The sequence below is a fragment of the Aquarana catesbeiana genome, linkage group LG13 (genome assembly GCF_042186555.1).
Source record: "Aquarana catesbeiana isolate 2022-GZ linkage group LG13, ASM4218655v1, whole genome shotgun sequence".
In the NCBI taxonomy this organism is placed as follows: Eukaryota; Metazoa; Chordata; class Amphibia; order Anura; family Ranidae; genus Aquarana; species Aquarana catesbeiana.
Window position 1 is genome coordinate 195,737,553 of NC_133336.1, and position 72,089 is coordinate 195,809,641.

The 72,089-nt window shown below is 43.8% G+C and overlaps 1 protein-coding gene across 1 annotated transcript; it reads left to right on the top strand.

Moving 5' to 3' along the window:
- The first annotated feature begins 6,110 nt into the window (after nt 1-6,110).
- On the top strand, nt 6,111-52,188 carry CRABP2 (cellular retinoic acid binding protein 2). Its single transcript, XM_073610099.1, has 4 exons — nt 6,111-6,446; nt 34,892-35,070; nt 44,159-44,275; nt 49,541-52,188. Exons 1-4 carry the CDS (start codon nt 6,377-6,379, stop codon nt 49,589-49,591), a joined length of 417 nt encoding a protein of 138 aa, XP_073466200.1. The 5' UTR covers nt 6,111-6,376; the 3' UTR covers nt 49,592-52,188.
- Nucleotides 52,189-72,089: the final 19,901 nt, after the last annotated feature.

Consider the following 72,089-nt stretch of genomic DNA (forward strand, 5'->3'; position numbering starts at 1 on the left):
CTGGGTTATGTCACCTTCCGGCTTCCTGTTTCTACTGGGGCTCCAAGAGTGAGAGACCTTCACTGGAGTTCTCTGCTTTACTGTCTTGCCCCTGTCATTGGTCAAGTCAGAGAAGTCTAGGTTTTCTTCTCCAATGTAAATTGAAGAGAATTCCATGATAAAGGGTGATTCCCTATGACAGGGCCCTATCTTAGCAACCCCTCTATTTAACCCTAGTACTAACCTCCTCATAAGCCTCATACTAACCCTCCCTGCAATCCTAAATCTAACCATTCCTACAACCGCAGCACTAACCCACCCTGTAACCCTAATGCCCCGTACACACGATCTGACTTTCCGACAACAAAACCGTGGAATTTTGTTCGAAGGTTGTTGGCTCCAACTTTTCTTGCATACACACGGTCACACAAATGTTGGCCAACAATTAAGACGTACAGCGAGCCGATAAAAAGGAAGTTCTATAGTCATGTGATATCTCCATTACGAACGCAAGTTTTAGAAGACCGAGCGCTTCTGGCTTGTACTTGATTCCAAGCATGCATGGATTTTTGTGTGACAGACTTGTGTATACACGATCGGAAAGTCCGACAACAAAGTTTTGTTGGCGGAAAATTTGAGAACCTGCTAGCCAACATTTGTTGGCGGAAAGTTCAACAACAAGTGTTCGATGGAGCATACACACGGTCGGACTTTCAGCCAACAAGCTCACATCCAACATTTCCCGTTGAAAAGTCTGATAGTGTGTATGCGGCATAACACTATTCCTTCCTGTGTACTCAAAACTAACCTTCCATGTAACCTCAGTATGAACCCTCCCTGTAACCCTAACACTAAACGTAAATGTAATCCTCACACTAACACTCAGTCATGTAACACTAGCCCTCTCTGTAACATTAACCCTCCCTGTAACCCCAACACTAACCCTCTCTGTAACCCTAATACTAACCCTTACTATAACCCTCCCACTAACCTTTCCTGTACTGGTCACACTAACCCTTTCTGTAACCCTAACACTGATCCTTCCTGTGACCCTAACACTAACCCTCCATATAACCCTAACACTAACCCTGCCTGTGACCCTAACACTAATTCTTCCTGTAACCCTAACACTAATTCTTCCTGTAACCCTAACACTAATCCTTCCTGTGACCCTAACACTAACTCTCCATATAACCCCAACACTAACCCTGCCTGTAACCCTAACACTAACCCTCGCTGTAACGCTAACACCATCTCTCCCTCTAACCCCAACACTAACCCTTCCTGTAGCACAATTACTAACCCTCCTTGTATCCCTCACACTAACCTTCCCTGTAAACCTAACACTAACCCTCCCTGTAACACTAACCCTCCCTGTAATCCCCAACACTAACCCTCCCTGTAACACTAACACTAACCCTCTGGGTAACCCTCACACTAACTCTAAATGTAACCTTCAAAGTAACTCTCCCTGTGAACCCAAAACCCTCCCTGTAACCTCAACATGAACCCCCCCCCCGTAGCCCTAACACTAATCGTAAATGTAACACTCACACTAACCCTCCATACAGGCCCGGACTGGGCAGCCCAATCCCTGGGGGGAGTAGCAGAGAGACATCCCCAGACCAGCAAAGAGACATTCCCAGACCAGCAAAGAGACATTCCCAGACCAGCAAAGAGACATCCCCAGTTCAGCAAACAGACGACCTCAGACCAGTAAATAGACAGCCCCAATCCAGCCCTTTTCCCCTCCACTACAAAGCGGGACTTTGGATGTAACTGGAACATTTTAGTTTTTTTGTCACTGTGCTCACCTTCCTCCCTGTGCAGCCATCACAGTGTCCCGGCCGGTATTAGGAGAAAGGCCGCCACCGTCTCCTTGAGTGAAGCTATACCTCGGCCTGCGAGGTGTCTGTCCCCTGCAGGCGCTTCCTGCATGTCACAGGAGCCTTCTCTCCTGCCTCCTTCTGCCCCTCGTAAGTGTGCTGCGCCGGCCCTGCTTTAGGAATACCCGTATAGTGGGAGGTGAGCGACGGCCGCAGTCTGTGTTAGTCCTGCCTGGACCGCAGTCGCCTCTCACCGCCTGCTGTGCGGCCCAGTCAACAAGATGCCGCTCTTCCCAAAACATGCAGCCCAGGGACAGCGGCCCACCGGACAAACGCCCGGTGTGCCCTATGGCCAGTCCGGGCCTGCCTCTATATAACCTCATAAGTATCCTCTCTTGTAACCCCAATACTAACCCTCCCAGTAACCCTAACACTAACCCTCCCTGTAACCCCAACACCAATCCTTCCTGTAAAAGGTAAAAAAAATCTTGTCCAATCACTTTTATTTCCCTTCTTGTAGTGGCTCTGGAGATGTCTGTAATGTGTTAATTTAATTGAAGATCTATCAATCCAAAAGCCAATCTGACCACAGTGCATGAACATCGATAAAACTGCACATCCAGTCTTCAGCGAGCCAAGCAGATGAAAATGTCTGCCATATACTAGCTTATTAGGCACGGCAGATTAAAGGAGATTCCTTGTTCGAGATCTGACAGCCTGGGGGTGTGTGCACAGTTCAGGGATGTCTGACTGATGTATTAAGAATCCCTGGTCTGGACAAAAATGGTTGCTCTGGATGACTATCATTGTACATCTCTAGGCACATGGGACATGAGATGTCAGATGGAAGGTTCAATTTTTTTTTTTTAGAGCCTGCGCAAAAAAACAAATTACCAAAAGTGAACCAAAAAAAGTGTATGTGAACAATAAAAATTCACTTAGGGTTTGTCATATGGTCCCTGACCCTTCATGGTGCAAGACTCCCAACAGGGGCAAGACTCAAGACGGGGCAAGGCATACTTGGGTCCACCTAGCCACTCCTCATGATTAGCTGAAGCCAACCAATGAGTACTAGGTGAGGGGCACTCCCTGAAGACAGACTCCCCCCATGGCAGTAGACAAAGGAACCCAAGGGCCACACATCCTCCCCCTAGACTTGCCTGTTTGTCATAACTACAAATGCTCAGCTCTACCAAATTTTTACAAAACTTATCAAGCAATGGCCCATTAAAGCCATTCCTTAAGAATGATCGGAAGACCGCTGCCACCTGCCTGTTCACCTTACTTTTCTTTTCCTTCTTGCGCAAAAAAAACAAAACACTAAAAGTGAACCAAAAAGTGTATGTGAACATACACAAAAAAGTGCACTTAGGGTGTGTCACATGGTCCCCTCTCAAAGAGGAAAGTCTCTTCCCTGACCCCCTGGGATGCAAGACTTCCAACAGGGGCAAGGCCACACGTAGGTCCACCTAGCCAAAATGTCTGCCAGACCCCACTCCTCATAATCAGCCAAGGCCAACCAATGAGTACTGGGTGAGGGCCTCCCCAAGGCAGAGGATGAAGGAACCTAAGGGCTACACATCCTCCCCCTAGACCTGCTTGTTTGTCGTAACTACAAATGCTCAGCTCTACCAAATTTTTACAAAAATTATCAAGCAATGGCCCATTAAAGACATTCCTTAAGAATGATTGGAAGACCGCTGCCACCTGCCTGTTCACCTTATTTTTATTTTTTTTCCTTCTTGCGCAAAAAAAAAAAAAACACTAAAAGTGAACCAAAAAGTGTATGTGAACATACACAAAAAAGTACACTTAGGGTGTGTCACATGGTCCCCTCTCGAAGAGGAAAGACTCTTCCCTGACCCCCTGGGATGCAAGACTTCCAACAGGGGCAAGGCCACACTTAGGTCCACCTAGCCAAAATGTCTGCTAGACCCCACTCCTCATAATCAGCCAAGGCCAACCAATGAGTACTGGGTGAGGGCCTCCCCAAGGTAGAGGATGAAGGAACCTAAGGGCCACACATCCTCCTAGACCTGCCTGTTCACTGTCTATGCAAATGCTCAGTTCTACCAAATTTTTCCAAAATTTAAATGGCCACTGAGAGCTATTCCTTAAGAAAGATCAGAAGACCACCGCCAGCTTCCTGTTTATCGTTTTGTTTTTCTTTTAGAGCCCCCCGGTGAACACACACATAAGTGGACATAGGGAGTGCCATATGGTCTCCTCCTCCCGAGGAGGAAGGACCGTTTTCTGACCCCCCGGGGTGCAAGACCCACGACAGGGGCAAGGTCACACTTAGGTCCACCTAGCCAAAATACCTGGCTTCATGATCAGCCAAGGCCAACCAACGAGTACTAGGTGAGGTTGCTAGAACTCTAGTATGCATCGGGAGCTTTCCAGTACCCACCGGCTACTGTGCTGGGAGCACACAGGGAGCGCACTCTCAGCATGGTAAGCTGTTTTAACAGGGCCGCATATATGCGGCCGCTCAGAAGACCACTGCTACCTGCCTGTTTACCGTATTTTTTTTTCCTCTTTTAGAGCCCAACACACAAAAAAGTGGACTTAGGGTGTGTCATATGGTCTCCTCTGGAAAATGAAGGACCCTTCCCTGACCCCCAGGGGTGCAAGACTCCCGATAAGGGCAAGGCCACACTTAGGTCCACCTAACCAAAAGGCCAAAACCAACCAATGAGTACTAGGTGAAGGTCTCTCCCTAAGATAGACCCTCCAAGGCAGGGGAGGAAGGAATCTAAGGGCCACACATCCTCCCCCTAGACTTGCCTGTTCGCTGTCTCTGCAACATTTTCCAAAATTTATCAAGCAACGTTCTGCTGAAAGTCATTCCTTAACCCCTTGGCGCTGACTTCTTTCCAGCCCTTTAAGGGTTCTAAAAGCCGGGAAGCAGAGGCAGGCATTCAGGTCATGTGACTGCTGTGATTGGCTGTCACAGCAGTCACATGATCAGAAACCTCCGATCGCAAGTATGCCCCACCGGCTACCATGCTGGGAGCATGCAGGGAGTGTGCGCTCAGCACGGTAAGTAGTTTACACAGGGCCACGTATATGTGGCCACTTGGCGTTAAGGCCCACCCACTGAGAGACTGCATATATGCGTACTGTTGGCGCCAAGGAGTTAAGAATGATCGGAACACCGCCGCCATGTGCCTGTTTACCATATTTGTTTTTTCTTTTAGAGCCCAAAAACCAAAAGTGAAACAAAAAAGTGTATGTGGACAAACACATAAAAAGTGGATTTAGGCTGGCCATACATGGAGCAAATTTTTTTCCTGCAACCACAAGTTGCAAGAAAGAAATTTGCTTGATTCCCCCATCAACACAGCCAGTGTTGATGCCGGAATCCCTCCTGCCGGGCCATTGTTTTCTCCCAGTGTGGGGGGAGGGGGGTTGCGGGGGAAGCCATCCCCGCTGGGAGAAGACAGTGATTATCACAAACGGCTATAGGAGCAGCTAGCGATAATCGCAAGAGAATCTGGAAGCCTGGTGGTACCCAAGTTGATTGATCGATCAACTTGGTACATTCAGCCTGCCCATTAACGGTTAGAATCTTGGAAGGTTCCTGCTGAACCGGCTGAGATTCAAACTGTGAATGGCCAGCCTTAGGGTGTGTCATATGGTCTGCTCCTGAAGAGAAAGTACCCTTCCCTGACCCCCCGGGGTGCAAGACTCCAGACAGGAGTAAAGCCACACTTAGGTCCACCTAGCCAAAATGGCCAGTGGACCCTGCTCCTCATGGTCAAGGGACGCAAACTAATGAGTACTAGGTGAAGGTCTCTCCTGAAAATAGACCCTCCAAGGCAGGGGATGAAGGAACCTAAGGGCCACACATCCTCCCCCTAGATCTGCCTGTTCGCTGTAACTGCAAATGCTCAGCTCTGCCAACTTTTTCCCTATGCCAGGCGAAGAAGGGAAGGATTAAGACGCAGCTTTTTTTTAAGGGGGCAAAACCCCATAGACGCTTGTCCACCCTGTCCATTTAGTCACTTGGTCCTTTCGTTGGCCACCATCAGCTTCATTCATGGATGTAAAAATTGGGCAGCTGTCAGCTCGGCTTAATCTTTTACAGTGAGTTAATTTTCAGCTTAAGTTAAACAGTTTTTCTTTTTGACTTTTGTTTTACTTTTTAAGTAGGTGGTATGTAAGATAAAGCCACCAGGTGGGACTGGTGAAGGTTTTGTTGTGTTGCTCCTCCCAGGGGAAGCACAGAAGACCGGTGGGGAGGGGGGTGTGTGAATGGCAGAGGGAAGTTTGAGATCTAGGAGGAGGAGGGGGGGTGAGTATATATAGACAGCAGCATGCTGTGGATCGCATTTGTTGAACCTGCAGAGATTGGGCAGGCAGGCTGACTCAGGGAGCCACCACTGTACAAAGAGGATATCCCAGACTGACACATCCAGACTCCTGCTGATCTCATCAACCTTTTTTTTTTTCCATCTGAAAATTGCAGAAAGGTGACTGAGCCCCAGGCGTGCTCTCTCGTTTTTGCGTGCAGAATACCTCCGTCTTCTTTTCCTCCTTGTCATCTGGTCCTCCGACTTAACCCAAAGATGCCCAACTTCTCTGGGAACTGGAAGATGAAATATTCTGAAAATTTTGAGGAGCTCCTGAAGGCGTTGGGTGAGTGAGCGCCCAGAACAGCGATACGTCTTCCACGCTGCTTATTGTGTGCCGAGTTAGCTTAGGGCAGCTTTAGGTTTTCGGGTCGGGCGTGATGATCCATAATCCAAGTCTGTAATTTATTAAATTTACCTCCTAGTCCTAATATAGACCTGGAGGATGATAGGCAGATATCATTTTTTTTATTTATTTCTAATAGATATCAAGGGAGACATGATATACAAAGGAGACATGATCTACTACACAAATATCTTGTTCTAAAACAAGAATATCAATAGATTTCTACATATCACCTAATTTGTATTTGTCCTAATACAGATACCAAGACTGGTCTTAATACAGATACCGAGACCGGTTCTAATTCAAATACCAAGACCGTTCCTAATATGGATACCAAGACCGGTCCTAATACAAAAACCAAGACCAGCCCTAGTACAGATACCAAGACCGATCCTAGTACAGATACCAAGACCGGTCCTAGTACAGATACCAAGACTGGTACTTATATGGATACCAAGACACATCCTAGTACAGATACCAAGACTGGTTCTAATACAGATACCAAGACTGATCCTAATACAGATACCAGGGCCAGTCCTAGTACAAATACTTGGACTTGTCCTGATACAGATACCAAGACCGTTCCTAATATGGATACCAAGACCGATCCTAGTACAGAAACCAAGACCAGTCCTAGTACAGATACCAAGACTGGTGCTTATATGGATACCAGGACTCGTCCTAGTACACATACCAAGACTGGTTCTAATATAGATACCAAGACTGGTTCTAATACAGATACCAAGACTGATCCTAATACAGATACCAGGACCAGTCCTAGTACAAATACCTGGACCCGTCCTGATACAGATACCAAAACTGGTCCTAGTACAGATACCAAGACCGGTTCTAATACAGATACAAAGATTGGTCCTAATATCTATATTAGGACGGGTCTTCATATTAATATCAGTACTGGTCCTAGTACAGTTATCCAGACCAGTCTTAATACAGATACCAAGACCGGTCTTAATAAGGATTCCAAGACCAGTCCTAGTAAAGATATTTAAACCGTTCCTAATACAGATATACTGGTCCTGGTATGGATACCAAGATTGGCCCTAGCACAGATATCAAGACCGGTCCTAATACAGGTACAAAGATTGGTCCTCATACTAATATGAAGACCTGTACTAATATAGATATCAGTACTGGTCCTGATACAGATACCAAGACCCATCCTAGTACAGATAGCAAGACTGGTCCTGGTATGAATACCATGACTGGTCCTAGTACTGATTTCAAGTCCAGTTCTAATGCAGATACCAAGACCAGACCTAGTACAGACACCAAGACTCATCCTAATACAGATTCCAAGACCCATCCTAATACAGATACCAAGACTGGACCTAGTACAGATATGAAGACCAGTTTAGTACTGATTCCAAAACCGGTCCTAATACAAATACCGAGACTGGTCCTGGTATGGATACCAAGACTGGTCCTAATACAGATACAAAGACCAGTCCTAGTACAGATACTTAGACTAATCCTAATACAGATTCCAATACTCTTCCTAATACCAAGGTATCTTGTCATAATACGACTCATCGTAATATAGAAGGATTTACATCAAAAACTTAAATTCGGCACAGATCAAAAAAATTTTCTCCTTACATGTTCTGATACATAGATTTTTTTTCATCTCCATATGGTAGTACAAAGACATTAGACATCTCTATTGTACACAAATACACAGAATTCATATCTGACATCTTGTCCTAAAGGTGCCTTTAAATCTATACATTTACCGCAGCGGCGCACAGTAACACGCGGTCATTTGTGATGCGGTACCATTTATTTAGAACTGCAGCAGGTCCAGGTTTCTTTACACTGCCATGCGCTAGCTGCCAACACAGTGTGAATCGGCTGCCATGACGCAATGCGTGATAGCGCGTGAAATACGGTAGGTAATGCACCGCGGTAGACCACAAAGGTCTGAAGTGGCTCCTTTGCACAAAGGATTCGATCAATATCCCGCTCTTCATAATAACATCAGATTGATCATTCATGTATTGTGCCCTAATATACAGGTTATAGATTCATATATGCTTATACCTTCCCCCAATTTACAGATAATCAGATCAATATCCAATGACACATCCTATGGTATCAAATTGATATTTCATGTCTTGTAATATTCATTGGATTATGATATGTCCTACCCCCTCCTAATATACAGATATGGAGAAATCCATGTCTGATACATTGTCCTAATACACAGATAATCAGATCAATATCCCATGCACAGATATTAGATTTATATTTCATATCTTGTAATATTCATTGGACTATGATATGTCTTACCCCCCTTCCTAATACACAGTCTAGGAGATCCATGTCCATCACATTATCCTAATACACAGATAATGAGAACATTGAATCTTACATCTCTTCCTAATACGCAGATAATCCGATCAATATGCCATGCATTGATATCAGATTGATGTTTGGTATCTTGTAATATTAATTGGATTATATGTCCTATCCTCTCCTAATTTACAGATAGGAAGAGATCCATATCTGATATATTATCCTAATACACAGATAATGAGAACATTACACCTCTTCCTAATACACAGATGATCAGATCAATATCCCACACCACATCCTATTATATTAGATTACTAATTTTACCTTATATAAATGCAATAAATATTATAAGTCCTACCCTCTCCTAATACCCAGAGATGAAGAGATCCATGTCTGATCCTTATTCTTTTACACAGGTACATCCTAACATCAGATTGATCGTTCATATAGTGTGAGCTAATACACAGATAATCAGATCAATATCCAATGCCTAGATATGAGATTGACATTTAATGTCTTATAATAATTATTGGATTATGCTATGTCCTACCCTTTCCTAATACACAGACATGAAGAGATCCTTCCCTGATCTATTATCCTAATACGCAGAAAATGAGAACATTGAATCTTACACCTCTTTCTAATACACAGATAATCAGATCAATACCCCATGCCTCTTCCTAGGATATCAGATTGATACTTTCTACTTTGTAATATTCATTAGATTAATATAGATCCTACCCTCTCCTAATACACAGAGATGAGGAGATCCATGTCTGATGCATTATCCTAATAAGCAGATAATAAGAAAATTACCCCATGTCTCATCCTAGCATATCAGATTGATACTTTTTACCTTGTAATATTCCTTGGCTTAATATGCATCCTACCCTCTCCTAATACACAGAGATGAAGAGATATATGTCTGATACATTATTCTAATACACAGATACATCCTAACATCAGATTGATCATTCATATATTAGGACCTAATGCACAGATGATTAGATCAATATCCCATCCTAAGATATCAGATTGATACTTCATACCCTGTAATGTTCATTGGATAAATATATGTCCTACCCTCTCCTAATACACAGAGATGAAGAGATCCGTGTCTGATGCATTATTCTAATACATAGATACATCCTAACATCTGATGGATCATTCACATATTGAGACCTAATATGCAGGTTTTAGATTCATGTATGATTATACCTTGCCCTAATACACAGATGATTAGATCAATATTCCATTCTAAGATATCAGAATGATACTTCTTACCTTGCCATATATATATATATGGTTTAATATATGTCCTACCCTCTCCTTATACACAGAGATGAAGAGATCCATGTCTGATTCATTATTCTAATACACACAATGAGAACTTTGAATCTTATACTTCTTTCTAATATACAGATGATGCCTCATCCTATGATATCAAATGGATACTTTTTTCCTTGTAATATTCATTGGATTATGATATGTCCTAACCTCTCTTAGTACCCTGAGATGAAGAGATCAATGTCTGATGCATTATTCTAATACACAGACAATGAGAACTTTGAATCATATACTTCTTTCTAATATACAGATGATGCCTCATCCTATGATATCAGATGGATACTTTTTTCCTTGTAATGTTCATTGGATTATGATATGTCCTAACCTCTCCTAATACACTGAGATGAAGAGATCAATGTCTGATGCATTATTCTAATACACAGATAATGAGAACTTTGAATATTATACCTCTTCATAATACACAGATAATCAGATCAATATGCCACACCACATCCTAAGATACCAAATTGATACATTATCAATAATGAGAGCTTTGTATCTATCATCACCTTCTATTACACAGATATCAGGATTTTCATTGTTCAATTGTTTTTTGTTTCCTCACTCTAATACAGAGAATTATTGTGTAATATGTAGAGTTGAAATATATATATATATTATGTTTTGATTTTTTTAATATAAAACCTAATACTGGGGTCCTGGGTTCAGTTACCACCTAGGAGCTCCTTTAATTTGTGAGGGTTTCCTCCTGCCAGCAGATAAAAGGCTTGGACTGGCTCTTATGTCTGCGTTACTGAGAGAAGAAATTATATTGTAAGCTCCCTTAGCAACAAAGGTTGATGTACACTATAAGGTGAAATGTATGTGGACCCCCTCCAAATGATTGAGTTTGGGTGTTTCCAGTGACGGGAAATAATAACACTACAACATACAAAGACGTTGTAGACAATTCGGCTCTTCCAACCTTGTGGTAACAGTTTGATGAAGGTCCTTTTTTTGTTAGACCACAACGATGCCCCTGTGGATAAAGCCAGCTCCATGAAGATGTGGTTTGATGAGTTTAGAGTAGAGGAACTTGAGTGTCCTGCACTGATCCATGACCTCAAACCTACGGAACACCTTAGGATGAATTGGAACACCAATTGTGAGCCAGGTCTTCTCATTCAACATCAGTACCTGACCTCACAAATGGTGGCCAGCTTCGTAAAGATATGGTTTAACCAGTTTGGGGTTGAGGAACTTGAGAGTCCAGCAGAAAGTCCTCACCTAAACCCTATCGTTCTCCTTTGGGATGAATTGCAACACCAATTGTGAGTCAGGTCTTCTCATCCAACATCGGTTCCTGACTTCACAAATGGTGGCCAGCTCCATAAAGACATGGTTTGGCCAGTTTGGTGTTGAGGAACTTGAGTGTCCTGCACAGAGCCCTGACCTCAACTCTACTGAACACCTTTGGGATTAATTGGAACACCAATTGTGAGCCAGTCTTCTCATCCAACATTGGTACATGACCTCATAAATGTTTTTTTTTTGTCTGAATGGACACAAATTCCCCCAGACACCCTCCAAAATCTTAAGGAAAGCCTTCCCAGAAGGGTGGAGGCTGCTATAGCAAAAAGTGGTGGCCAACTCCATATTAAAGGCAGTGGTTTTGGAGTAATATATCCAACAAGTCCAAAAAGGTGTGATGGCCGGGTATCCACAAGTGTTTAACCATATAGTGTAAGTGATCTGTGTGGTCTGTAGGGTGCTATGGTATTTTTTGGTGCTATATAAAGAAATATAATGAGAACTGTTACATCTATGGGTGGCATTAGTATATAGTTCATCATTGTCCAGGCAAGCAGATATTGGCGGAATTGGGGGCCATCAAATATTTCTGGTAAGGAAGGATGTAGATGTTGATGGATGATGTTAAAACTTGATCCAACCAACTTTCCCGGCCAGCGCCTAATGACGGTTGGTCAAAGTGGGTGACCATCCATGTTATGGCTTACGGAGTACATCTATCCAATCATACTGAAGGCACTTCTTATTAGGGGGATAAGGATAGCAGTTTGGTAAGAGGCCCTTAGCCAGCAATGTTTACAACTACCCTTTGAGGTAGCCACACAAGCCTTATAGTTGGTAACATTTTATAGTATATATACAAGCAACATAAACCTTAAAGTGTCAACCCCAGTTTTCGATAGATGCAGGAGGGTTATACCATCTGGCAATTTTAGTCTCTCATGGACTTTATGCTTTATTAATGTTAAATTTCCATCTGCTGTGCCCATTATGAGTGGTTCCCGCCATCCCTGTGCTGAGTTCTTTCGTCTGCACACCTGCTGTACCCATTATGAGGGGTTCCCACCATCTCTGTGCTGCGTTCCCAGGTCTCCACTCCTGTTGTGTCCCACCATCCCTACACTGAGATCCCAGGTCTGTACACCTGCTGTGCCCGTTATGAGGGGTTCCCACCATCCCTGTGCTGAGTTCCTAGATCTCTACACCTGCTGTGACCATTATGAGGGGTTCCCACCATCCCTGTGCTGAGTTACCAGGTCTGTACACCTGCTGTGCCCGTTATGAGGGGTTCCCACCATCCCTGTGCTGAGTTCCTGGGTCTCTACACCTGCTGTGACCATTATGAGGGGTTCCCACCATCCCTGTGCTGAGTTACCAGGTCTGTACACCTGCTGCACCCATTATGAGGGGTTTCCACCATCCCTAAGCTGACCTCCTGGGTCTGCAAACCTACTTTGCCCAGTATGAGGAGAGATTTAGTTGGGAACATCCAAAACCCCCAGGTGGACGGGAACAAAGTTGGGAGTTAAAGCATAGAGATCTTACTTTTGGAATATCCAAGACCTATAGGAAGTCAAGAGATGGCTCACCAAGCCGACCAAGCGCCACCTATACCTAAAATATCACTTTCGGGTGGGCTTATCCTTTAATATTTTCCTGAAGATTGTTTCCTAGTGGTATCCTCAGCCCATCAGCTTGCAAGTACCTGTAAACACATGCTCTTGAAATATACAGTATATTGTATATTTTGTACCCAGCTTTTAAACTTGTTGCCTATATTCAAGATAAGATTTCCCCCTTTCCAAACCCACAGAGCTCACACTTCCTCCCGCATTGTGATGCTAACAGCCCGACTTGGTCTGGAGAAGAGGTCTCTCTTAAATTGCTAATGAATTACATTGTAACGGATTCCTTCCAAATAACAAGCCTGCCCTTCCCACTGTCAGGGCCATTTGGATTTGAACGGGGGATGTACAACTGAGCAGGCAATGGCAAAAAATAATTAACTCCCAAAGAGTTTGGCAGCTGCAGATGATCGACTTGTAGAATAGTTTGTGCATAAAGTGTTGGCCTGCAACGCAAAATTCCATATAGATAAATAGAACATTTTCCACTCTCTATTACTGTATCGATAGCAGAGATCAGTCTTTGTCAAATTTTACCCAAGAGGAATCTCTTCCAAGATTAGTCCATTGGGGGTAATTAGAAAAATGTTCCTTACATTGGTGGTCAGTGAGAAGAATGCCCCTTACATTGGTGATCAGTGAGAAGAATGCCCCTTACATTGGTGGTCAATGGGAAGAATGCTCTTTACATTGGTGGTCAGTGAGAAGAATGTTTCTTACATTGGTGATTAGTGAGAAGAATGTCCCTTACATTGGTGGTCAGTGAGAAGAATGTTCCTTACATTGGTGATCAGTGAGAAGAATGCTCCTTACATTGGTGATCAGTGAGAAGAATGCTCCTTACATTGGTGATCAGTGAGAAGAATGTTCCTTACATTGGTGATCAGTGAGAAGAATGTTCCTTACATTGGTGGTCAGTGGGAAGAATGTTCCTTACATTGGTGGTCAGTGGGAAAAATGCTGTAAAACGATTCTGACTTGAGTGATCTCAGCCAGTCTACGAGGTTCATGAAAAATTCAGAAGCTTTAACATTCCCCGTAAACTCCTCCAGATATCAAAGCCGAGGGAAGGTTTCGTTTTAATAGGATTGTTAGAGTTGGCGAAGTCGGGTAAAGCATCTGGAGATCCGGGGAAATTTGTGATCTCACTTTATGGCTCGTCTGTTCTGCACATTGCCAACCCCCCCCACCACCCCTCAGGGCAAGTCACTTCTTGAAACAGAACATGAAGATCTGCAAAGAGTCAGCTCAGAGATGTGAGATCCTTTAATATATAGGGAACGCAATCCCGTGCTTTTGATTGGCTGTCTTGGGACACCATAGCTCCTTAACACTTTCCTTCACCCTTAAAGGGTCACTCCACCCTGAAATGATCTTTCAGCGTTTGGTGGTTGCTGGAGAGTTACACCAATTCCCGGGTTTGCATGCTTAAAGTGCGTGTTATAAGGGTCTCCTACCATTCCTACTGGATTTATTATTTTTTATTTTTTTAATTATGGATAATGTAAGGGGGAGGAGCTGGGACACACAGTGGTGGGCGGGGACACCTGAAAACTCCATAGTGGACAGGAATTATGGCAAGGAGCTTCTCGCTATGGGAGTATCCAACTATAGAAGCTTGGGACTGACTCCGCCCACCGGCTCCGCCCATAACAAGATCCTTTTTTATGAGTGCAGTAGTCCTGCAAAACCTATATCTAGGCAGGGGCGGGGCCTTTTCCTATGCAAATACCGACTTTCACAAAGTCATACTTGCAAAGGCTTTTTTGTGGGCAGAGGGAGCTCCAGCAGTATTCTGTGCGATGCAGATGAAAGCAGCTTCTCACAGTGTGCATCTCATTTCCTAGCTGGAGGGATGCCCAGCGTCATCTAGGCCTTTCCTCCCCAGCCTGAATGTCCCTTTCCTTCATTAGATTTCAGTTCTTTTAATCATAGAGGCTCAGCATCACATGGGGGGGCATTACCCAGGGCGGTCTGTATGCAAATGGCGCATGACTAAGAGCGCCCTCTACTGCCATCATGGTATTCTGCTCTTTTGCACAACTCCTCCCACTTCTTGCATCATCTATCCCTTTTCCTGCCCAGCCTGATTGTCCCTGGCTCCGCCCCTTTCCTTCACTAGGTTTCAGTTCTTCCAATCATACAGGATCAGCATCACATGTGGGCGTTACCCAGGGGGGTCCATACGCAAATACAGCCTGCTTAAGAGGGCCCTCTACTGCCATCATGGTATTCTGCTCTTTTGCATAACTCCTCCCACTGCTTGAATCATCTATCCCTTTTCCTGCCCTACCTGAGTGTCCCTGGCTCCGCCCCTTTTCCCTCACTAGATTTCAGTTCTTCCAATCATACAGGATCAGCATCACATGTGGGCGTTACCCAGGGCGGTCCGTATGCAAATACAGCCTGCCTAAGAGCGCCCTCTACTGTCATCAAGGCTTTCTGCTTTTCAAATAACTCCTCCCACTGCCTTGCATCAGGGCTCCTCTTGGGAGGGTGCTGTGTTAGTTTCAGGAAGCTATGTTCCGCCCCCCCCTGCTGGCCCCTCCCACCTGTCATGATCTGCTTTTATTGCATAGAGAGGCGCAGAGGCCCAGATGTAAAATAAGGCATTAGATAAAAATAGAAAAATTTCAAAAAATTAATGTGCATGTTGATGGGGACAGGAAGAAGAAACCAGGGAAGGCAAAATATAAGCAGACTAAGCTTCAGCATTAAGGCATGCTAAAATGACACACCGAGAGGCCGTTGTAGCATTCCTTAAGCACACTAAATGAACTAAATTTTAAAAAAATTGTCTGCAGTCAGGCTCTAATGTCTGACACGTCTCTTCACGCCCCGTTTACGCCGATCCGGGTCAGCCGGGTCCGTTTTCCTCGCCGCCCTAAGCGCTGCCAGTGCGCCTGGGTGAACGCCATGAATAAAATATCAGCCGAGGCATTTAATATGGAAATGTACACTTCCTTCCCACAGGTCCTTCGGAGAATATTTCTGTCGTTAACCCCCCCGAGGAGGTCTCCCCCGCGTCCATCACGTTACGGATATCTCTGTATTGTAGCCTCGCACCTTCCCCGCAGGAGGGGGGGGGGGAGGGTGCGGCGGCGGCCATGTTTTATTGCTCCGGTCACCGAGCAGTATCCCTTTCCATCAGCGCTCCCCTTTCCCTGGAGGAAGCCGGAGCCGGTTTTCTGCCAGCAATCATTCTGGAAAAGCCACCATCTCCTGATTTATGGCTGCACAAAGTCATGTAACCCGAACTGTATGGATTTATTACCGCGGTGTGCGCTTCCCACCAACCCCCCCCCCCCCCGAGTCCAGCTGTCATTTTTTTATATCTGGAATTCCCTGAATCCTATAGAATACATGTTATAAGACATTCAGCTTTTCTGGCTTACTGAAATGCATGCTAAGTAATGCCTGCATTCATTTGCTCTGCTTTCCAGAAGAACGGCACCATCTTTGCTCAGGCATCATCCGGGGTCATCATCTACTTTCTGGGCCTCAGAGGTCATGTAAATCCGGTGCCAGCGCAGTTCTTGGCTGTGTTCACAAATGCCTGACGCAGATCAGCCCCCTAACTGCAGCCTCTCAGCTTGTGACTTGCTACAAGGTAGTAGTCTGAGTGATCCCTGGGGGGAGGGGAGACTAAGGAAATGCTTCCTCTTGCCTGCAGCAGACTGGTGGCATCATCTCAGCCTAGGCAAAGTCACTTGATTGTGCTCAAGGATGGCTTTTTAGTGATAAGCTTTACAGGGGAATGATGGTGTTGCTGAATCTTGTGACATGTCAGGAATGTGTTCATACAGACTTGTAAAGTTTCTGACAGGTCCACTCTGATTGGTGGGACTGGGAGGCTATGATGGGATTTCTCTTCTGCTGGGCTATAAGCAATGACTGAATATATTCTACCTGCTCAATTATTGTATGTATGTCTGAGGAGCTCCCACACTCCCCACTGGATTTTTATTATAATAAATTATAATAATAGTAGAACATAATATAATATAGTATATTGTAACATAATATAATGTACATTTAAAATATATTATAATATAATAATAATAATAAACTTTATTTTATATAGCGCCTTTAAAGGTGGATTCTCAAAGCGCTTTGCAATATAACATAACATTCTGTAGTATCGTATAATATAATAGTATAATCTAATGTATTATCATATAATAACATCTAGTATAGTATAACACAACACAATATTATGTTAACATAAGTTAATATAATATAACATAATATAGTATATTATAACATAATATAATATTAATTAAAAAAATATTATAATATAACATTCTGTAGTATAATAGTGTAATGTAATATATCATAATAGAATACAATCTAGCATAGTATGATGCGACACAATATTATATAAATTATATAAAATAATATATTATAGCATCATATAATATAAAATAATATAATATATTATAATATAACATAATTTAAACTCATATATTACAACATAATATAATAATAATAATAGTATACCAGAATTTAACAGATTATAATATATAATATTATATAATGCTATAAATGTTATATTATAACAGAACATAACATAATACAACATAATATAGTCAAGTATAGTATAACTTAATATACCATAAAATAAAACAATATAATAATATATAAAATAGTCTAGTATAGTATAATATAATATAATAAAATATAATAATAATAGTATACCAGAATTTAACAGATTATAATATATAATATAACATTTGAAAGCATTATATAATATTATATAACGAAACGTAACATCATATAATATAATACAATATAATATAATGTAGTCAAGTATAGTATAACCTAATATAACATAAAATAAAATAACATAATATAATATAATATAAAATAGTCTAGTGTAGTATAACATAATATAATATATTATAATATAACATAACATGTAGTATAATAACATATAATATAGTATAGTATAATATAATGCAATGCAATATTATATAAAATATTATATTATAACATCATATAATATAAAATAATTAAATATATTATAATAGAACATAATATCATTTAAATTAATATATTACAACATAATATAATATAATAATAATAGTATACCAGAATTTAACAGATTATAATATACTATAACATTTTATAGCATTATATAATATTATATAACGGAACATAACATGATATAATACAATATAATATAATGTAGTCAAGTATAGTATAACTTAATATAACATAAAATAAAATAACATAATATAATATAAAATAAAATAGTCTAGTATAGTATAACATAATATAATATAAAATAATATATTATAATATAACATAACATGTAGTATAATAACATATAATATAGTTTAGTATAGTATAATATAATGCAACACAATATTATATAAAATAATATATTATAACATCATACAATATAATATAACATAACATAGTATAATATAAGATAATATAATTTAATATAATATTACCCAATATAATAAAAAATATAAAAAAAAAATAATAATAATATAAGCTAGTATAATATAGTATATTATTTTATATGATGTTTTAACATAACATAATATAATCTAGTATAGCATAATATAGTGTTGTATATAACCTGGTATGAGCCTCGTGCAGTACCTGTATAGCAGAGCTTAGACTAGGAGAAGAAGAATCAGCACAAGGAGCATGCTGATAGGAGAGTATAGCAGAGTGAAAGAGCGATGAGCTTCTCCTTTCATTGTCCAGTCACAAGTTGGGGGGAAGGGAGAAGACCTGTAAGTGTCTCTTAATTGCAGCAGAGACAAATCAGGTCTCCTCCCCTGACAGGCAGGGCTGTGCTGTGTGGCAGAGCTGTGTAAATCTCAGGACTGGATGGACAGAAATACAAATCCTTTGTATGTATTTGCCCGGAGCTCAGCTCCTGTGCGGTCCGTAGTATAGGACGCCCCCACTGATGGGGTTAAAGTAAGATCCCCCCTGCGGCGCGTCGCGGAGGCAGCCACGGAACAGGTGCAAAGCGCGGGTCGCCCCCTTTTCTCCATGGACAGCGGGCGGCGGGGAGCGATTGGCAGAACGTTGGCCCCGGGCCCAGGGCAGAGGGCTGCCAGCTGGAGACACGCAGGCTGTTTTGAGTTACGGCTTTGACACGCATTCCCTGCTGAGAGGGAAAATAGAGATTTTTCACCGCCGGGCCCCTCCAGCCGCCCCGAAATTAATGGGATTTAATTGTTCCGCACAAGACGCAGCGTGAGGAGTGAGACGGCCGGGGTCGGGGTGTCGCATCCCCAGCTGTAAGAAATAACAGCTCGTTTATCAGAGGGGAACACCCTTCTATTTTAATTAAGTTCTCTGTCTGTTCACTCCGGGGGGGGGGTTCTCCTGATGAAGCTGCTGCCACAGGAGGGGGGGATGGATTTTATGAGCTCGTCCAGAAGTTTTATAATGAACTTAAATCACCGCTTGTCTCATGAGGCTGCTGTGAGCTGCACTGTGCATGGCGGGAATGGGTTTTAATGAGCAGCCAGTGCGCTGTCAGTCTGATTTGAAATTTCACCTAGTGTGCAAAGGATTATGGGAATTGAGTGGAAGAACATCAAACCGCAGGATGCAACCTAAAAAAAATCCCCGTAACAGCTTTAGATATATCAACTTTACAACTGAGAGCAATTAGTACCCCAACTGACACATCACAGGTCTCATTTTAATCAATAAATGGGCGATTGTTTAAATTGTAATTACACTTAAGGCATGCTAAAATGACACACCATAGTATAAAGTCACTTTAGCATGCCTTAAGCTCACTTTAAGTTGCCTTTATGGTGTTCTCATTCCTCTGATTCACTAGGCCGTAATGGCTTTTACGGCATGCTTAAGTGACACACAATAATATGCGCTGAGAGGCCACTTTAGCGTGCCTTAGACTCACTTTAAGGCACCTTAAACTAAACCAGGGTGAGACCTTTATGGTGTCCCTGTGCCTCTGGTTTATCAAGCTGTAGTTGCTCTTAATACCCCCATACACAGCATTAGATTTTCTGCAGATTTTTGTCTTCAGATTTACCAAAACCATGTAGTGCGAGGGCCGGCCTGATTGCATACAAATTGAAACTCTTAAGGTTTGACCTCATATTATATGGTTTTGGTAAATCTGAAGATAAAAATCTGCAGAAAATCTAATAGTGTGTATGGGGCTTAAGGCATGCTAAAATTACACTCCATAATACAGACTGAGAGACCACTTCAGCATGCCTTAAATAAAACCTTTATAATGCCCCCCGTGCCTCTGATCCTTCAAGCTGTATTTTCACTCACCCTAGGTTCACACTGATGCGTTTTTTAGTGCAGTTTGCAGAAACGCACTACAGTCCATTTAACATGGTTTCCTAAGGTACAAGTTCACATCTATGCATTTTGCGGCCGGTGCGTTTTTGGAAAGGGTTCGGGGACTTTTTTCCACGCGATTTGCGGGTACTAGACTTCAATGGAATCGCACCAGAAACGTAAGTGTTGTGTTTGTGATGCGATTTTTGTCGTGTTTTGCGGTTTTTATTTTAACACTGTATATAGGTGGTTGCTAAGTAGGGGGCCGGGAAGCCAACCACCGCGTCCTTAAAGCGGAGTTCCGGCCAAATTTTTTTTTTTCATTGACCCGAGCATTATTAATTATTAAATAAAAAAACAAGTATACAAGGTTAATTGTGGATGTTTCTAAAATATAAATTTAATACTTACAAGTTTCTCCCTCCTGTTTTGGCCGTTGCCTTCATGATTGTGGGCATGTGAAGCCCAATCGATATCTCTTCCTGGATAAGCGTTGGAGAGGTGCATGCTGGGTAACCAGCATGCACCTCTTGATTTCCCATCCATACCAGACCTTTATCCGAGCATACAGCCCGGCAGGTGAGGAAAGGGACGGGACAAGCGAGCGCTCCTGAACTATACCAGGGCACATGCCCTCAACATACACGAGGGGATGGGTGCTTTGGGGCAGGGGGGCTCTGCCCCCCCCCCAAAGCACCTTGCCCCCATGTTGATGGGGACAAGGGCCTCTTCCCGACAACCCTGGTGGTTGTGGGGGTCTGCAGGCGGGGGAGCTTATCAGAAACTGGAAGCCCCCTTTAAGTCTCTCCCGCCACCGTCCTCTCCCACCACTGTCTCTCCCGCCGCCGTCCTCTCCCACCGCTGTCTCCCCCGCTGCCGTCCTCTCCCACCGCTGTCTCCCCCGCCGCTGTCCTCTCCCACCACTGTCTCTTCCGCCGCCGTCCTCTCCCACTGCTGTCTCTCCAGCCGCCGTACTCTCCCACAGCTGTCTCCCCCGCTGCCGTCCTCTCCCACCGTTGTCTCTCCCGCCGCTGTCCTCTCCCAGCACTGTCTCTTCCGCCGCCGTCCTCTCCCACCGCTGTCTCTCCCGCCGCCTTCCTCTCCCACTGCTGTCTCTCACGCCGCCGTCCTCTCGCTCCGCTGTGTCTCCCATCGCCGTCCTCTCCTACTGCTGTCTCTCCCGTCGCCGTCCTCTCCTGCCACTGTCTCTCCCGCCGCTGTCCTCTCCCTCCGCTGTCTCTCCCACCGCTGTCTCTCCCACCGCCGTCCTCTCCCACAGCTGTCTCTCCCGCCGCCGTCCTCTCCCGCCGCCGTCCTCTCCTACCGCTGTCTCTCCCGCCGCCGTCCTCTCCTGCCACTGTCTCTCCCGCCACTGTCCTCTCCCGCCGCTGTCCTCTCCCACCGCTGTCTCTCCCGCCGCCGTCTTCTCCCAGCGCTGTCTCTCCTGGTGCTGTCTTCTTCCTTGCCGCCGGTTACCCGCAAAAAAAAGCCACTCTTCTTCTGTGGCTGTCTTCCTCCATTGTGTTGTCGTCCGCTGTCTGGCATCTCTTATATATGTGACACCACAAGGGGCAGGCTCTCTGGTCGATGTCATCAGATGGCCACGCCCCATGGCTATATAAGAGATGCCAGACAGCGGACGACAACACAATGGAGGAAGACACAGAAGAAGAGCAGCTTTTTTTTTTGCAGGAGAGGAAGAAGACAGAAGCGGAAGAAGACAGCTCAGAGCTATTTTATTAATAAAGGACTTTTGGAGGTGAATGGGTAGGGGCATAATGTACCCAATACCTATTTACATGAGGAGGGGGCGGGATCTGGGGGCCTCCTTCTTAAAGGGGTGCTTCCAGATTCCGATAAGCCCTCCCGCTCGCAGACCCCGACAACCACCAGCCAGGGTTGTTGGGACGAGGCCCTTGTCCCCAGGGGTGCTTCCAGATTCCGATAAGCCCCCCACCCGCAGACCACGACAAAAATCGGCCAGGGTTGTTGGGAAGAGGCCCTTGTCCTCATCAACATGGGGGCAAGGTGCTTTGGGGGGAGGGGGTCGAGCCCCCTCCCCTCCCAAAACACCCATCCGCACCATGTTAAAGGCATGCGGCCTGGTATGGTTCAGGAGGGGGGGGCGCTCGCTCGTCCCCTCCCTTTCCTGACCTGCCGGGCGGCATGCTCTGATAAGGGTCTGGTATGGATTTTTGGGGGGACCCTACGCCATTTTACAAAAAAAAATTTGCAAGGGGGGGGTCCTCTCCGGATCCATACTAGACCCGAAAAGGCCTGGTATGGACTTCAGGGGGGGGACTCCAAGCCGTTTTTTTTGCCGATTTTTTTCTACAGGCAATTTATACTATATACTATACTATACCAATTTTTTTTTTTTTGCCAGCTATAGTTTTTTTTTTTCCATTCAACTGTCAGCGGAGAACCCTGCTGACAGCTGATGACTCATCGGTTGTTAAGGACGCGACGGTCAGCTTCCCGGCCCCCTCCTTAGCAACCAGCTATATGCAGTGTGTTTAAAGAGAAAAAAAAAAGGTAAATCACAAAATGCATGAAAACTGCATGCAAAAACACATAAAAAAAAAAAAAAACGAGGGTTTAAAAACGCAAAATGCACTGCAATACATGCCTGAAAAACGCATCAAGCGCAGCCCCATAGATGTGAACCTAGACTTAGGGTATGCTAAAGTAACACATGATACTATGGAGTGAGGGCTCACTTTAGCATGCCTTAAGTACATTTTAAGGTGCCCTATATAATACTGGGGTGAAGCCTTTATAGTGTTCTCATGCCTCTGATTCCTCAAACTTTAACTGCGCTTAAGGCATGCCAAAGTGACACACAATAGTATGCAATGAGAGGCCACTTTAGCGTGCCGTGGGCTCTTGTGAAGCTTACAGAACTCAGGGAAGAGCGATGATGTTCTCCTACCGCGGAGGATTTTTCCTCTCTGAATGGCGGTAATTTTAGCTCGCCGTTTATTAGCCAAGTTTTTAGAGGTTTTTTTTAATATGTAGAAGATTATTGCGGAAAATTCTTTGATCCGTCTGGCAGCGGCAGCGCTGTCTCTGGTTTCTGTCTCCGTCTAGCTCACCTTCCCTGGCAGCCGTCCATTCCCTCCCCCCCATCCCCCAACACTCGCTGTGTTGTCATTGGCTCTCCCAGTTTCCTTCGCCTTATCACAACGCAATCCTAAAAAAGTCCGGATCCAAGAGATGGAAATATAAACTGCACCTGCAGGTGACACCGGCTTCGTGTTTCAATGTTAACCTTCAAGATCGACGCTTTCCAGGAAACATTTAGAAACGCTCACTTCTTCGTTACTTTAGATTGTGGCAAATTCAGCAGGATTTTCACAGTGCCTCTAAAGTCAGACTTGGCGCACTGCAGCGTCGCTCCTGAAAAAGGGGGGAGGAGCTGGCAGCGGGAAACACCTAGCCTGCGTTTCCCATTGGTTCAGAGAAGAACGGAAGCCGTATGTATCCTCTCTGAACTCAACTGCCTAAACTCAGTCTCCTTCCTGAGTACCTGAAACATGAAACTATCAGAGCTGGAAAAAAAAAAAAAAAAGCGCAGGATGGAATCTGTCCATCGTTATCCCTGTCTGTCCGTTATCTCCGTGTTATCACCCCGATGTCCTCTGATCTCAGATCTCAGCCCTTGTGTGTGGGGGTTGTGGAACATTGTGAAACGTGATACTGTCAGAGCTACACATAGAAAACAGAGCACAGGCTCCGGGTGTGTCACCGCTATTGTTCTATGTGAGTCTATCTATCTATCTATCTATCTATCTATCTATCTATCTATCTATCTATCTATCTATCTATCACTCTATCTAATTGGAGCTCCTTCCTCTATCGGTTGACTTGTATGATTGATAATCAAGTTACATGATATTCCCGTACTGGACGCTCTCATATCACATTATCATCTCCCCAGTGGATGGGAATATATTAATAGTGCCGTGTGACCACAAGTTTACATGGTGGATATATCTGGAGCCATTACTAATTTCATCAGAGGAATGTATTCTACGTATTAATACGCTATGCATATAGCTAACCATTGTGAGATAGATAGATAGATAGATAGATAGATAGATAGATAGATAGATAGATAGATAGATAGATAGATAGATAGATAGATAGATAGATAGATAGATAGATTTTTATCTTGTAACTTTTTTTTAAGACCAATCCTAAGCGCTACCCCATTGACGTCAGGCCTTGCTCTGCAGTAAGTGGCCAGGGCAGTTGACTGCTGCACCCTGGACAACATCGCTGCAAAACCGCTGGAGTCCTGCCTACATGGCCTTCGTTCTGCCCGTTTGGCCATAATGTTCAGATTCCTTCAGTTACGATAGTGAGGAGTGGAGAAATTCACCCTTCCCACTGACAGATATGCCATCTATGGGCATCCTGAAGACAGAAGACAGGTCCTCTTTAACATTATTCTACCACATAAAAGCCCCGGTTTATGGTGTCCACTCCATTAAATGTCTGTTTGCCTGACCTCTCCTGAATCCTCCCAGGTCATTACAATCTCCCTCATCACCCTCCGTTTAACCTCTGTACACATGATTGTGTCATCCTACATCAAACAATATGGAGGACCACCCCCCATTTTTTTTCCTACCACAATCCCAAGCCTGGGCTCCAATTGACAAGGCAGAAAACAGCCCTTGAAGTTTTACTGCTTCCTCCATTGTCACAGAGGCCTGCTTAAATATCTGAGAGCTTTTTATTGCTTTATGGCTTATCACCTCAGTGTTAAACCTCTTCTGGAAAGATCAAAGCCAACTGGGATGCAAAAAAAAGAGAAAGTCTTGATAGCCTTCTGATTTCTTCCACACTTTCAGGCATTTACAGGGTCAAGATGATAGCTTCCTTTGAAGTGCTCATGTTTGGGCTGGATTAAACAGAGCTTTGAAAAATTTAGGGTGCCTACGGCCATTGAGGAATGTTCTTATGTTTGAGGGCCACTCCGTGACCTTGGCTGATAATTCCTGGCCAAGCCTGCTTGAGAAGGGTGGGGGGAGTCAATTAGCCACATAGGGATTTCAAACAATAGCTATTGTATCTTCAGATTGCTCCCCGTTATTAAATGCCATTTGTTTCACTATAAATGGTGAAAACAATACTTAACTCTCCCAGTGCCCGTGCCCATTTGTAGGCTGATTGCCTACCAAATTGCACACGCCCTTTAGAAGACAGATGAAGAAGATTTTTTATTGTTGGTGAGGCATCTTCATATTGTTATTTTATTATTATTATACAGGATTTATAAAGCACCATCAGTTTACGCAGCGCTTTACAATATAAGGCCATAAACTGATTTGATGGTCAAATGGCCATAAACGTGGCAATTTTGGAGCTAAGCTTTTAATTGCAACAATTGCCTCCCTATGATTTCATGATATCCGAGCCGTCTTTAATATTCCAGGGAGTACTTACCCCTGGCCAAGCCTAGCTGGGGGTAAAGATGATCTATCAGAATGGATATTCCTAGCTATTTGCAACTGTATCTTTGGAATGTTCTATGTTACTAATTGCCAGGTGTTCCAATTTCTGTGGAGAAAACGAAACTAAGCTCTAATAGTGCCCGTGCCCATTTATAGGCTGAGATAAGGAAATGATTCCTCAAGTTCCTCCAAAAGAACATAGTCAAACTTTGAAGTAGCAGATTTGCCACGGCCTTTCCTCAGAGAGGCACCTACCTAGAGATTTGTCACTGCCTGTCCTCAGAGAGGCACCTATCTAGGCCACCTTATGGATGGCTGTACACTCCAATTTTAAAGCTTAGCTTTAAATCACCAACCGACATCCCATTATTTCAATTGTTTCCCTGCTACAGTCCGAAATACTAAAGCAATCCTTACTGGAACATCCTATGGAAGGGATGGGATCAACTGTTGATATCCATCCTCGTATAGAATTCTCCATTGCTACCTCAGATAGATACCCTTAAGCCCCTGCATTGGCCCGCTGGGTCTACTTTTTTGGAAGGCCTCAGGCAAAATCCTATTTTAAAAAGCTCCCTTCTGGAACAACTTATAGAGTGACAGATATGGAATGGGATTGAATGCTGATGGCCATCTTCAGCTAGAAGGTGCCATCACTACATTGCCTGGTAATGGATAGCCCTTGAGTTAGCCCACTGGGTCTGCTTTTCAGGAAGGCTTTGGGCAAAAACCTCTTTGAAGGGGCCCCATCAGGAGCATCATATGAAGCAAAAGATTAGGGATGGGATTGATTGTTAAAGGCCAACCTTAGCTAGAAGGCTCCATCACTACTTTGCCTGGTAATGTATAGCCCTTGAGCTGGGGCCCACTGTGTCTACTTTTCTGAAAGGCCTGGTTCCCCACCCTTTTTTGAGCGAGCCATGTCTAGATTGTCTTATGGAGCAGCACATCAGAGATGGGATTCATTTTTGATGGGAATTCTTAGCTAGAAGGCACCATCACTACATTGCTCGCTACTGGGTGGCCCTTGTGTTGACCCACTGGGTCTACTTTTCAAGAAGGCCTTGGGCAAAAACCTCTTTGAAGGAGCCCTGTCTGGAGCATCTTATGAAGCAACCAGGGATCAGGGATGGGATTGATTGTTGAAGGCCAACCTTGGCAAGAAGGCTCCATCAAAATGATGTAAAGTTATGCACTTGGGGGCTAAGAATATGCATGCATCATACATGCTAGGGGGAGTACAACTGGGGGAGCCCATAGTGGAGAAGGATCTGGGGGTTTTGGTAGATCATAAGCTCAATAATAGCATGCAATTCCAATCTGCGGTTTCCAAAGCGAGCAAAGTCCTTTCTTGTATTAATAGAGGTATGGACTCCAGAGAGAGAGATATCATTTTGCCCCTGTACAAATCATTAGTAAGACCTCATCTGGAATATGCAGTTCAGTTTTGGGCACCAGTTCTCAAAAAGGATATCAGGGAACTGGAGAAAGTGCTGAGAAGGGCAACCAAACTGATAAGAGGCATGGAGGAGCTCAGCTATGAGGAAAGATTAGAGGAACTGAATTTATTCTCTCTTGAGAAGAGGAGAATAAGGGGGATATGATCACCATGTATACATACATACAATAAGTGGTCCATATAGTGAACTTGATGTTGAGTTATTCACTTTAAGGTCATCACATAGGACAAGGGGGCACTCTTTACGTCTAGAGGAAAAAAGATTTCATCTCCAAATATGGAAAGGTTTCTTCACAGTAAGAGCTGTGAAAATGTAGAATAGACTCCCTCCAGGGGTAGTTCTGGCAAGCTCAGTAGATTGCTTTAAAAAAAAGTCTTGATTATTTCCTAAACGTACAGTACATAATATAACTGGGTACTAACATTTATAGGTAAAGTTGATCCAGGGAAAATCCGAAAATGCCTCTCGGGGGATCAGGAAAGAATTTTTTCCCCTGCTGTAGCAAATTGGATCATGCTTTGCTGGGGTTTTTCACCTTCCTCTGGATCAACTGTGGGTGAAGAATTGTGTATATGGGATTGTATGATTTTTTTTTTTTTTAATTAGATGGACTTGTGTCTTTTTTCAACTTGACTAGCCATGTAATACCTTGCCTGGTAATGGATAGCCCTTGAGTTGGCCCACTAGGTCTACTTTTCTGGAAGGCCTAATTCCCTACCCTTTTTCAAAGGAGCCCGTCTAGAATGTCTTATGGAGCAACAAGTCAGAGATGGGATTCATTTTTTATGGGCATCCTCAGCTAAAAGATTCCACCACTACCTGGCCTGCTAGTTGGTGGTCCTTGAGTTGGCCCACTAGGTCTAATTTTTTGGATGACCAGGGGCAAAAACGTACTTAAAGGTGCCCCTTTTAAGCGACGGGGACTTCTTGAAAACTTCCTCCCTGTTTTCAAGTTATCATATGCCTGTAGGCCTCAGAACGAGAAGGACAAGGGTTACAGCAGGCCACAGGTGACAGGATCGGTTTTTGATTTGATGATATGATGCTGTATAAATGCAGGGAGGAACATGAATGGAATGTTTGCCAGCGTTGCTTCGTTTGCCAGCTAAACCCCGGAGCAAACAAGGGCTCTCATTCTCTATTCATTCATCACAAACAAGATAGGTTTTATGGGAGAAAATGACAGCTCTCTCTCCTTTTTTTTTTTTTATTATGGATCATGCTCGTCTCTCTTACAGACGTGACCTCCTTTTCTGTCTCTGAGAAATCATATGTCTGCTGTAACCTCGTGCCTCCTGGGAGGGTAGAGACCTCACAAGATATACCAGTCATCCCATTGTGGGCCGCGCTAATCACATCTCAACAGTCAGCTTGTTTGGCTTGCTGTACATAGCGCTGTACAATTCCTTTATTGTTACTCTTCCAAGAATACCCGAACCTTTACTTCTACTATCCTTTATTTGTACTGTGCTGGCATGTTCAGCATCTGCTCAGGCAGCCAGGCGTAAAAATTAAATACCACCAGACAAACGACAAAGAATCTCCGGCTTAGTATTCTATCTAGAATCTACCCTTATGCCATCTATCTATATCATTACTCTATCTATCTATCTATCTATCTATCTATCTATCTATCTATCTATCTATCTATCTATCTATCTATCTATCTATCTATCTATCTATCTATCTCTTTTCTTGCATGTCTATCACTCATCCATCTATTCTTGTATCCATCTATGGCTCTTTTCTTTTTTATTTCTTTATTTATTATATCTGTCTGTCCATGTATATCTCTTCTCTTTTGTTTTTTCTCTGACTCATTTTTATTTATTAGTCATCTGTCTATCTTTTCTCCCTTTCATCTATATTTGTCTTTGCATCGTCTCTCCTCCTCTTTCTCTTCTCTTCTCTTCTCTTCTCTTCTCTTCTCTTCTCTTCTCTTCTCTTCTCTTCTCTTCTCTTATCTTCTCTTCTCTTCCTCTTCCTCTTCCTCTTCCTCTTCCTCTTCCTCTTCCCCTCTCCTTCCCATAGTTTTTGCTTCTTTTTTTATTCTTTTCTCTCCTCTACTCTCCCCTTCCCTACTCTTCCCATCTTTTCGCTTCTTTTTTATTCTCTCCTCTCCTCTCCCCTCTCCTCTTCCCATCTTTTCCCTTTGTTTTCATTTGTTCCTCTCTTCTCCTCTCCCCTTCCTTTCTCTTCTCTTCCCATCTTTTCACTTTTATTTGATCCTCTCCTCTTCTCTTCTTTTCAATTTTTTTCTCTTCTCTCTCCTTTCCTCTCCTCTCCTCTTCTCTTCTTGCAATTTTTTTTTATTCTTTCCTCTCCTCTTCCCCTTCTTTCTCTTCTGTCCTCTCCTCTTCTCTTCCTATCTTTCCACTTCTTTTTTATCCTCTCCCCTTCCTTTTGTTTCACTTCTTTTTATTCTCTTCTCTCCTCTCTCCTTTCCTCTTCTCTTCCCATCCATTTGCTTCTTTTTTATCCTCTTCTCTCCTCTCCTCTTCCCTTCTTGATTTTTTTTTTATTCTTTCCTTTCCTCTTCCCTTTCTTTCTCTTCTCTCCTATCTCCTCTCCTCTTCTCTTCCCATCTTTTCATTACTTTTGTATCCTCTCCTCTCCCCTTCCTTTCTTTTCGCTTCTTTTTTATTCTCTTCTCTCCTCTCTCCTCTTCTCTTTCCATCCTTTTGTTTCTTTATTATTCTCTTCCCTCCTCTCTCCTCTCCTCTCCTCTTCCCTTCTTGCCTTTTTTTTATTCTTTCCTCTTCTCTTCCCTTTCTTTCTCTTCTCTCCTCTCCTCTTCTCTTGCCATCTTTTCACTTCTTTTTTATCCTCTCCTCTTCCCTCCTTTTCGCTTATTTTTTATTCTCCTATCTCCTCTCCTCTTCTCCTTCCATCTTTTCACTTCTTTTTTTTCCTCTCCTCTCCTCTTCCTTTCTTTTCACTTCTTTTTTATTCTCTTCTCTCCTCTCCTCTTCTCTTCCCATCCTTTTGTTTCTTTTTTATTCACTTTTCTCCTCTCTCCTCTCCGATTCACTTCTCCTTCTATCTTTTCACTTCTTTTTCATTCGTTCCTCTCTTCTCCTCTCCCCTTCCTTTCAATTTTCACTTTTATTTTATCCTCTTCTCTCCTCTTCTTTTCTATTTATTCTCTCCTTTTTGCTTCTTTTTTTATTCTTTCTTTTCCTCTTCCCTTCCCTTCTCTTCCCATCTTTTCACTTCTTTTTTAATCCTATCCTTTTCCCTTCCAATGTTTTCACTTCTTTTTTATTTCTCTCCTTTTCCCTTTCTTTCTCTTCTCTTCCCATATTTTTACTTTTATCCTCTCCTCTCCTTTTCCCTTCTTTTCTCTTCTCTTAGCATCCTTTTGCTTCTCTTTTTTTTTCTTCTTTGCTCTCCCCTCCTCTCATTTCCTCTTCCGTTCCCTTCTCTTCCTTTCTCTTCCAGTCTTTCACTTCTTTTTTATCCTCTCCTCTTCAAAAAAACAAAAAACACAAACATCTTTCTTTCTTTCTTTCTTTCTTTCTTTCTTTCTTTCTTTCTTTCTTTCTTTCTTTCTTTCTTTCTTTCTTTCTTTCTTTCTTTCTTTTCTGTAGTTACACAAGAGTTACCAATCTTGTCTCATATCTATGGCAGGTTTTTAGTAATATGGTGTTCTCATACATAATTTGTACAAATGGGTTTTTTGGCATGGAACAGTAAACAAATTAGTTTTTCTGCAAAATGATTTCTTCACCTTGCCCCTTGCCCATTCATCAAGTGCGCTCACTCCAGGTGACACAGCTATGTCAGTTATTTTTTTGCCGAAATACCCTGAGATTTTCTTTCGAAGGTTGAAGAATCAAGTTATGCTGTAGGCTGACAGGAGGAATGCAGGTGCACTTTAGCGCCATCATCACCTCCTACTGCGTGTCATCGTCACCTCTCCTATAGCACGTTGCCTGAAAGTGAAACGTTGTGGTTCATTGAAAATTCCAGTTACGGTAATGGTTATTGTTGTTTTGGTCGAGAGCTGCTCAACATTGTCTCTTACTTGTCACGTCAGGGCAAGATGTCTTAATTAAAAGCTGAGCTCCAAAGAGCTACACCAGAGCTTCACAGACGATAGCGGTGTGGGACCAGGAATTGTTGAGACAGAGCAGCGGCTTACACCGGACAACACTGGATTCGCTGAGTGAATGAGTTCTTCTTTAAGGTTTCTCCAGTAAAGTGAACCTGTTGTGCAGGGGGTGCATCTGTGTGGCCCATTACCCTCTTGCGTGGCCTGGCGGGAGCCCATGCTGAGACTGCAATTCATTTCAATAAAAGTGGTTCTGCATTGATGTGTGGCGTCATGGGATCCATCCTTTGCTTAATGTTACCCTCTTGTCACATGACTCTGTACTCTTTAGCCTCCCATTTAGAATACGAAAGTGGTCAGAGTTCAGACCAGGGAACTCTTTACCAATCTTTTTGCAACCTCAGACATGAGACTTTTCTGAAAACATTAATGATACAAGATGAATGCCAAGATTAAAATTAGCAGATCAACTCTTGTCCCACCCCCAAGTCATATTAAAATGAAAAATATTTGTGTTTGATGGAGTGTTCCTTTAAGTAAGCCCATCAGCCTCCACAGATTAAATGGTCGGAGGTGATCAGGAAGAGCGCAGTCTAATTGCAGGCAGCTGTGAGGAGTTCACAGGAATGTGTCCGTCATGGTAAATGGTGTAAGGTTCCCTCAGCGCGATGACAGAAAAGCCGGTGACAAATGGGAATGGAACTCGTTGTCTGAGGAACAGCATCTGTGTTCTGACTCCTCCGCCAGACGACTGGCCCGATGACATTTTGTGACCTCGAAGCCTGACCACAATCGTCTTCCACAGCTGAGACCCACCATAACTGTTATAATAATTTATACAAATTGCCTCAAAATATATTCATTTCATATTTATGTATAGTGTTAGCCCTACACTAGTAGAATTTCACTTGTACAGAAATTCAGGGAAATCGCTTGTCGGAAGATTTGATAGAACCATTATGGACTTGACAAATTTTGTATGAAAACCTTAAAAATTTGGTTCAGTTACATACTCAATTGATTACTCATATACTTACTTACAGTAAGTACATCTTTTTTTCTAAAGAAAACCACATTCCCAGTTAGTATTTCATTCATTAAATTTTCCATCCTTCTCCATCCTCGAAAATGATCATCAATTTGACCACATTAACTATTAGAAAATTGAACAAATGTTTCAGAAATGTTTTTTTTTTTTTTACCAAAATTATACTGGTGTATTGTCAGCCTTACTCTACACTTCTCAGAGAACATTGAACCATTCAGTCTCCGTCCGCCCAAGGAGTTTGCAATCTAATGTCCCTACCATTAACACACATGCATGGAAGAAAGACAATAAATCCACCAGTACACATCAACTACTGGTCCCTTAGCAATAACAGAATTTGAACCCTTGAACTGCGTGTAAAAGTAGAGGAACCATTTTGAGATGTTATTAAAGTGTATTTTAAGCCATTTTATTTTGTTGTTTAGATGGTATGGGGTGGGAACCTCTTTCAGGTTTTATTGCTGTCTGTGTGCCCACTGGGGATATTCAAGCTTTCTATTGGACTTGGAATGTCTGTGTGTCAGTCAGGGAGCATTGGTTACATAGTTAGTCTGGTTGAAAAAAGACACAAGTCCATCTAGTTCAACCAATACATTTTTGCAACCAATAAAATGATTGAGATGAGTGAACACCAGCAGCTCTACCACAAATTGGAGCCCCACCAACAAAAGAAGCAATGGCTTTCAATGAGGAACCCAAAAGGAATCACCAAAAAGATCACCAAGCGGCCATCTTACAAGTTCATCAGTTACTGCCAATAAAAAATAACAGGAAGATTAAAGACAGCCAAGATCCTTTGGGGGCCAAATAATTCCCCTTTATCAGGGCTGAAAATAAGACACATCAGAAATGACAAATACCGGTATGAAAAAATATTTTTTAAAAATATACAGTGTATATATATATATAAAATATTGTTTTATGACATTAATTAAATCAGATATTTTTTCTTTTCTTTTTCAAAATTTGTTCATATTTATCAAGATTTCTGATGTGTCTTGTTTTCAGCCCCGATGAAGGAAAAATCTTTGGCCCCCAAAGCACGTTGGCTGTCTTTTATCTTCCTGTTATGTGAATTTTATCGACATGATTATGGACTCCTAAGATGACTAGGTGGAGCTCTTTTTGTTGACCACTAGTTATAGTATGACCTGTATTCAACTGGTCTTCTCATGTCTACAATTCAATTATTAAAACATATACTAACATGTTCTACTGTAAAATAAAATCTGAGATTTTCCCCAGCAAGAACTTGCTGAGGTTGGAATTTTTGAAATGTAACCAGCTCGCCCATGTTTTTTAAAACGTGTTTTGGTCAGCCCTTTTGAGATTGGTGATCTCTTCCATCAAATTGATCTTATCAACTCGCAATATCCATTCCACTCCTTGTGGTGGTCTGGGGGTTATGCAGTATTTGTGGATCAGATTCTTCAAGACGTGTGGTTCACCCTCTATGTTTGTCCTGGTGACTCTTGTCTCCGGGATTGAAAGTGGTGGAAAAATCCAAAATGTTGAGTTTTCACTAGGGATGAGCTTGGGTTCAGTCCAAAAACATGTTCTGTTGAACTTCGAAAGAAGGTGTCAGTGCCGACCCAATCAGCTGTGGCCTTGGCACTCCCTGCCTCACAACTGTACATACACAAAGGGTATGCAATGTTTGTGACATCACTGACCTAATATGACCATGTGGCCATGGTCATGCGGGGATCATTGGCCTAATATGACCATGTGGCCATGGTCATATGGTGAGAAGATGCCTGTGACATCATTGACCTAACATGACATGTTCACACAGGTTGGACTTGATGGACTTTTGTCTTTTTTCAACCTTACCAACTATGTAACTACTATGTATGACCATGTGACCATGGTCATGCGGGGATCGTTGACCTAATATGACCATGTGGCCATAGTGATGTGGTTAGGAGATGCCTGTGACATTGTTGACCTAATATGACCATGTGGACATGGTCATGTGGAGAGGAGATGCTTGTGACATCATTGACCTAATATTACCATGTGGACATGGTCCTGTGGTGAGGAGACGGTTGTGACATCATTGACCTAATATGACCATGTGGCCACGGTCATATTCATATGAGGATCATTGACCTAATATGATTATGTTTGACCTCATTGACTTGATATGGCCACATGGTCATATTAGGTCAATGATACTAACCAAATATGACCATGTAGCCATATCAGGCCAATGATGTCACTAGTATTTCTGCCCATTTGTGTACGTGCAGATATGGGGCGAAGCACACCCTGGCTAACTAGGCAGGCATTGACACCTTCATTTTTAGGTTCCAACCTAAGCTCATTCCCAATTGCCACCAGAACAGGAATAGAGGTTACGTTTGATTCCAGTGACAACTGTCTAACAGGGATTTCCTTTACTTTGGAGAGATCTCCTCACACTTAATGTTGTGTCTTACAACAGAAAGTGAAGTGTGATAGTCTATGTTCAGCATTGTCATAATCAATGTAATTTTAACTCCTGTTCTTTCTCCTTTGCATTTCTAGGAGTCAATGTGATGCTCAGGAAGATTGCGGTAGCCGCCGCCTCGAAACCGGCAGTGGAGATAAAGCAGGAGGACGAGACGTTCTACATTAAGACATCCACCACCGTCCGAACCACAGAAATTAACTTCAAAATAGGGGAGGAGTTTGAAGAACAGACTGTAGATGGTCGTCCATGCAAGGTAAAGATCTCCACCAGGCCTATTGTTTCGACATAAGAAAAAAGTACCTGGGTCACCATGGTAGTCAGTAGGATTGTGCGTACAGAGTGGACCGTCCTTGTGTGGCTATGCCCAGCTCAAGTTCATACCACACTGAAGGTAGCCCACTCTGCTTCTTCTGAGTGACCCTTATTGGCCAGTGGGACTGGACAGAAGGGTGTTTGCACTTTGCTAGGCCACTTTCTCAAACCAGCTGGTCAGTATTAGACTCTATGCACACTGGGCATTTAGCATGTGTTTAGGTGCAGGCAGAGAGCACAGGTGCCCCCCTCCAGGTCAATTGTCTCCTAGGCTAGTGACAGCACTGAAGACAAGCATTGGCTTTGAGTTTGACCGCCGTGTGCCGGGCACCTCCTAGCTTATATACTGGCTGGAAGAGAGGTAATTTGCAGGAAAATAAAACATGGGTTAATGTTCAGTGGCTGACATATGCATAGTAAATGAATGACACCATAGTGTGATTATTCTACATAACCTAGTATATAACACAAAGGCCCTAACTGACTGTGTGAGAGGCCTTTCAGATAATTATACCCCAGAGAAGAAGAAGTGCAGACTGATGTAAAAAGGTGTAGCATGTACGTAGGACTCACATTCTGTCCACTAAAGTTTTGAAAGCCACACCAGCTTGTATAGTCCTTTAAAAGATTTCGGGGGGCTCAGCACTCCCCTTTCATCAGGATCAAAAAACCACAAAGTGCAACAACACACTCACAAACATTGTAAGGAACAGATTAATTAAATGACAACTCCAGCCGTAAGGCCATGACATCTGACCATGTATACCACAGTTGGAATGCTTACGCGTTTCGGGTGATGTTCCCTCTTACAATGTTTTCAAGGTTCAGCGCCTCTACATCACAAAGTTCACAATCTGTCCAGACCAATCAGAATAATTTTGATGAAACTGATCAGTTTATAAACAGAACCAATCGATGACATAGTGGGGGAGATTTACTAAATCTGGTGCAGCTGTGCATGGTAGCCAATCAGCTTTTAACTTTAACTGGAAGCTGATTGGTTTCTTTGCAGAGCTGCACCAGATTTTGCACGCTCGAGTTTTAGTAAATCAACCCCAGGACATGTCTCGTTGATAATGCATTGATCGTATTGACCAATTCTGTGACTATGGCCGCTATTACACCCATTGCCATTCATAAAAAGTGCGGCATGGGAAAATAAATCTGAGCATCTGATTGGCTGATTTTTTTTTTTTTTTTCATGTCCATGCCTTTACTAGAAATTGTGCAATTTGGAAGAAATTTATATTTAATCTCAGGAAGCACCTCGATTCCCCATCATGCTTTTGCACCATCCTGAATTTTTCAAAAGTCGTTAAAAATTTTTTTATAGATATATGTGAGATTTTCCAAAAGACGAGTTGTTTTTATGACCGACCATATGCCATTTAATCCCAAAGCTCATTTTTGCCTGCGAGTGTCAGAAGCCTACCCATAAAATAACGACTCGGGATGCTTGAAACACAGGTGCTCGAAACACAGCGCTCATTGTTTTCAGCGAAAAAAAAAGAGAAAGAAATAAAAAAAAAAAAAGATTTGCTGTTTTAGGAGCAAAAATTTTCCCTGCCATCCCCAAACTGCTAATTCATCTACCAAATCCGATCGTGTTTTATGGCGTGCTGGAAGATCTCGCGACGTATTAAAAGACAAGTGACGAGCAAGCAAAAAAAAAAAAAAAAAAAAGCTGATTCGACTTCCCCGTCTAGGCTAATGACTCATAGCGCTATTTATTTAACACGTGTTGGTTTACACGGTTCACCCCATCCCGGTTCCTTCATTTAGGCCTCTCGAGCGATCTGCTAGCCTTGTGGTTTAAAAGCATTAAACGGTTTCCTTCTGCAAGGTATGAGAAAGCGGAAATTTAAATCTTCACGCCTCTCGTGTCCCCGCGTCTACTGTGCATTTGGGGTTTTCCTTAGGACTTGATGGGATATTTATCAAAAGCCAGCTTCAGCACTTGTACGGGAAGGTTCCGGATGAAGCAATTTGTGGTTGGGTAAAGTGAGGTTATGTTGAAACCTTGCCATGATGAAATTCGGCACCGGCTTGAGACTGTGCCCGATGAAATACATAAGCCCAGTGAACGTACAAGTGATTTTTGGCTGCAAGGCTGTTCGAGGAAGCCATTCGGGTCCTTTATTTTTTTGAAACTGGAGAAGGGTGATGGTGTCTCCTTTGGAAAAATTCAAGCTTCATTTGGAATAATGGACTGTGTAGCGGCTAATTACAGGGAACTCAAAAGTGTATCTACAGCCAACTTTATTATTTTTTTTTTTAGGTTTTGGATAGAGTGAGCAGTGGTTTATTCCCTATCAGTGGGGACATTTCTTTCACTTCCTGTCCTGGGGACAAACAGGAAGTGACTATGCATTTCCCCACATTGAAGGAATATTCCCTCTTATACAGTTATCACCAGAACAGGTGTCCCCGTTGGAAAGCTGACCCACCTGTTCGGGAGACAACCATAATATTTGGAGAATGTATCTCCATTACTACCTTTTCCAAGATGTTTCTATCTAATTTTTTTAATTAATCAACCCAAGCTGAGTCCTGTGTTCACACTCATCAAATATTTTAAGACTTATCGAAGGAGTGTTGTGCCGAAACGCGTTGGTGGTTTATGTGTTCTTGTTGTGCGCCAACACTACTATAACTTTCAATTGACTTCCTTCAAGACCACTCTGTTTCTACTCTAACAAAGATTTTCCATCAGGAATTTCTTAAATAGTATCCAATTTACATTGTTGACGCATTATTACATTGTTGCCACATCTTGTAAGGAACAAGATTTGCTTAGTTTTGGGGAACCCATTGGAGGTGGGCACCAGTGGCGGCTCGTGATTTTTTGTTTGGGGGGGCGGCAAACCACACCCCTTGCTTGGCACTTCAAAGCCCGCCTCCCACGCTCGCTGTCTGCCAGTCGGTCCACTTACACCATCTAGGCAGCGGGCAGCAGCGGACATCAAGGTGGAGCAGAGATCGGGGCATCTGTGCACATCAGGCTGCTGCGGGCATCAGTTAGCAGCTCCTGTGTCCTCTCCTCCTCCCTCCTCCTCGCTTCCGCCGTTCGTCTCCTCCCGTCCTCCTAGGTGTCCAATAGGATCGCCTGTCCTTTCAGCCAATCTGGTGATGGGTATCAGACCCGCTTCCCGATTGGCCAGGAGGAGGATCAGTGTTGCAACAGCAAATATTCATTCACTGTTCTAACGCCTGGGTGGGCTCGTAGCACAATGCTCTGCGCCACGAGCCCACCCTATTCTGAAGCCTATTAGAGCCTATGGCTCTAATCAGGTGCTTCAAAACCCCCCCCCCTCCACTGTAATTCAGGCGCCCGGCATCCTGAAAGGGGCTGGACTCATGAATAGTGGGCGGCGGCGATAGATAGAGCATCACATCGCTGCATCCCTAGAAGGTGGAGGGGTGGCTGCCGTGGATAGAGCGGGCGGTGCTCAGGCGCCCCTAATGGATGGGCTGCCACTGGTGGTTAGTCAGGAAATTACCTGAGTTTAGCTAGTAGAAAATAGCATGCATTAGAGGAAGGAAAACCAGGCCAAAGGATAAAGCGTGGTTTTGCTGTTTAGAAATGCATTGGCTACAGTTCGTCTTCTTGTTATCAAAGTATCATGGGCAATAAAGAACATTTGGCTCTCTGTTATTTGGTTTCAAGATTAATTTGCCATTTGTATCCCTGCTAGATGGCCTCACCCCTTCTTTTTTTTTCCTGGTGACCATTGTCCCCAAAGCAGAAAAAGATTTGAAAGACCCATTACCGGAATATTGTCAGAAACCATGAAATCAGACCAAGACAGAAGTACAGTTAAATCACACTTGTTTAATAATAGAAGTAAAAAGAACAAACATTGTTAAAACATAGCCAAAGTTCAGTAATTGGAACGGATAGTCAGCCAAGCCAGAAGTCAGAGATCAATGTAGTGGAACAGCAAGCAGGATCTGGAGCCAGAAGGGATGTCAGCAAAGCAAGTCTTTAAACAGAAACGCAGGTGATAGTCTCTGTGATGTTGACCAAGGCAAAGGCAGAGATCCACTGGGCTGAACGGCTTAAGTAGGCAGGACTGATGAGCAGGATATCATCAACAGCTGAGTAACTTTGGAGAGATAGGAGCTGGCAATTAGCCAGCTCAGAGAAGGAAGGGCTGAGCCCAGCCCTGACAAATATAGAGGAAATCTACCAATGGGGACACCTGTACTGGTGTGGTGACAATTGTTTTGGAGGAAATTTTTCTCACTTTGAGATTTCTGAATATTGCTTTGGTGTCCCGCTAATGCGATGATCGTCCTATGAGGTGGAAGCCAATGTGAGGGTGTAGGCTGGGGGGGGGCGGTCCAGCCTGACCCAAAGCAAATTGCAAAGACATGAGGATATTCCGGCAGCCGCACACCATTCACGGCCATAAGATTACCAGATAAAAGCAGCCTCAGCTTGGTCCATCCAAGCCATGCCCCCTAACACATTTCATCCTGCCCCCAGGGGGCTTAATCATGGAGATGGGGGTTTCCTTATGGCCGAGGGGTTTTATATCTTCATGAGCCGCTAACATAATTGAATAGGTAGGGCACAGCAAAAATGTAAAGGGGAAAACAAATGGAAAAGCACTCCGTGTAGTAAAATGACAAGGCCTCCAAACCTCCAACTTTCAGAGTCTTCATAGTTGGTCCATTGCTATCATACCACTTATGAAGACCCTGAAAGCGGTTTCAGGTTTGGAGGCCTTGTCATTTATACACAGAGCGCTTTTGGCCACCAGGACACCCCCAACTCCATGATTAAGCCCCAGGAGAGGGACGAAACAGGTTGGGTGCATGGTTTGGATGGAGCGAGCTGAGGCTGCTTTTATTTGGTGATCTTTTGACCGGGAATGGTGTGCAGCTGACAGAATATCCTCATATCTTTGTAGAGATTTCCTTGCACTTGCTGTTAAAATTATAGGGGTTTTAACCCTTCCCTACTCCATCCAAAACTAAAAAAAGAAAGGTTTTGGCAACACATATATTAAAAGTTTGTAAACCAGACACTTATATACTGCATTTGCCTGCGTCTTCCTTCAATCCACTGTCTGTAAATAGCAGACAAAATGGAACAATAAAGTGCGGCCTAGAAAATTGTTGGGAATTAGTGCACTCCGAAGAATCTCATCTCACTGAGGTCACTGATTATGTGTTAGGGACGAATATGAGACCCAGAAAACATCAGACAAAATATGATTCATCGCGTTTTAATAAAGGGCCCAGGCAGCATGTGGCACCTTGCCATCCTTCACAAAAGGCGGTGAAGAGCTCCCTGAAGCATGACAAGTCTGGAACGGGTCACACGCTCTGCTTTCTCAACTCAACCATGATTCTGATCTCATTACCCGATATCTGACTCTTTGGCCTCATCAGACGGGGCCGGCAAGACTTGCTTCACTGCCTCTTCTTACGTGCGCTCCTTCTGTGCCGAATAATCTGCACAAATCGTGTTCTGTTTTGTTTTTTGTGCTGGAGATTTTTTCATCTGATTACAAAGACGGTAGAGACACTGTACAAAAAATCATTGGGGTGAAATCCAAGACCTCTAAAGCCTAAACTTTTTATCATTTTGGAGTAGGAAATAGATAAAACCCCCGTTTTTGCTGAATGTGTCCCATTGGGGGGATTTGCCTTCATTTCCTGTCCTGTAAACACAACAGGAAGTAAGAAAAAAATCTCCAAAGTGAGGAAGTTTACTCTTACGCCAGCCATAGATGGTTAATTTTTTTGTTCGTTGGTTGCAGCCGCTGATCAAGAAAAAATTTCCAACATGTCCCTTTGACAGAGGTTGATTAAATGATCAAATTCTAAAGGAGCAGGGACAGCCACACACTGATCGAAATTCGGCCAGTCAAGCGGGGACTGGGTGAATTTCAGTCAGTGTATGGTCTGCTTTAAACAGTTGTCTCTGGAACATGTGTACCCAACTGGAAGAGTTTCTCTCTATTTCAATTCTGGTGACAACTCAAAAATTTAAATTTTGCATTACTTTCTGTCCTGGTGACAAAGGTCAGGACAAACAGAGTAAATCTTTCTAACTGGGAGACAAAAAGCAATAAAAATCTGACAGAGGAACTAACTCCTTACCACTCTATTTAAAACTAAAGAAAAAAGTTTTTGGCTTTGGATAAACTTTAAAGCCTAGCTTCAGCCTCCAGACAAACCGTTTTTGATCGCCTTAGAAGGGATAGAACTTCTAACTGGAGACTTACCTGTCACTGAGACTGAACGTCACGGAAACTCAAAAATCCAAGGCAAAGTAACAGGTTTGACAAACACACAAGGTTTGACAATACCTCCGTATCATTGGGAGTTGAGGGACATCGGTCTCAACAGCAAAGCTCCATTTAGTCTCCCATATAGTTCAAGTAAACACAATGGCTGGAGTCCATCTATGACTTTTACATTACTTTATTGATTAGAGGGCGAGAAATCCAGTGTCTACAGAACTAACAAGACTAACGCGTTTTGGCAGAAGCCTTTGGGTTGAGTTTCTGCCGAAACATGTTAGCAACTTGATGATGTGGATACCCTGGATTTCTTGCATTTTAATAAATAAAATAAATTGAGGTTTATAGACAGACTCCAGTTATACCCCCTTCCCGCCGACCGTACGCAGATATGCGTACTCGGCTTTCCGGGGTTATACCGCGATGATGCCCGCAGCTGCAGGCATCATCCCGGTACCGTTGTTTACAGCGGGCGATCGGCTACCCGAGTATAACAACCGATGCGGCTAAAAGCCGCTCAGTTGTTATACCGGAGGAGTGGGAGGGGACATCCCCCCCCTCCCGCCGCCTCCCGCCGCTGTTACCGGGCCTCCCGTGCGATCGGGAGGCCCGGTGTCCAATCGGGTACCTTCGGCGGCTGGGGGCGGGCTGGAACGAAGCTGTGAGTGGCTTTGTTCCAGCCTTCTCGTTGTAAAAGCGGAAGCGACGTCATGACGTCACTTCCCGTTTACTCGGCTGCCAATGGCGCCGAATTTAAAAAAGTACACAGTATTCAGAATCGCCGTTTTCGGCGATCTGAATACTTTGAAGTGTAAAGAAGGGATGGGGGGTCTTTCAGACCCCCGATCCCTCCATAAAGAGTACCTGTCACCACCTATTACTGTCACAAGGGATGTTTACATTCCTTGTGACAGCAATAAAAGTAAAAAAAAAAATTTTTTAAATGCCCCTGTCCCCACGAGCTCGCGCAGCGAAGAAAACACATACGGAAGTCGCGCCCGCATATGTAAATGGTGTTCAAATCACACATGTGAGGTATCGCCGCGATCGTCAGAGCGAGAGCAATAATTCTAGCCCTAGACCTCCTCTGTAACTCAAACCTGGTAACCGTAAAAAAAATTTTAAGCGTCGCCTATGGAAATTCATAGGTACCGTAGTTTGTCGCCATTCCACGAGTGCGTGCAATTATAAAGGGTGACATGTTTGGTATCTATTTACTCGGCGTAACATCTCCTTTCACATTATACAAAAAATTGGGGTAACTTTACTGTTAGGATTTTTTAAAATTCATGAAAGTGTCTCTTTTCCAAAAATTTGCGTTTAAAACGCCGCTGCACAAATACCGTGTGATATAAAATATTGCAACAATCGCCATTTTATTCTCTAGATTCTCTGCTAAAAAAATATATATAATGTTTGGGAACTCTAAGTAATTTTCTAGCAAAAAATACGGATTTTAACTTGTAAACACTAAATTTCAAAAATAGGCTTAGTCATGAAAGGGATACCTAAAGCAGTTATTCTCAGCCAGGGTTCTGTGAAATCCGGGGGTTTCTCCAAAGGTTGCTAGGGCTTCCTTGAGCTGTGGCTAACTGACCTACCATGTGATGGTGCCTTCATAGTTCCAGGTCCAACACCCCTTGAGAGAGCCATCGGTAGGATTGCAAGGGTGTCATTTTGACCACTACTGTAAGGGAAGTATTCTTCCAACTTACAACCACCAATGGAAGGGGTATTTTCCCAATTAACCCCATGGACTAATCTTACTAGTGGTTTCCTGAGATCTGAAAATTATTTCAAGGGTTCCTCTGGGGTAAACAGGTTGCAGAAAGCTGACTTAAAATAACAAGTTCTTCCCACTTACCACCTCCAATGGAAGGGATATTTTCCCCATGAACCCCATGGACTAATCTTACTAAGGGTTCCCTGAGACCTTAGCATGATTTGTGAAAAGCTGACTTAAAGTAACAGGTTTACTTAATAGCCCCATGTAGCTCGCCCACTGGAACAAAGTGAAATTCCCAAGTATAGGGAAACGTGTCTCTTCCCTGCCTTCCTTCTATGATGGAGCACTGGGTGCCTGAGTGGCTAATCCCAAGGCCCAAGTGTTGGAAGAACAAATGCAAACTGGGCATAAGCAGCAAAGTAACAGGTACCCATTAATCTTCATATCCAAGCTAAGGACTATTTTTTAAGCTGGTGTACTGTGGTTGTATGCATTCGGGTGATCCACTTCTCCATCCTGGTTGTAGGATCTGCCATAGATTTGACCATCCACGATGGTCCATGATCCTAGGCAAATGCTGGACACTCACTTGTTGGAGAACTTAATAGTAGCGTTTATATAAGGGCGATGTACTGTACATGTCATTGTGGCCCTCTTGATCTCAGCTTCCATTCTGGCTATTCAGCGTCTGAATCGTTGTTTGTTGACCTAAAAAAAAAAGACAAAGGCCGATCAGCAGAGGAGAAAGTCTACAACAATTCTATCCTAAATGGTCAACCATTCTTAAATTTCAGTTGTCCATAGGTGATCCATCCTCCCTCAATCCCTGTCACTTTCTTCCAGTCTGAAAGCTGCTAACTCAGGGAAATCTAAAAGAAAGGATTGAATGGAGGGTGTTAGATTCCTCAAAGATATGTCTCCAGGAGGAGGTTGCTGTCTCCTCTTCATGATGGATGGCTCTTTTGGTTTGAAGTGTCCTTGTCTGAAGAGCCTGTTTGTTATTTAATGAAGTGCCTCATTTTTGTTTTCTCTTTGTGTCTATTCAGAGCCTGGCCAAATGGGAGAGTGAGAACAAAATGGTATGTGAGCAGCGACTTCTGAAAGGTGACGGACCCAAGACCTCCTGGTCCAGAGAGCTGACCAACGATGGGGAACTCATCCTGGTAAGATAACCTGTCTATGGATCTTAGCACTTTCCCAAGAAAACATGCCTTTCCTGAATCCAACTTCAGAATTTATATACAGTACAATGCTTATTTACTTAAACAGCAATTACATTTAAATTACATTTTAAATTTAAATTAATGAATTAAATTTTAAATTTAAATTTAAAATTAAAGCAATGACCGATAGAAGTGCAAGTCAAACAGAGTTCTTCTCGGAAGGAAGAAATAGGGAAATTGTAAAAATCTGTCACATAAAAAACTTTAGAATATTTCATACCAATTTATTTTTTCTCTAATTTTGGATGGTTGAGAACTTGGGATTAGAACTCCTGCCAGTTTTATATTTCTGTCCAAGTTATGTCAATTTTTCTCTCTTTTTGTCCTGGTGACCATTCTCACCTGGACAGAAAATTGATAGAAAATCCCTAAATTAAATTTTTTAAAAAAAAAAGAAAATTGCTTAATTCCCCCAATCAACACAGTCAGTATAAGAAGGCCTCCCACAGAGGTATTGTGTTCTGCCAGCTGGGGGAAGAACACAATGATTACTGCTAGCTGCTATAGGTGCCGGCAGTAATTGAATGTAAAAAATCTGACAGGCTGGTTGTACCCAAGTCAATTGATGGATCACTTGTGTGTAATCAGCCTGCCCATACATGGAATGAATCTTCGAAAACTTTGATCCATGTATGGCTGGCTTAAGAGGGGCTTTCCCCTTATTTTGGGATGATTTTCATTTAATGCCTGTTGTGGCTCACTCTCTGGGATAGGAAACAAAGGAAAATCTCCTCAATGGGATATGGGAGGCAAAAAATAAATAAATAGATAATATATATATATATATATATATATATATATATATTGACAGGGGTTCATACGCCATACCTGCTCTCTACATAACAAAAAAATTGTAGCAATAGCTACTCTTAAATGAATACTTCATGTTTAGTTGACATTGTCCTTTAACCACTTCAATACCAGGCACTTTCGCCCCTTCCTGCCCAGGACAATTTTCAGCTTTCAGCGCTGGAGCACTTTAAATGACAACTGCGCGGTCATACAACACTGTACCCAAACAAAATTTTTTTTAATTTTCTTCCCACAAATAGAGCTTTCTTTTGGTGGTATTTGATCACCACTGGGGTTTTTATTTTTTGCTAAACAAACTAAAAAAGACCAAAATTTTTGAAAAAAAAAACGTTTTTTTTAGTTTCTGTCATAAAATTTTGTTTTCTCCTTCACTGACGGGCGCTGATGAGGCGGCACTGATGGGCACTGGCGAGATGGCACTAATGGGCATTGATGAGGAGGCACTGATATGAAAAATTGATGGGAGCTGATAGGCGACACTGATATGCAGCACTGATGGGCACTGATAGGTGACACTGATATGCAGCACTGATGGGCACTGATAGGCGGCACTGAGGGACACTGATAGGTGGCACTGATGGGCACTGACAGGTGGCACTGATGGGCACTGACAGGCAGCACTGATGGGCACTGACAGGCGGCACTGATGGGCACTGATAGGGGGCACTGATTGGCATTGATAGATGGCACTGATTGGCACTGACAGATGGCACTGATGATGAGGTACTGACAGGTGTTACTGCTGGGCACTGATTGGCACTGTGATGGGCACTGACTGGCACTGTGGTGGGCTCCGATTGGCACTGTGGTGGGCACTGAGAGTCTTTATTGAGGGGGCACTGACTGGCAACTGTTGGGCACTGATTGGCAGCTAATGGACACATCTGATGGGGGCTGTGCTGATAATCAATTATCAGCACAGACCCCCCCTCTGACAGGGAGAGCCGCCGATCGGCTCTCCCTGTCAGCTTGAACCCAGGAATGCAGTTTACTGGCACTTCCTGGTTCACATGATGATCAGCTGTGATTGGTCACAGCTGATCATGTGGTAAAAAGCCTCTGTCAGAGGCTCCTTACCACGATTGGAGATGTGGCGTGTCATGCCGCACTCGCGATCACTGCGTATATGACGCCCAGTTAGGATAACAGAACCACTTCCCGGCCGTCAATCTGCTATTGGCCGGGCGGGAAGTGGTTAATTAAACCTTCACCCCCTGCAGTGCAGCCCATATAGTGAAGTACACTATATTACCAAAACGAGAAGGCCTGGCTCGCAGCCCCTGCTCTATTTCATCCCAAAGGTGTTCTATTGGGTTGAGATCCGGACTCTGTGCAGGCCAGTCAAGTTCCTTCCCCCCAAACTAACTCATCCATGTCTTTATGGACCTTTTTTGTGCACTCGTCCAAATCATTTGGTGGAGGAGGGATTATGGTATAGGGTTGTTTTTCAGGGGTTGGGCTTGGCCCCTTAGTTCCAGTGAAGGGAACTCTTATAGCGTCAGCATACTAAGACATTTTGGCCAATTTCATGTACAAGCAAGGTCCATAAAGACATGGATGAGTGAGTTTGGGGTGGAGGAACTTGACTGGCCTCCACAGAGTCCTGACCTCAACCCGATAGAACACCCTTGGTTAGAGCGGAGACTGCGAGCCAGGCCTTCTCGTCCAACATCAGTGCCTGAACTTAGAAATGCGCTTCTGGAAGAATGGTCAAACATTCCCATAGACACCCTCCTAAACTTTGTGGACAGCCTTCCCAGAAGAGTTGAAGCTGTTATAGCTGCAAAGGGTGGGCCAACTCAATACTGAACCCTACGGACTAATGCCCCATACACACGGTCGACGGAAAATGTGTGATAGGACCTCGTTGTCGGAAATTCCGACCGTGTGTAGCCTCCATCACACATTTTCCATCGGATTTTCCGACACACAAAGTTTAAGAGCAGGATATAAAATTTTCCGACAACAAAATCCGTTGTCGGAAATTCCGATCGTGTGTACACAAATCCGACGGACAAAGTGCCACGCATGCTCAGAATAAATAAAGAGATGAAAGCTATTGGCCACTGCCCCGTTTATAGTCCCGACGTAAGTGTTTTACGTCACCGCGTTTAGAACGATCGGATTTTCCAACAACTTTGTGTGACCGTGTGTATGCAAGACAAGTTTGAGCCAACATCAGTAGGAAAAAATCCATGGATTTTGTTGTCGGAATGTCCGAACAAAGTCCGACCGTGTGTACGGGGCATAAGACTGGGATTCTATTAAAGTTCATGTACGTGTAAAAGCAGGCGTCCCAATAATTTTGGTAATATAGTGTATTCAGCTCCCCACTTCCTAGACCTTCACTGTGTGGCCCTATTAAGAGCCCCACAGCCAGGTCCTCTTTCTAGTGCTCATGCATGCAGCTGCCACATTAATTCATATGTATAGTTTATACTGAATGGCAAGAGGCCACCATGAGTACAAACCATCCATAGGTATGACTGGGGTGCTAGGTAGAGGACTAGGCCAGGACTTTTGCTTGGCCGTGTAAGCGTCACACAGTGAAGGTCTTGGGAGAAGGCAGTGGCGTTGCTATGGGGGTGCAGCTCGCACCCAGGTGACACCTGTCAGAGGGGTGACACCAGAACTTTTTTTTTCCCAGTGACCACCTCCAGCGATAGCCCCTTACGCACGCTTACTGCTTTCACTTTCACACAGAACAGGTGACAGCGCCCCGGCGGTGTGCACAGTCCTCCCTGCCCAGCAGTATCTCTATGAAAGGGGGGAGGGGACGGGGGGGGGATGATGTGCACGGCAGCTCTACCATCCTTGCAGCAGTTCCACTATCCTGGCCAACGGCGGCTCCACTATCCCGGCCAATGGCGGCTCCACTATCCCGGCCAGCGGCGGCTCCACTATCCCGGCCAGCGGCGGCTACTTCTACAACCCAGGGACATGTGTGCAGACTGCACACCTGACCCTCTGTAAGTTGAAGCTGCTCTTTGGCAGCAGCCTCTCTGTCCACTCTTCTGTCCTCTTTTCTGTCCTGTGAAGCATGCGGTACTTAACTTTGCACCTTATACATAGAGAACTGTTGAGCCTTGCACCCTGTACATAGCAATCCTTGCACCCTGTACATAGCAATCCTTGCACCCTGTACATAGCAATCCTTGCACCCTGTGTATAGCGTTCCTTGCACCCTGTACATAGCAATCCTTGCATCCTGTACATAGCGATCCTTGCACCCTGTACATAGCGATCCTTGCATCCTGTACATAGCGATCCTTGCACCCTGTACATAGCGATCCTTGCACCCTGTACATAGTGATCCTTGCACCCTGTGCATAGCATTCCTTGCACCCTGTACATAACAATTCTTGCACCCTGTACATAGCGATGCTTGCACCCTGTACATAGCAGTCCTTGCACCCTGTACATAGCGATGCTTGCACCCTGTACATAGCGATGCTTGCACCCTGTACATAGCAATCCTTGCACCCTGGCTGTACATAGCGTTCCTTGCACCCTGTACATAGCGTTCCTTGCACCCTGTACATAGCGATCCTTGCATCTTGTACATAGCGTTCCTTGCACCCTGTACATAGCAATCCTTGCACCCTGTACATAGCGATGCTTGCACCCTGGCTGTACATAGCGATCCTTGCACCCTGTACATAGCAAACTTCTGGGCCCTGTACATAGCAAGCTTCTGAGCCCTGCACCCTGTACATAGCAAGCTTCTGAGCCCTGCACCCTGTACATAGCAAACTTCTGCACCCTGTTTGTATCACATTCCTGAACGCTGTGCTCTGTATGTAGTGTACTTCTGAACCCTGTGCATAATGCACTCATGGTATTTAACAATGCCTTTGTATGACCCTCCCAATGACAGCGCAATTCGGCCACACCTACCCTTTAATGCGGTGTGCTCTCCCCCTGCGGGGGGGGTTGTGGTGGGGGCATGGTTGAGCCTTGGGTGACACCATCAAGTGCATTGTGGCAGGTTAGACAGGAGAGAGCCTTATGCGCTACCCTGCCAAGTGTCTACTGCTCTGTCCTGCTTCTATGTCACTCAACAGCAACAGGACAGAACACTGTGGCAGGCTAGGAAGTGAGAGCCGTGGTGGTTCGGTAAAACATGGTGCCGCCGGGGGGGGGGGGTGACACCATGTTTTACCGCACCAGGTGACACCAACCCTAGTGACGCCACTGGGAACAGGTAAGTATTTCACCATGGAGTGGGGGTTTCACTTTCACTTTAGTAGAGACCGCAATAACCCAAAATATGCACTCACTGACAATACTCTTTGCTTTGCCTTTAAAGTAAAAAAGAACTGATGGTATGCACAATAATTTTGGTGGTCATAGTATAGAAGTATAATGTTTTCACTTATTGTATTCTTTCAGTTCATGATAGCCGACGACGTGGTCTGCAAACGGATCTACATCAGAGAATAAACCCCTGAAACCTCAGAAAGAAACTTTGGCCTTGTACAGCCCATCTTCTGAATTTAAGAAAAAACAAAACATTTCTTCTAAAGCAGAGATTACAGCAAGCCCATGCTCATCCTAAAATGGCCAAATCCCTTGGGTGGTTCTTTTGGAAGACATAGATTTGGAAGACGGAGATGACCACTTTCTTATCTAGCCTCAAAGACTTTGTTCATTTGACATTGATGCCCAAACCAGGCAATCTTGTAATGACTGTGAATGGAGGAAGGGGGAGAGAGGGCAATATCTGAAGTAATAAGATGAAGCTGAGAATTTCTTTTTTTAGAATGTGTTAAGTGGAATGCACTAGGCTTGCTCACAAACCTTTGTTCCCAACCATCCCTATTTTGATAAGACTGATTTTTGGACCCCTGAAGAACTAAGTGTGTCTTTGCCCAACTATGGACATGTTTGGGCAGGGCTTAACTTAGTCGAGGGTGGGATTCATTCATGGCCAGATTTAGAATTATTGGTTTTGGGCGGTGAGTTGTCAAGATTTACTAATTTCTGAATATTTATGGGCAGTTGATGACTGTATTTCATTTTTCCAAAATTATAGTCAATTTTATGTATAGAATTAGACAAAAACCAAAGCACTCGCCATGTAGGAAGCACTTGGATGGGGAATGTATGTGTTCCATGAACCTATTTTAAATGTGAAGCTCTAGAAAGTGGTTTCATTCAGCCATTTTGAATGTACAGCCATCTCGTTCTATGAACCATTTTAAGATGAGCAGTCAAACTAGATGCGTCACAACAAAAGCAGTACATTGATAGTTGACTAGAAAGATGATGAAGGCAGGTTGTAGGCATTCAAAAATAAAACGCGGTTAAGACCTGATTAATTAGCATTCATACTAATATATAGCTGAAAAAGGAATTTGTTTGAAAAAAAAAAACAGACTTCAAAGTAGAATTTTTTTAAAGGCTGCCTTTAGCCTTGTGTTGTGTTTTTCAGATTTATTTTTTACTTTTGTCTTTGGAATTTTCTAGAAGACCCACGGGCACATAATTAAGATTGTATCTCTAGAGAATTTTCCACATGTCTGTTTTAGGCAAGCTTTGCGACGAAGCTTCATAGTGCTGCAGAATGGAATGAGTTGTATCGCCCTTTTAGGCATATTTTCCAAATCAGAATTCACTGGCACCTGCGATACAGCAAACCTCATATTTGTATACACAAATGGGTATGATTAATTCAACCAGTTGAGGCAGCAAAGGGTTTACGTAGACAGCTAACCATAACTTTTGTATTTTGAATTTGGTTGGAGAAAAGTTAGACCAAGATTTTCCTCACTTCCTGTCCCAGGGCATGCCATTTGCCAAGTCAGGAAGTGAGATGAAGTCTCCTGAAAGTAGACACAGACAGCAGTAAAAACATACCACCAAATTGGAATGGACACGTTTTAGACTTTGATTTAAGTTCTTCCTTCCCAACAATATTTTTTTCAGTCCTGAGTCCAAATATACCACATTCCGCCCTTGATTAAGGGAAACCTCTGGACTGCAGAAACGCTGTGACACCTCAATGGAATGGTGTTCTCAACTTCTTCTTATAAGCAGTAAAAACAAGGTGGAAGTTTGAGCTATTTCCCTCCCAATCCAAAACTTGAAAAAGTTGGATTTCTACTTTAAAATGAACTTGTACACAGGTCACCTATAACCCCTGCCCATTTGCTGTTTATACTTATATTTAGGGCCCATTCAGACCTTGGAGTTCTGGTGCATTGCAAGTTAATGCACCTTTTTTTCATGCATTAGGCAGCCCGTTAAATGGGAAGGCAATGCACCAAAATGGCAAAAAAATAAAATTTTTGGCAATGCAGCGCACCACAATGCACGGTAGTGCGAGTGGTGGTGCGCTGAAACACTTGTGTTGACACTGTGTTGCCTTAGTGCATTGGGCTACCATTCAAAATGAATGGCAATGCAAAGTGCAAATGCACATAAAATGTGTTAACATGTGTTATGGCAAAGTCCGCGTTAACACGCTCAGTACTGCGCCACAGTGAAAAAGTGTATTTCAACCTTAATATGCTTCCCTGCCACCCTAAAATACTTCCTAGTATGGGGAAACATGTATGTCCCTCTCTCCTTTCTTCCTTGATGCCACAGCAGCCATTCAACAGGCCGCAAACTGTCACATGGGGGGCAGTGAGGGTCTATAGCCCTGTGTAAGCTCCATCCAGACCAACTTGAAGCTTACACAGTACTTGTTTGCTTTGCTCCTTACAGCCAACAGATCAGCCTTTCCGCTCTCATTTTCTAAACCGACCTGAAAAGCAAAAAGATCAACTAGTCGGCAATCTTTTATTTTTAGACACTTTGATAAATAAGGCCGTTAATTTGCTCTTTTTTTTTTAATTAGACCAGCTTCAGACATTTTATACATTTTTCTATGTAAACGTATAGCTAAAGAATGTAGTCCTGCTAACTAACGAAGCTTTCTGTCCTGAGGTAGAAATTTCTCACATCGCTCTCATTTTTCTAGCATATGCGTCCTTCTGTATTTATTTGTCAATATGTGTTTTGTTTTTTTAAATAAAGAGAACAATTGTCAAAAATATGGCTTTTGGTGTTGTGTGGGAGTCCAGAAACCTCCATGAAAGGGGGGGGGATAGTGGAAAGTCTTGGAGGAGAGCCATCAGTTGTGTCAGTTGGGCTACCCTGGCGTTATTTCTAAATGTAGTACCCTCCTAGATAGGTTGATAGGAAAGCTAGGTAGATTAAGTTCTTTTTGGCTCCACTGTAATCAGTGGAACAGTTTGTGGTTGTTTTGGTCTGTTCTTGGCTCCACTGGTTGCAGGTTTAATTGTTTCCCTCTGCCTTCCGGAAGATTCCAGAATGTAATGGTCTCGAAAGGCAAATCAGCAACCTGAATATATATGTTGTCTCAGCCAATCCCTGGAGGATTGTACCCAGAAGACAGCTGGGGGGTCCATAAATAGCCTGGGGCTTGGAGCTTCCTTGTTCTTGTTCGGGAGAAAAAGTTCCCAGCCTGAACGGCTGCTGCCCTTCCAATTTATGGACCATTACTAAAGGGGACTGTCCTAAGAAGTGGTGCCAAAGTGAACAGTGTACTCTCATCACTCTTTAGATTTAAGAGTGACATATGCTACAGCTCCCTATGCTCTAACCAAGTTTATTCAGTAATACATTTCAGAAAAAGCAACCCCTACACCAGTGGTCTCCAATCTGCGGCCTTGGGGCCAGATGTTGCCCTTTGCATTCCTTTATCCGGCCCTTTGGGCACTATTCCTACTAACCTTTGTGTGCTCCAGCTCCTTCATAAAATAAAAAAAAATGTATATTTACAGTATAACCCTTTTTGTGAAACAAAAACACTTGCTCTATGGGAAGCTCCATATCTTGGAAAAGAGCCCTCCAACCATGTGAGATCATTTTAAAAAATTATATTCTTGGCTTTTCTGTCTCTTAACCTTGTAATAGTTTTTACTGGTGATGGGGCAGGCACAGGCTTATAATGCCCCCCAATAATAACTGGCAATGCCATTACACCACCAATGAGCTCTTTACATTTGCCTGTTTAAAGATCAAGATCCCCTTACGGGTGATTTCACCACAATCCGTATAGGAACTTTAGCAACCTAGCACAAGCCTGATGAAAGGCGATTCTTTGGCCCGCAAAACACATTGGAAACTGTATTTCTACTGATTGTGACGGTCAAGAATTTGTCACTAGTAATAGAGGCGCGCACAGAGGTATAATGCCTCCCAGTTATCTTAAACTGGAAATGCCATTACACCACCAAAGAGGTCTTTACATTTGCCCGTTTCCAGATCAAGATCCCCATTCCAGGGATTTCATTGCAATCCACATATCAACTCTAGCAACCTATCCCCAAGTTCTGATGAAAGGGGATTCTTTGGCCCCAAAATGCATTGGCAACTGTATTTCTACTAATTGGTACTACGCTGTCAAGAATAAAGAAATATGGACCTTTGACTTGGCCATTTGGTGCTCTATTCCCTCTGTTCACCCAAACTTATCCCCCTACTTTGTGTTCTCAAAGCAACCAAGGTCAAGTCATCAACCTGTCTTTGAAAGAAGTCAATATCGAGTCTAGGGTCTCAGTTTTATTTTATTTCTTCCCAATGTTCTTAAGACCCATTCATGCTTGAGTTTGAGTGTAGCAAGAAGAGTCAGAAGCATTTTTATGAATGTTGGTATGTGCATTTTACACATGACCTGTAGTACAGAAGCAGAATTGCACACTTTTTTTCCCCTTAGACTTTTAAATGAGAACGCCCGAAAAAACATGCATTTTTCAGATGCTCTCAATAAAGTCTATGGGGCCAATTTAAAATGGCATGATTTTACCCAACTAAGCTAATGCTCTTTTTCAAGCTACAAGTGGCAAGCGACATCGCTCAGGTGTGAAGGGCTCATTGAGAATAATGGGATTCTTCAAATTGAGCTTTGTCGCTCTTTCAAAATCACGCGTTAAAACACTCAGGTGTGAATGGGGACTAAAGCAGGGTGGAAGGGCAGACACAATTCTCTGGGCATTGGATTTCAGCAAATTAATGCATTAAGATGAAAAAGCATGAGGGTTTACAACCCTTTTAATGGCAGTGAACCAAGCTTTCATTAGTTGACTCAGTTCACAGAGAGAGTGTACAGAGCCGATCCAAATGTCTCTGTACCATGGAGTAGCAGCTCTCTCCCTCAGTACCCTTCTCAAGAGCCCTCAACCCTAATATAAGTAATGGGTTGGCTCTTTGAAGGAGTTACCCACTAAATCAAAGTGTTTTGATATTTGCATGTCAGTCTGGAGAAGTGAGCATTCCCAGGCAGGCTTCATTTGAATGTAGACCCCCCAGATAATGTTCACATATGATGCTGAACCTCCATGATTGAAAAAAATGAAATCAAAGAAATGGGGCAAAGACAGATAGGAAGGAAGGAAAGGGTTAGATTATCTTGAATGTCCTGCAGATATTAAATGAGGTGGGATCTAACTTGCTGCAGCTTTTAATGCACATTATGAGAAGCTCACAGTGTGCGGTGAAATCAGAAAAAGCAATTCAGTGGAGGAGAAGAGCCTGTACAACTGTGCAAGACTTGACCAGTGTAGTCCAGATGTACCTATTTTCCTTTTACTGCTATACCACTTATACTACAAAAACCCATTATCTTACCCTCCTCAAAGGATGAGACCACACCTTGATTTGGAGTATAAATGGCCATAACAGCCTTTTATTAAATCAATCTAAATAAATAACTCCAATATAAAATTAAATATATAACAAAATATAACAACAGTAAAACAACTTGTTTTAACCCCAGTCTGTTGGTCAATGACGGTGCCCCACATTCCACCATATATACCACCAATATACTGCGGGACCTTTTCCAACATGATAGGCCTCCAGCTGTATAACCGCTCAGAGACAACCCCCTTCCCACAGTGCAACCATTACCGTATTCCATCCACCTTTCTGCTGGAATACACCGGAGGGGCACATACTACCGATGAGCACCCCCACCCCTTTTCATCACATCTGTTTACTGCCACCGTCAAAGACCAACAGAAACACAGCCACAGCCCAGAAGGATAAAACCTTACCCTTAAGGGCCCCTCCACACCCACAGGGCCCGTTGAATCCCCTCCTGAAGCCCCATGGCCCAGTGATCAATCCCCACATCCGTTAGGTGAACTCCATCCTTCCGTAAATATAGGCCCATATTAGTCTCCAATTCTATGTGCCTTATTACCATGCCCCCGTTCTGAACCACAAACCTCCCCACCACTTTATTCACTCGTATGCGGGCCTTATTAAGTCGCTCCACTGGCCTTGCCTTGCGCCATGTCGTCCGAGCAACAATGTCGGACCATAGCAGCAAAGTGTTAGGAAAAACCGTGCGCAGCTGTACAAAATCTAACTTGACGTCAGAGATCAGCTCCCTGACCGTTCTCACTCCCAGATCGTTACCCCCAGCATGTATAACTAGAACATCTGGCGGTCTATCACACCTCGCATATCGCTCCGCTTCTGGTACTACCCTGCCCCACATCATCCCGGGCATCCCTAGCCAGCGCACGTACGCCTCTCTCCTTAATATACCCAACTGTCTGCCATCTGGTCTTACATCTCCTCTCCTGGCCCCCCAACAAACATAGGAGTGACCTGGCATCCAGATGAGGCATATAGACCCTCCATCTGAAATGAAAAGACGAACAACAAAGATGACATTAACAAGAACAACGTAACCCAAAACAACAGCACAGCATGTGAGTCCAGCCTACCCTCGCATGCTTTTTTTTTATATCATTCCACCGCCAATTGAGGCCGTAAGTAGGTACGGAATCTCCGTGACTCCCACCTGCCAATCCTACGTACAGCCGCCTCATCCAACCCACATCTGGCAGCTTCTGTAGCCGCCCCGATGTGGAAGGAGTGTTAAGCGTATGCCGCCAAATCCAGCCCAGCCCCTTTTAGACATTTCCTGAACACCGATATGAATTGAAACTTTGACAAGTAGGACCCATCCTCATGCCTCAGAAGTGGCCCTCCCCAGCCGGTCTAATCCTTACAAAATCCCTTACCGCTTCCACAGGGCATACCGTGGACCCCGGCAAAGCGAACGGTACGGTAACCCTTTATTGCTTGTCTAACCCAAAAATCTTTTGTCCAATTCCCCCCCCCCCCAGCAATTTAAAAAAGAACGACAAACCTGCCATCTTCCTCTCAATGGAAGACACCGATCCTCCTCTTTCCATGTTCCTGGACATAAAATACAAGACCAACAGTCTTACCTCCGTCCCACCCGTGCCAACCCCAGCTTCCTGCACTAAACACAACCATTCCTTCCATACCTTCGCATAAGCAACCCATGTGGACTCACTCACTGACTGCTGAATCCATCCCGCGGCGACTCCAAGGCCAGCTCCCAGATCCAGCCTGGGCAAGGAACTCCTTCCTTCTCTGCTGCCAGAGCCAGCTCTCTGAACCTGTCCCACTGAAAGCGAGACAATGAGTCTGCCAGTGTGTTGTCGATGCCCGGTATATGAACAGCACAAATAAAAATGTTCAATTGCAAGCACCACAACACCAACTGCCGCAGAAGCCTTATGACCGGTTGTGAAGATGCTGACAAGCGATTGACCACTTGAACCACACCCATGTTGTCACAATTCAATTGCAGTTTCAGATTCCGGCATGCCTCACCCCACAGCTCCGTAGCCAGCACTACCGGAAAAAGTTCCAGTAATACCAGGTTACGTATTAACCCCGCTTTCACCCAGGATTGGGGCCAAGGTTCCGCACTCCAACGCCCCTGAAAGAATGCACCATACCCCGTGGAGCCCGCAGCATCCGTGACCAATTCTACATCAAAATTACTCACCGGGCTGGACATCTACACTGATCTGCCGTTGTACAAGGCCAAAAACTGATACCATACCTTCAAGTCCTCCCGGTGTTCCCATACTTGAAGGTTCCCTCTGAGCAAGGCCGGCGGCGTGTAGTCTGCCCGGGCCCTGCTGCAGCCAGCTGCTGGCTCTTTTTTGCAGGTGGCGCTGATCGGTCCTCCAGCGGGCTCCTGGGCTGATGAACGGGCCTAGCTGGCGAGAAGCGCGTAGGAGGCCGAGACCTCCGCGCGCGTGGGGCCGCTTCACCTCCCTGTGTTGATCCGTCCGCCTCATCTTCAATCAGGGCCGTGACCTGGCTGTGTAGCCAGTCCAGTCCTCTGCTCACCGCCACATGTCTCAGCCTGGCCAGGATAACATCGATCTCTGCCATGTTGGAGGAGCGGTGTGAAAAACTGCCTCCTCCTTTCTCTTCCTCCGCACTCTGCCTCAATCTTGGCCACACCCCTTGCCTAAATACAGCCACTCCATGCTGCCTCCTCCCCCTTAATACCTCACATTCCTTAACCTTTTGTGTCTCACTAGACACACTGTCATGCCCGGCCCTGCACTAATTCCATTTCAATCCACCGTTCCGGGCCTCACTGAAGGGAAGGCTGGAGTTCAGCATTAAACTCAGGATGGCTGTGAGAAACTTTTAGTACTTGCAATATGACACATCAACCTTTTTGTACATATGACAGCAAGGAGCATGCAGTGCCCAGATGACCACCATAGGATAATGAACAGAAATGGTGTCAAAAGGCTGAGTAGGTACTTTTTTACTCCCTCTATGTATTTCAAGGCCTTATTGTTACTCACTGACTGGAGTGCACCCTAAACCATTGGTTCTCAACCACTGAGCTGCCAGGCCATGGCCTCCTTCCTCGCGGGACTCCAGGCAACTGCAGATCCCCCAACTTCCCACAGTGCCTCCTAGCTCCCATAGTACTCCCCAACCATCTATGGTGGAAAGCAGTGCCCCTCAGCCCCCACATTGCCCCCAACCTCCCACAGTGCCCCTTAGCCCCCTGCAGTGACTCCCAATATACACCCAACCCCAACAGTGTCCCACACTGTCCCCCAAACTCCCATAGTGTCCCCCGACCCCTCCATCACCCTCCAGTCTCCCACAGTGTCCCTACAAAGTCCCCAACCTCCTGGAGAGACCCCCAGCTTCCTACAGAAACCTCATTCCCTACAAGGCCACCAAGGCTGCTCCAAAGTCCCCTAACCCCCTCCACAACCCCCATGACTTCACAGTGACACCCAGCCCCATTCAGAGCCTTCCAGAATTTTAATACATATTTTACATCCCTATAACTTTATTGAGTATAAACTTTTTCTTTCACTGTTGGGGCAGGAAATGTTTCGGAACATTTAAAACCTAGTCTAAACCATAACTAATAAATAAGACGTTTCCCATTATAGAAAGTCAAATTTGAGATCCGAAGAGCAACAGCACCGGCCGAGATAATTAGATTTTAGCGCAGGATCAAATCCTCAGCATTCACTTATAAGCCGGCACTAATTCCCTCTGGTAGAAAGTCGGTTTGCCGCCTGCAACTTCAAAGCAGCACAGGCCTGTGGCTCACGCATTGCGCATCAAAGAGAAAGTCCCGGCATTAAATAATCATTAGCGGGGCTTAGCGAAGTATTAAAAGACTGTCTTTCTTTCCAGGCGATGTTCCCAGAGGATGAAAGGGGGTCATGAGAAAAAAAAGACTCGAAGATTCTAGAAGATATACGTTGACGGAAAGGTATAGACGACTCCATATTGAAGGGATTGAGACCGCTTATGTTGTTAGATAAAAAAATATATATATATAATATATAATATGGTAAAGTCTATAATAAAGGTGAAGTCTAGCTAAATAGTCCATACAAAGTTAAAGGGCATATAAGGGTATGTAAATCCTAATGAACTTTTCTTCTTTGTTCCCTTTTGGTCAACTAATATACCATTTGCTGCATTTTTGTGTCCCCGCCCCACCTTTCTGCCTTATCCAGTCAGAAAATGCTTTAAAAAGTAGTTTTACTTACCTTATCCTTAACTCGAGCAGGATTTCTCCTTTCTATTCGACGAGTCCCTCTAAGCTATCTCTCCTTGGTGCTCCGCCCATTGATCCCACTCTGACATCACCACCTACAATGCAAGACCAGCAGTCTTGTTTTGTAAGTAAGGATACCAAGCTAAAAGACAAAAACAGAGTGCACCGGTCTCCTGCAATGCATTCATAAAAACTTATTGTAAAAATTACTTCAATTACTCTCAGGGGGACTTGAAAGAACAGCATTAAATACAGCATACATTCTGGTGTTGATCACCTCAAGTCTCCAAAATACAGATAATCACCTATGGAACCGAATCAGGAACTGCATTTTGAGAACCAAGCCTTTTTCAAGACTCTATGCAAGGCACTTGAGCTCCTCCACACCAATTGGTCAAACCATGTCTTTGTGGTGCTGGCCACCATTTGAGAGGTCAGGTACTAGTGTTGGATGAGAAGACCTAGCTTACAATTGGTTCTCCAATTCATCCCAAAGGTGTTCAGTAGGGTTGAGATCAGGGCTCTGTGCAGGTCATTCAAGTTCTTCCATACCAAAATGGTGAATGCCCTTTTAAAAAAGTCACGTTGACGAAACGCGTCAGGACGTGACCTCGCAGCTATCAGAAATCACGTCAGGACGCTGCGCGTTCCAAGACCCAGGGAAGTAAACCAGAAGGAGGAAGCGCTGGATGTTGTGATCAATGCGATCCACACCGGAGTATACCCCGTCCTTCTAATGCCAGTGAAAGCGGACATTGTAAGCTTATTTCAGCAACCGACCTTGAGCTACATGACCACTGTTGGATTGTCACTGCGTTATCCATTACTGGTTTTTATTCATTTAAGTTTGAGAATACATTTAAAAACGGAATTAGACTATGTGGAGTCTCTTTTACATACATATGGATATCGGAGATGCCTTTAATATGTACTTATGAGGATATCCAGAGTGAACAGACCACACGATGTTGATTGAGGACTGATGAGGTTCTGGTGAGTTGGAACCCCTTGCGGGTGTGTGGAGCACGAGGTGGAAAAGCGTTTGGTGAATGGTGCACTCATTACTTGCTGTATACACCCTTTATGTTCATTAGAGACTCCTGATCCATTCATATTTCGTTTGCTCATTTTAAAACTGTTATGTACATAGTAGTGACTCTGTACCAGCCTGTCGTTTTTTTTCAGCTTACCGATGGGAGCGCCGCTTTGGTGTTTTAATTATTACTCCATTAGTGTTTTAATTTCTACACCCAGTTTGTATGCATAATTTATTTTAAAGAGGCTGCTGAGAGATGTCTCAATTTTAATTTTATTTTCTTATTTTTTTACATCTAATAGCAACTCTATTTCCCTGTGTATTTATTACTTGCCATTACATAGCGCTGAGATTGGAGGAGAGTGGCAGGGCGAGTGTCTTCCTCTTTTACAAAATGAATTCATGACATTATGGGGATGGCCACCATTTGTGCGGAAAGATACTGAGGGATGAAACGTCTTGGCTTGCAATCAGCATTCCAATTCATCCCAAAGGTGTTTAGTAGGGTCGAGGTCAGGGCTCTGTGCAAGACACTCGATTTCCTCCACGCCAAACTGGTCAAACTATATCTTCATGGAGCTGACCACCATTTAAGAGGTTGGGTACTGATGTTCGATGAAAAGACTTGGCTTGCGATTAGTGTTCTAGTTCATTCCAAAGGTGATCAGTAGGGTTGAGTTCAGACTCTGTGTATGGCACTCAAGTTCCTCTACACTAAACTGGTCAAACCATGTCTTTATGGAGCTGGCCACTATTTGTGAGGTCAGGTACTGATGTTGGATGAGAAAGACCTGGCTTGCCATCAGTGTTCCAATTCATCACAAAAGGTATTCAATAGAGTAGAGGTCAGGGCACTGTGCAGACCACTTAAGTTCACACACACCAAACTGGTGAACCCATGACTTTATGGAGCTGGCCACAGTTTTTGCGGTAAGGTACAGAGGGATGAAAATAACTGACTTGCGATCAGCGTTCCAATTCATTGCAAAGGTGTTCAGTAGGGTGGAGGTCAGGGCTCTGTGCAGGACACTTGAGTTCCTCCACACCAAACTGGTTAAACCATGTCTTTATGGATCTGGTCACCATTTGTGAGGTCAGATACTGATATTGGATGAAATAGACCTGGCTTGTAATCTGTGTCCCAATGCATTCCAAAGGCGTTCAGTAGGGTGGAGGTCAGGGTTCTGTGCAGGACACTTGAGTTCCTCCACACTAAACTGGTTAAATCATTTCTTTATGGATCTGGTCACCATTTGTGAGGTCAGGTACTGACATTGGATGTGAAAGACCCGTCTTGTAATCGGTGTCCCAATGTATTTCAAAGGTATTTAGTAGGGTTGAGGTCAAGGTTCTGCGTAGGACACTTGAGTTCCTCCACACCAAACTGGTCAAAGCATATCTTAATGGAGCTAGCTTTGTATACAGGGGCACAGTCATACTGATACAGAAAACCTCCTTTACCAAACTGGTGGAAACTCAGGATTTTCCAAAATGTCTTTGCATGTTATAGTAAGAAATACCTGAACTCCATCACTTGGAGGATAGGGAGCATATGCTTTGCTCCACACAGCGCAAACATTTGTTTAAAAAAAAAAACTAAAGAAAACTTTTCAGGAGAGAAAAACAGAATGTAGGTTACTATTGGTAACCTTCTGAAAATGCTAATTACCTGGTTGCATCCAGCCTCAGCAGTTAGAACAAGCACGCAGCCAGTGTTGGTATACCTGATATTCACAAACTCATTCCAGGTCAGTGACTCAGTTATTGCAAATAGCACTTTTTAGGTGAACAAAAGCGTCGTCTTCGCTTTTACGTGCTGTATGAGGACAGGGCGAGCTCACCTGTAGCAGCTGTACACAGGGTGGAGAGATTGCGAAATGCCAGAGACAGACTATGTTACACAAACCCCCCCTAGATACATACATTCTTTAGAGATTACATTATCCCCCAGACCAGCCGTCTCCATATTTAATTCAATTAGCATCGCCTGTTTTTATTTTATTTATTTTTTTTTTTTTTTTATTCGGTAGTAGAATTTAAAGTTCAATTTTTATTGGTAGTGTGTATTAAAATGACATATACAGTATTTGAAAAAAAATCACACTGTCCTCCAGGTTAGTCACATGGATAAATTGAGAGGGTGAATCTCCCAAGAATAGGCACAATGATAAAACCATGACAGTGGTTCTAATCCCTGACCCCGCTATCCAAAAGTAAAACAAACGTTTCGCCTTTAGATACACTTTAATATATATGTAAGCCCTAACTTTAGACTTTTCTTACTTTTGGTCTGATAACTATAGCATTGAAAGTGTTTTGTTATATCTGTTTGATACAAAAAAGAAACTTGTGGATCCTGCCAGAAATCCAGTGAGTGTGCAACTACCTGTAATGAGCTGATAACAAGTCACCTTTGCTGCATTTACCTTATTAGTAGTGATGAGCTTGGGTTCAAGCTTGGGTTCGAACTTGGCTTCGGTCTCAGCCCAGAAGTTAGCTGTCATTTCTGGGCCAATGAACTGTGGGCTGGAAATTCGATGCCCCGCAGCTGATGCAACACAAAGGGGCAGAGATACTTGTAACATCATTGCCTCATTGTGGTCACATGGCCACATTACAATAGGTCAATGATATGGCCAATATCATTGACCTATGGGTTCGGGCTTGACTTCAATCTGAACCCAGAAGTTAGCTGTCATTGACGGCCCAGTGATATGTGGGCTGGAGATTCGAGACGCAACACAAAAGGACAGAGATACTTGCAACATCATTGCCTCATTATGGGCACTTGGCCATATTAGGTTAGTGATATGGCCAATATCATTGACATATGGGTCCAGGCTTGGTTTCAGTCTGAACCCAGAAGTTAGCTGTCATTGCTAAGCCAATGAGCTGCTGGCTGGAGATTCCAATACATTGAACTAATATGGCATTGTGCCTATACTGGGGCAAGATATTGGCATTGTGGCATAGGTTTAAAAGAGTTCCCACCAAGATCTCACTGGGTATCTAAAGCCAAGAGGTGATTCTGCAAATTACAGGGGTGACAACGCTCCATCAGGGTATCTAAACTCAACTGGTGATCCAGCAAATTATATGAGTGACCAGGCTCCATCACTGTACTGTATGTATGTAGGAGCAGCACTGCCACCCTAAGACAGGACTACAGAACACCCTCCATTTCCATAACATACATACATACATACAACATAACACACTATATTACCAAAAGTATTGGGATTTTTGCCTTCACATACACATGAACTTTAATGGCATCCCAGTCTTAGTCTGTAGGGTGCAATATTGAGTTGGCCCACCCTTTGCAGGTATAACAGCTTCAACTCTTCTGGGAAGGCTGTCCACAAGGAGTGTCTATAGCAGTGATGGTGAACCTTGGCACCCCAGATGTTTTGCAACTACATTTCCCATGAAGCTCAACTACTGCAGAGAGCATGAGTATCATGGGAAATGTAGTTCCAAAACATCTGGGGTGCCAAGGTTCGCCATCACTGGTCTATAGGAATGTTTGACCATTCTTCCAGAAGCACATTTGTGAGGTCAGGCACTGATGTTGGACGAGAAGGCCTGGCTCGCAGTCTCGGCTCTAATTCACCCCAAAGGTGTTCTATTGGGTTGATGTCAGGACTCTATACAGGCCAGTCAAGTTCCTCCACCCCAAACTCGTTCTTCCATGTCTTTATAGACCTTGTTTTGTGCACTGGTTTTTCAGGGGTTGGGCTTGGCCCCTTAGTTCCAGTGAAGGGAACTTTTAAGACGTTAGCAAACCAAGTCATTTTGGACAATTTTGTGCTCCCAAGGTGGGAACAGTTTGGGGATGGCCCCCTTCTGTTCCAACATGACTGCACATCAGTGCACAAACAAGGTCCATAAAGACATGGATGAGCGAGTTTTGGGTGGAGGAACTTCACTGGCTTGCACAGAGTCCTGACCTCAACCCGACAGAACACCACTTGGATGAATTAGAGCGGAGACTGCCAACCAGGCCTTCTTGTCCACATCAGTGCCTGACCTCACAAATGTGCTTCTGGAAGAATGGTCAAACCTTCCAATAGACACACTCCTTAACCTTGTGGACAGCCTTCCCAGAAGAGTTGAAGCTGTTATAGCTGCAAACGGTGGGCCAACTCAATATTGAACCCTACGGACTAAAGACTCGTACACAGGGTCTGATTGTTGGACAACCAAGCGTCTGATTTTTGTCAAAAGGGCGTGTGCGGGATTTTGTCTAGCGTACTAACTATCCGCAAATTGTCGTTTGACAAACACGAACGTAGTGACATACTTTGAGAGTATAAAGAGAAAGTTAATTTCTCAAACGCCACCATTTGGGCCCCTTCTGCTAATTTCGTGTTAGTAGCAGTTAGTAGAATTTTGGTGAGCGTTGATTCGCGATTTTCAGATCGTACAAAACAAATGCCTTTCAAAATATGTTTGGCATAACTACATGCAAAGCAGCTTCATTATTATTCCATTAAAGAATTTTAACAGTTTATTAATTGCGGCGTCACGAATGTTAATTCTCGATTACAATCGGTAGTTTACAAAACCGAACTCTTCCCAGACGTTCCTTGATTCCGAGCATGCGTGTTTGTACTTTTCGACTTTTGTGTGATGGATTTCTGTACTGACTATCCGAAAATCAGACGTTGAGTTCGCGGACTTCATCGGACAAAAATGTTATAGCCTGCACATCCAGCTTTTGTCTAATGTAAAAGTCAAATTGTCTGTCGAATGCACCGTACTAACGATCCGAAAATCCGCAGACAGCTCGTCTTCAGACTTTTCCCTTCTGATTTTCGTACCGTGTGTAGGAGGCCTAAAGCCTCGTACACACAATCAGATTGTAGGCAGGGGATCGTCTGTTGACAGACTGTTGGACTAAAATCTGACCGTTAGTACGCTCCTTTTGACAATTGTTGTCCAACTTTCAGCCAACAAATGTTGGATGACAGGCTAGTGAATTTTCGGCGGACAATGGTGTGATGTCAGATTTTCTGATGGTCAGTACACAAATCCGTCACACAAAAGTCGAAAGTACAAACACGCATGCTTCGGAATCAATGCTCACAAAACACAAAAATTAGCAGAAGGGGCTCAAAGGGTGGCGCTCAAGAGTTGAAATTCCTCGTAGTACGTCACTACGTTCGTGTTTGTTGCACGACAATTGTGTACCGTTAGTATGCAAGACAAGATCCTGGCACACGCCCTTAAGCATAGCTCCCAACTGTCCCTGATTTTGAGGGACTGTCCCTGATTTGGAGCAATGTCCCTCTGTCCCTCTTTCCTCCTCATTTGCCCCTCATTTTGGTCTGATCCATATAGATGTATATAAAATGCACTTTTTATCTTTCAAAAAGTGTTTTCCAGCGCTAAACCTTTCATCTGATTTCTAAATTGCTGCATTTGTAAATTCCAAAAGCCAATATAAAGGAATAGTAGTAAAAAAAAGCACTTGTGAGTTTAACCAATCTTGGTTTTTTTTGTACAATTCTCCTTTAAGGGGGCGTGGCAATGGGGTGTGTCCTATGCCTGCATACTTTTGCTGATAGGTGTCCCTCATTCCCATCTCAAAAAGTTGGGAGGTGTGCATTAAGACAAAAATCAGACACTTGGTTGGCCAACAATCGGATCGTGTGTACGAAGCTTAAGACTGGGATGCTTTGGGGCGGTCTGACATGGCAGCCTAATTTGGGCCATGTTGAAAGTTATACTTCCTGGCCTTGCAGGTCTTGGGCTCAATCCTATCTACGACCATGGATTTTTCCATGTGGCCCTGGATTGGCCAACTCTCCAGGCCCGCTTTGTGTCCAGCCCTGCTCACGGTCATCCTCGTGCGTCGGTTGGCTGACAACACAGCGTGATATCATGCCCCCGGGCGGGGCCGCACATCGTGCCCTCAGCATGGGGTGGGGGCGCTCTGGGCCCTCCCCCCACCTGTGCAGCTAGTGACCCCTTTGTCTGCAGCTCTTTGACCCTGCTCTTGGATTGGTCCTCTCTTTATCCCTGGCTTCACTGTCCTTTGGGCAGCTCAGCTGTATCATGTCTCTCTGATGTCTCTCTGATCCTGGTATGTATTTATGCTGAACTGCTATCTCCACCTCCTCTTAAGCCAATGTGTATACCCTTTACTATATTTGACTTACATGTATACCCCATAGAGATTCTTTGATTCTTCTTTTTTTATTATGTTATTACTTCTAGTGAAAGTGGAAATGGGTGCAATCCAGCTGGCCATTTACATATCTATATAGATCTAATTTGGTCCTTTTTTTGCACAGATTATGCCCTTCCTGTAAGTCACCCTCATTATACTCAGTATTTTTCTATATATTTCTCTCCATCCAAGCCTTGTATATACATACAGTGCCTTGCAAAAGCATTCACCCCCTCGGCTTTCTACCTATTTTGTTACATTACAGCCTTTAGTTCAATGGGTTTTTTTTTGTTGTCACATGATCTGTCATTACATATACACACCTTTTTGTAAGGCCCCAGAGGCTGCAACACCTAAGAAAGAGGTGCCACTAACCAAACACTGCCATGAAGACCAAGGAACTCTCCAAACAAGTAAGAGACAATGAAAGAATATGAGAGAACAGATATGGGACTTTGAATGAGGCACAAGGGAGCAAAAAATGTAAATTGGATAAAAATGCGATTTATTCTTGAATTAATACAAAATTTCATGTTTTTACATACATATTTAGGCACATAGCTCTATACATATCCAAGAAATATAATTCGACATGGGTTACGAAAGCAAACATGACATGCAATAAGTAGGAACGTTCATACGCTTATGATGGATCATTGTGTATACAAAACGGTGGATCTGAGCTCTACGTCGTTTCGGGGCCTTATAGCCACTCATCAGGAGCAATAACCGTTGTACCATCTATAGATTAGGGAGATAGCAGTATTAAATGATGATGAAAAGCAAATGGGTAATGATGGAACAAGACTAAGTACTATTTTCTCACCAGAAACATGGACTCACAACACGCATGCGCGGAGGTAGCACGGCCCCACATGCCCAGCCAGCCCGTATGCCAGGGTCCAAAGCTGAGGGGGTGTGTCTTGGCGGCGCCGCCCACACAGGTGGCCCCCCAGACTGGGTGGGTGTGGGGAATGGGGATGGATGGGTGAGGTATGTGGCCTCATGAAGAGGAAGGGAGGTAAACAATTCTCAACCTATAAAAAACAAGTGTGGGGAATACTGTGTGAATATCCAAATAATGTGGCACAAAAACAAAAATGGGAAGTGTGAGGTGAAGTGGGGAAGAGAAAAAGGAAAGAGAAGGGAGAAGAGAGGAAGAAAAGAGGGTAAAAGGGAGAATGAGAAAGAGGAATGGTCAAGAAAAGGGAAAAAAGAGGAATGGTCAAGAGAAAAGAATAAAAGAGAAAAAGAGAAAAAAAACAAAAGGAACAGAGGGTGGAGGAGTGTGGGAAAGGGGGAATAGGATCAAGAGAGGGGAGGGAAAAATAAGAAATAAGTGAAGGGAAAGGAGAAAAAAGAAAGGAGGTGAAGAGATGAGGGAAAAGTAAGGGACAATGTTGTTGAGAAGTACAGTCAGGGTTAGGTTATAAAAAAAATATCCCAATCTTTGATGATCCCTAGGAGCACCATCAAATCTATCATAACCAAATGGAAAGAACATGGCACAACAGCAAAGCTGCCAAGAGACGGCCGCACACCAAAACTCACGGACTGGGCAAGGAGGGCATTAATCAGAAAGACAGCACAGAGACCTAAGGTAACCCTGGAGGAGCTGCAGAGTTCCACAGCAGAGACTGAAGTATCTGTACATAAGACGACAATAAGCCGTACGCTCCATAGAATTGGCAGAGTGGCCAGAAGAAAGCCATTACTTTCAACAAAAAACAAAATGGCACATTTTGAGCTTGCGAAAAGGCATGTGGGAGACTCCCAAAATGTATGGAGGAAGGTGCTCTGGTCTGATGAGACTAAAATTGAACTTTTTGGCCACCAAAGAAAACGCTATGTCTGGCGCAAACCCAACACATCACATCACCCAAAGAACACCATCCCCACAGTGAAACATGGTGGTGACAGCATCATGCAGTGGGGATGTTTTTCAGCAGTCGGGACTGGGAAACTGGTCAGAGTTGAGGGAAAGATGGATGGTGCTAAATACAGGGATATTCTTTAGCAAAGTCTGTACCACTCTGTGTGTGATTTGAGGCTAGGACGGAGGTTCACCTTCCAGCAGGACAATGACCCCAAACACACCGCTAAAGCAACACTTGAGTGGTTTAAGGGGAAACATGTAAATGTGTTGGAATGGCCTAGTCAAAGCCCAGACCTCAATCCAATAGAAAATCTGTGGTCAGACTTAAAGATTGCTGTTCACAAGAGCAAACCATCCAACTTGAAGGAGCTGCAGCAGTTTTACAAGGAGGAATGGGCAAAAATCCCAGTGGTAAGATGTGGCAAGCTCATAGAGACTTATGCAAAGCGACTTGGAGCTGTGATAGCCGCAATAGGTGGCTCTACAAAGTATTGACTTAGGGGGGTGAATAGTTATGCACATTGACTTTTTCTGTTATTTTGTCCTATTTGTTGTTTGCTTCACAATAAAAAAAAATCTTCAAAGTTGTGGGCATGTTCTGTAAATGAAATGATGCAAATCCTCAAACAATCCATGTTAAATCCAGGTTGTGAGGCAACAAAACAAGAAAAATGCCAAGGGGGGTAAATACTTTTGCAAGGCGCTCTACCTATACTTTATTATACAACCTTCTCATGCAGTTCACTGAGGTCCCAGGTGGTCGGTTCGGTCCTGTTTTGCTGCCCCTAGTGGTGTTGTAGACTCGACAAAATAGTCTAGCACCTGCTCTGATTATAGATACTGATACATGTGCACCTACACAGGTTGAACTGGATGGACTATTGTCTTTATTCAACCTTACCTACTAAGTAACTATGAATATCCCACCTACAGCTCATTGGCCCTACTTATCAATCATATCCAGGTTATCTCTGTGAATCTCAGAACCCCTACCATCTGTTTTACAGAGATGAGGAATTGGGGGGGGGGGGTCCTTTCCTAGGGTGACAATGCTGCTCCTACTTGTTGGTTGAGTATTAATCAGTGGCAGCTCGTCCATTAGGGGTGCCCAGGCTCCGTCCCCTCTCTCCACGTCACCCCCCTATATGCAATGGATAGATTCATGCTTGGTATGAATCTATCCACAGCCTCAGCGGCCACCCCCTATTCAGGCATCTGGCCCCTTTCAGGGCCCATCAATTACAGCGGACAGTTTTTTTTTTCTTGAAGCACCTGATTAGAGCCAGAGGCTCTAATAGGCTTCAAAACAGGGTGGGCTCGGGTCGCAGAGAGTGTGCTCCGATCCCACCCAGGTGTGTTACAATAGGGAATGAATATTCGCTGTTGAAACACTGATCCTCAATCCGGCCAATCAGCAGCGGGTGTGAGACCCATTTTCCGATTAGCCAAAAAGAGAAGACTCCTGTTTGGCCACCGAGAAGAAGGGAGGATACGGAAGCTGCCGCCGCCATGATGACCCGTGGAGAGCAGGAGAACAGGAGGCCGCCACCGCCAAACCGGGGAAGCCGCCGGTGATGGGGTAAGTGCTGCCGACTTTTTGGCATACCCAAAAAAAATTAATATGATGCGCTGGAAGCTTCTTGAATACATGAAACAACTTTACTTGCATGGAGGATGGTAGAACATATCTTAATAGCATGGAAACAGGAACACAACTGAACACTGAGGAAAGCACATCCTCTCATTGCATCATACAATAGATTTACATGCACATCACACTATAACACTAGAGTGCCACCTGCTGCATAGACCGGTATAATGCATATATAGTCACAGAATATAAGCAACTTGCTGTTGTTCTTCCAACACTACTTACATACAGTAGGGGTGGTGGAACATTGCCCCCTAGGACAGGAATGTGTTATTGAAGGATCACCAGTTGAGTTTTTGGATTTAGATATCCTTTAAGATCTCTGTGGTAACTTTTTTAAACCTGACCAATAATGGCAAGAACCTGCCCCAACATGGCACATGGCCTTATTAGGACAATCTCAAGACCTAATATGGCCATGTCGCCATATTGGGTCAATTATGTCACAAGCATATTCACCCCTTCGTATACATGCAGCTGCTGGGCAGGGAATCTCTGGCCCAGCAATAAACCCTCACTCCCACAAGGAACCCTATTCATACCTAAATATCAACCATGTCCTGGTTATCTCTGTGATATCAGAACCCCTACCGTCTACTGTATGTTATGGAGATAAGGAGAAGGGGTGTTCTGTAGTCCAGTCTTAGGGTGACAATGCTAGATAATCTTTAAGACAGTGGTCACCAACGTTTCGGACCTCACGAACCACTAAACTCACAATTTTTAATCCCACGGACCACTAGCATAAATTTCCCATACCTTATACACACAATGATCTAGCTCTCTGCCCCTCTCCCTCTGGATCACACTGTGGCCTTATACACACAAAGCTTCCCCTGGCACTCTGCATCACACTACTGCCTTACACAGACTCGTAATTGGATCTCACTTCTTTATCCAGCCATGTACTGGAACTCTGTGCTCCCTACTACAGTCTGTGATCAACGCTGCGATTGGCATCAATGCGCATTGACAGTATTGACTGTCAGCGCACACTGAGAACACTAAAAACAACATTGGGCGGTATACACCTGCCACAATGTTGATTTGCGGCAGAACCCCTGGGGACCACCATCATTTTCTCATGGACCATTGATTGGCGACCGCTGCTTTAAGATCTTGGTAGGAACTTTTTTAAACCCACCCTTTAATGGCAATAATCTGCCCCAATATGGGCACATGGCCCCATTGGGCCAATGTCAAAAACCAACAATAACACCTAACTCCCAGGTTCACATTGAACCCAAGCTCAACCTTGCTTACAAGGTGATGGGGAGGGGGTCTTGTCCTAGGGTGACCACGCCACTACTACATAATTACAGTACCATTATGGAGCGTTGTCACCCTAGGACAGGAAGTGTTTTATTAGCAGGATCACCAGTTGGGTTCTTGGGTTTTGATAACCTTTAAGATCTTGGTGGGGAGTTTTTCAAACCCACCCATTAATGGCAATAATCTGCCCCAATATGGGCACATGGCCATATTGGGTCAATGTCAAAAACCAACAATATCACCTAACTCCCAGGTTTACATCAAACCTAAGCTCAACCCTACGTACGAGGTGATACAGAGGGGGTCTTGACCTAGGGTGACCACGCCACTCCTACAAAATAACAGTACCATTGTGGAGCATTGTCACCCTAGGACAGGAAGTGTTTAATTAGCAGGATCCCCAGTTGAGTTCTTGGGTTTAGATAACCTTTAAGATCTTGGTGAGAAACTTTTTAAACCCACCCATTATTGGCAATAACCTGCCCCAATATGGGCACATGGCCATATTGGGTCAATGTCAAAAGCCAACAATAACACCTAACTCCCAGGTTCACATCGAACCCAAGCTCATCCTTACTTACAAGGTGATGAGGAGGGGGTCTTGTCCTAGGGTGACATGGCTGCCCCTAAATACATATGGTACCATTATGGATTGTTATCACCCTAGGACAGGAAGTGTTTTATTAGCAGGATCACCAGTTAAGTTACCCTTTATGATCTTGGTGGAAACTTTTTGTAAACCTGCCCAGTAATGGCAACAACAATATCCCAAAATACTTCTCAGTTTATATCATCTTACCTCTTAATGAGTACTTGAAAAGGCTGAAAATGATTCATGTGTTTTACACTGATGATTGGCATATTGGCATAAATACAAGCCCTCAGGCCCATCCCTGGTTGCCTTATCCATTGTCTGGCTGGTAGAACGGGTACCACCTTTTGGCAATCCATTTCTATGACCTAATTGCTCTCTGGTAGAGAAACATGGAGATTGGGGCTAGGTTTCATGGAAACCCGGAAGGTGTCTTTGA

What these genes read in the sequence shown, in the direction of transcription:
- CRABP2 (XM_073610099.1), top strand. Translation starts at nt 6,377, where the DNA reads ATGCCCAACTTCTCTGGGAACTGGAAGATGAAATATTCTGAAAATTTT. An exon ending in GGAGCTCCTGAAGGCGTTGG is followed by an intron (nt 6,447 to 34,891) that starts GTGAGTGAGCGC and finishes TTGCATTTCTAG; the next exon opens with GAGTCAATGTGATGCTCAGG. An exon ending in TAGATGGTCGTCCATGCAAG is followed by an intron (nt 35,071 to 44,158) that starts GTAAAGATCTCC and finishes GTGTCTATTCAG; the next exon opens with AGCCTGGCCAAATGGGAGAG.